Source organism: Muscardinus avellanarius (assembly GCF_963383645.1).
Source record: "Muscardinus avellanarius genome assembly, chromosome: 10".
Lineage (NCBI taxonomy): Eukaryota > Metazoa > Chordata > Mammalia > Rodentia > Gliridae > Muscardinus > Muscardinus avellanarius.
The window spans coordinates 69,542,327-69,614,415 of record NC_137796.1 but is presented as its reverse complement, the minus strand read 5'-3'; the positions used below and the strand labels follow the sequence as shown (position 1 = coordinate 69,614,415).

General features: G+C 40.2%; 3 protein-coding genes across 3 annotated transcripts; 2 read left to right on the top strand and 1 right to left on the bottom strand.

Annotated features, from left to right (window-relative positions):
• Positions 1 to 16,318: 16,318 nt before the first annotated feature.
• Positions 16,319 to 37,121, bottom strand: LOC308268701 (putative protein FAM90A23; the record flags this gene model as incomplete). The annotated part of the gene is made up of 6 exons (XM_080703806.1): positions 16,319 to 17,272; positions 18,114 to 18,222; positions 18,658 to 18,857; positions 18,961 to 19,034; positions 19,426 to 19,488; positions 37,112 to 37,121. The coding sequence occupies 6 exons, from the start codon at positions 37,119 to 37,121 to the stop codon at positions 16,319 to 16,321; spliced, it is 1,410 nt and encodes a 469-aa protein (XP_080559932.1).
• Positions 37,122 to 37,433: 312 nt separating this feature from the next.
• LOC308268700 (putative protein FAM90A23) lies at positions 37,434 to 38,372 on the top strand (the record flags this gene model as incomplete). Its single annotated transcript, XM_080703805.1, has 1 exon — positions 37,434 to 38,372. The coding sequence occupies one exon, from the start codon at positions 37,434 to 37,436 to the stop codon at positions 38,370 to 38,372; it is 939 nt and encodes a 312-aa protein (XP_080559931.1).
• A 2,897-nt stretch (positions 38,373 to 41,269) lies between these two features.
• LOC308268699 (putative protein FAM90A23) lies at positions 41,270 to 61,866 on the top strand (the record flags this gene model as incomplete). The annotated part of the gene is made up of 6 exons (XM_080703804.1): positions 41,270 to 41,414; positions 58,698 to 58,760; positions 59,151 to 59,224; positions 59,328 to 59,527; positions 59,963 to 60,071; positions 60,913 to 61,866. The coding sequence occupies 6 exons, from the start codon at positions 41,270 to 41,272 to the stop codon at positions 61,864 to 61,866; spliced, it is 1,545 nt and encodes a 514-aa protein (XP_080559930.1).
• Between the last annotated feature and the right edge of the window lie 10,223 nt (positions 61,867 to 72,089).

Here is a 72,089-nt window from a genome sequence, read left to right as displayed (position 1 = left end):
TGTGCGCAAACACGTCATCCAATCCAGTTACCTTAATCCCCAGGGGAACCTCCCTCAAGATGGTGCCTGCATTTGCCTTCGGGCACAACGGTCACTGTGCCTCAGAGGAGATATCAGGTGTGATAGTTAATACCTCTTCCTTTCACTTTGGTGTTTATTTGTTTTTATTTATCTTTGGTTTAGCAATGAGTTCTTACATTTTAATAATGTAGGAACATTTAGAAAAATATACTCTTAATGCATGTCAAGGTCTCAGAAATTCAAGAACAATGCCGGGCGTGGTGACACACACGCTTGTAATCCCCGCGCATGGGAGGCTGAGACAGGAGGATCGCACGGGTTGGAAGCTAGCCTCAGCTACTTACTGAGGCTTTCAGCAACTTAGTGAGACCCTGTTTCCAAATAAAATATATATATAAAAAGGTCTGGGAGTATAGCCTAAAGGTAGAAAGCCTCTTGGTTCTACCCCCCAAACTTCACACACACACAAAAATTTAAGAACAAATGAAATCCCATGTCAGTAGTAGGAAAGAAAATATAATGATAAAAGAGGAAATGACTACAATAAAAATGAAACAAATAAAATCAGTGAAAAAATCAAGCAAGAAATAGCCGTGAATTCAACCAAAACACCCCCATGCCACTTCTGAATGACATGGGGCTGTAACTAACTTCTGTATTTCTATCTTTTAAATAAACTCCTTTAAATCTTTTTTTTAAAAATCTGCAAGAAATAGCACACTGGAATGGAGATTAGGTTTCTTCAAAAGGAAAACTCTACCCTGGGATTTCACCTAACTCTGACTAGAATGGAAATCATGCAAAACACAAACAACAAAAAATGCTGGTGAGGATGATGTGGAGAAGTGAGAACTCCAAAACTAGGTAATAGCTGAGACGGTTTTCAAACCACGATCCTCCTGTCTCAGCCTACCAAATTTGGAATAATAAGCATGTGCCATGATGGCAGAAAACACAGGTTTCTTTCTTTCTTTCTTTCTTTCTTTCTTTCTTTTTTTTTTTTGGTGGTACTATTTGAAATGGAATAATCCTTATCCCATTAATTAAAAGTCCAGCCTCATATTTTTCTCCACTCTAATTCAAACGGATCTTCTGAAAGACAAATTGGTAATGAAACCAACCTGCAAGTGTGTTGTGCTCCTCCTGTCTGTCCACAGGTTAAGTGGTGGGCACCAGACAGCACTGAAAGCCTTGACGCTCCAAAACAGAGAAGGAAAGAGAAGAGGAGACCTTGTCTGTCCAGGACTTATATACTGCCCCAGGGGGATGTGCTCAAACACGTCATCCAATCCAAATTACCTTAATCCCCACGGGAACCTCCTTCAAGATGGTACCTGCATTTGCCTTAGGGCACAATGGTCACTGTGCCTCAGAGGAGATATCAGGTGTGCTAGTTAATACCTCTTTCCTTCACTTTCGTGTTCATTTGTTTTTATTTATCTTTGGTTTAGCACTGAGTTTAAGAAAGTAGGAAATTTAGAAAAATGTACTCTTAATGCATGTCAAGGTCTCAGAAATGCAAGAACAAACCAAACCCCAAGTCAGTAGCAGGAAAGAAAGTATAATGATAATAGAAGAAATAACCACAATAATAACTAAACGAACAAAATCAGCAAAAAAAAAAAAAAATCCTGCTAGAAATAGCACACTGGAAAGGAGATTAGGTTTCTTTAAAAGAAACAACTACCCTGGGATTTCACCTAACTCCGACTAGAACGGAAATCATTCAAAAGACAAACAACAGTGAATGCTAGTGAGGATGATGTGGAGAAGTGAGAACAGAACATTGTAGATGGGATTACAAATTGGTGCAACCACTTTGGAATACTGTATGCAGGATCCTCAGAAGAATAGAGACGAACTTAACCTTTGATCCAGCAATACACTCAGAGTATCCACCCAATAGAAAACCAAACCACCAAATGAATGCACGTGTATCTATGTTCATAGCTGCACAATTCACCATTGCTCAACTTGGGAACCAGCCAAGATGTTCATCAACAGATGAATGGATTACAAAACTGTGGCATATGTATATAATATAATTTTACTCAGCCCTAAAGAAAAACACAATTACATCATTTACAGAAAATGGATGGAATGGAGGACATTATGCAAAGTGAGATTAGTCAGTCACAAAAAATAAGAAATCAGATGCTTTTTCTAATATACCAGAGCTAAGGAGAAATGGGTAACAGGAGGATCTCTAGATGAAATAGGAGATTCTAGATGAGCAAACAAGGTGACTGAACTGAGGCATCAGAGGATGGGGGAGGGAAACTCTCTAAAGCAACTGATGTACTTAAACAAACATATCAAAGTTAATCAGTAAGTCAAGCATGGAAGGAGGGCGGGGGAGGGAATGGGGCAGAAATTGATAAGGGCTAATTGGGTGATGAGCGCATGTATGTCTCCACCATAATCTATCCCAATAAGATGGAAAACTATAATGCAATAATAAAAAATTTTTTTAAATTAATAAAACAAAACAACAAAAAATAAAATAAAAAACTCGAAAACATTGTCCAGTTATGGGGTGGACTGAAAGTGATTCTAACAAAAGATTTACATATGGAAAGTTGATATAAAAACTGATTCCAGAGAATTTCATGCTATGCTTAATAATAGTAAATATAATAAAGTCTGGAAAAAGGGAAAAATTTGAGCACGCATATGCCCTATGAATATTGACCCTCTGTAAATACGTAAATGATTCTGTGGAGTTTGTATTAAACTACAAACTAACCTGAAAGGTATACAGCAAAATTGAAAGAAAAGAAGAAGCAAGACATTTTTACAAAGTAGGCCAGTCTCAGTTATTTAGGGAGACTCTTGGAAACAGAGAAATACCTTGCCTCTAAAAGATAAAATGAACCGTACAATTAGACACAGGACACAGGGTTCTTTTTTTACTATATTCTTTTTTTCATTTTTCTTGTTCTCTTTCTCTCTTTCTTTCTTTCTTTCTTTCTTTCTTTCTTTTGCTTTCTCCCCCCCCCCTTTTTTTTGCGTTACTGGTGATGGAATCCAGAGGCATTCTAATTCAAGCTACCCCTCAGCTCTATTTCTTATTCTTTGTTTTGAAAAAGAGTCTCACTGAGTTGCATAGGGCATAACTAGGTAGTAGCTGAGACTGTATTCAAAACGCGATCCTTCTGTCTCAGCCTATCAAATTTTGGAATTAAGAGCGTGTGCCACCACGACAGATGGCATGGTTTCCAACCCTGGTACTTTGCAGGCCAAGACAAAGGATTACAGTCTCAAGGCCAGTCTCAGCAATTTAGCTAGGCACACAGATATCTGCATATAATGACAACATCAACAAGAACAAGCATAAGGATATGTTGTAGGTACAAATTCTTGTATTCGATTGACAAAAACACACACGCAAGAATTGACCATGATAAAAATATTCATAATCCACATCTGCTCAATTTTAAGCTCAGGAAAATGAGAATGTGAAATTGGAATTGTATCTACATATTTAAAACTTAGGACAACCTAATGTAGTATACCTAGTAAAGTGCTATTTGAAACGGAATAATCCTTATCCCATGAATTAGAAGTCCAGCCTTACATTTTTCTCCTATTTGTAAAGGATCATCAGAAAGACAAATTGGTAATGAAACCAAACTGCAAGTGTGCTGTATCCTCCTGTCATTCCGCAGGTTCAGTGGTGGATGCCAGACCTTACTGGAAGCCTTGCAGCTTCTAAAATGGAGAAGAAACTGCAAGAGGAGACCTTGTGTGTCCAGGACTTATATACTGCCCCAGGGGGATGTGCTGTAACACGTCATCCATCCAATGCCTTTCATCCCCAGGGAAACCTTCCTCAAGAAGGTGCCTGAAGGAAAGGAGGGGCGGGTGGAGGGGCGGGCAGAAGGGGAGGAAGTCCATCTTGGAGACGCCAGTCTGGACGTTCCCGCCTCCTCAGACACCGTCTGGTCGGATCCGAGAAGGGTCACCGCCTCCTCCAGCGAGGAGAGGGGGGCGGAGCCCGGCTCAGGTGGTTGACTGTAAGCTAAAAGATTGGAGAGGGAAGAGTCCAGATGGGAAAAGAAGGAATTTAATTGCTTAACTCTGCGGGAAATCTCAGCAAACTTGGGAAGACTGACCTAGCCACCACAGCCAGCTTGGTGACCTGTCAGGTCTGGGGATGGAACCCAGGGGCATTTGACCTCCAAGCTACACCCCCTGCCCTATTTTTTATTCTTTATTTTGAAACCAGGTCTCACCGAGTGGCGGAGGGCCTCACTAAGTAGCTGAGGCTGTCCGCGAACGCGATCCTTCTGTCTGAGCCTCCCGAATGCTGGGATTACAAGCGTGCGCCACCACGCCCGGCATCCTTTCTCTTTAAATTAGCTTAAGTGGCCTGAACTTGAACAAGAAGAACAAAGATCGGACACGGGACCTGCTGCAGATACAATCTGACCGCGGACCAGAACGCTGAGCCGCGGGCTGCTTTGGCAGCTGTCCAAGGAGCTGCCTGCCCGATATTTCCACGGCAAGATAATCCGGGAATAAAAACGGACTTAGGACCGCATCCTAAGCAGCGAGCAGCACCCACCAGAACTCTGTCTGCCCACCAGCGACCGGATCACATCGGCACAGAGACTCACACGGATTCCTGCACCAAGACAGGTACCTGAGGGCGCCCTAGTAACTGGGGTCCTAGCGTGTGCGCAGTCGCAGTCTCAACCCCCCACCACGGGCTCAAGCCTCAGAGCACTCTCCTCGCGCATCCTGCCTGTCCCCTACTAGTAATCAGTGCCTGTACACTGCCCTCCTAAATTGGAGCCTGCTTCTGTGGCTAACCCCTGCCACCTTGCCAGAGCCTACCCTCCAGGCTGCAAAAGCACTGGGAGACCCGGAAATCTCCTTGGGGCACCCCCAGCCTCTACGTCCCGCGGGACGCAGAGACCATTGCTGGACACCGCACACTGGACCCTTGAGCACCTACCCTGCACCCCTGGCCCACCACGGGGTATTCCCAACCTCCTGGTAGCCAGATGCTTAGTTATAAGTGAGAACACAGCTCAATACACCTTGGAAGAACATACCAGCAGCAATAGACAGCTGCACCCACTCTCACTAGGGTCCAGTATTAACAGTGCATCCAGCCTGCACTCTTGGAATAGGCAGAGCTCTGGCAGTAAGTGTGGCCACCCAGGAACCAGCATTCATTTGCCCAGGGCACATCTTGGGACCACACCGGCTAGCCCAGCTGGAATTTCCAGAGACACAAGAAAATCCATCGGGCCACAAAATCTGCTCAGGACCTCAGGGGGAAGTTCCAATTACACTTTAGTCACTCTCCACCCCTGCTGTAGGGAAGCACAGGCTGGAGGCGAGGGTGGTGAGTGCAGATGTGCTGACCACAGGTTAGAATTTCGCAGAATCTGTGAACTGTACAGAATCAAATAACAGTGAAACCAGACACCCGGACACATAAACCTAAAGCAGCTAAAGGAGAAAAAGGTGTCCAAACACCCAGAGTGACTTAAGAAGATAAAAATAGAGTACAAAGAAAACTAAGAGTCATTGGACGGTATCCTGAAAGCTACCAAGCAATCAGATACGCACATATTATATGGACCTGACCCCATATGCGTAAATAAGGAGGACTGTTTGTTTTACTTTTAATGTGGATGTTATGTTTTCTTTTGCTTTTAAAGTGCTTTTGTTTTAGTATGGTTATTGCTGATTTCTTTTTTTTTCTTTTTTTTTTTTTTCTTCTTTTAATCCAAACTTCTCTTACTTTAACTTGTTGTTTTATATATATATACATTGGATAGTTTGCCTTATTTTTTTATTTCACACGGCTGCTAGTTCCTTTTATTTTATTCCTCTTCCTTTTTCCTCTCTCTTCCCTTTTCCTTCCTTTTCTTTCATTCTCCTCCTTTGATTGGTTTACCTTCCTTTTTCTTGGATTACATAATAGTCTTGGTATCTTGAGGGGATTCTTTTTTTTTTTTTTTTTTTTTTTTTTTTTTATGTCTGTCTGCTCCTACCAGCATCCCTATTTACAAACCTTCCCACACTAACCTACATACATTTCCCCCCCAAAACTTTTCCCCATAATATACCTCATGGTTTAAAACTCAAAGTATTTTTTATATCCATAAATACTCTACTAACAACAAGAGTCCTAGTAGTTAACTCTCTCTCATTCATAGCAAGTTATTACTTTATCATACTTAAAGTCCTTCTCAACCTAACATATCCTCCACCTAATCTGACTCCTTTACCCATCACCCCAGCTCCTCCCACATCACCCACTTTCAACACTGGAAAGGCTCAGCTGACTGGCCGATACTCCTAAACTCCTAATATTAAGATTTGACTAAACACATTACTCACGAACGATGGGTAGAAATCAGAAAAACAGGACAGAGAACACTATAAATATGAGAACCAGGAGTTATGAAGAGACAGCAGAAATCACGAATACTGACCTACTAGAAATGCAAGAAGGGGAGTTCAGAATCTTGTTGTTCAATATGATGAAAGGTTTTAAAACAAGTATAGAGGAGGTTAAAGATGAAATAGAAACACTAAAAAAGAATCAGAAAGAGGTCTGGAATGAAATGAAAGAGGCAATAAGTGAAATGAAGACAGCAATAGAAAGAAACTCTGGAAGATTAGATGAAATGGAAAACAGAATATCAATATTAGAAGACAGTACATCCCAAACCGAAAACACAGTCAGCGATATACAGAAATCTTTACAGCAACAAAACCTAAACATCCAGCAATTATGGGATAATATGAAGCGCCCTAATTTACGGATAATAGGCATTGAGGAAGGGATAGAGGTACAGACCAAGGGCATATGTAATATCTTCAAGGAAATAATCTCAGAGAATTTTCCAAATATGGAAAGAGACTTGAATCTTCAAGTACAGGAGGCATACAGAACTCCACTGAGACAGGACCAAAGAAAAACCACTCCACGCCACATAATAACCAAATTGACCAGCATAGAGGCCAAGGAAGGAATCTTAAAAGCAGTGAGAACAAAAGGACAGGTGACATATAGAGGCAAAACAATAAGAATCACCCCAGACTATACAACCCAGGTCAGGAATGCTAGGAGAGACTGGTACGACGTGATTCAGACCCTGGAAGAACATAACTTCCAGCCCAAATTAATCTATCCAGCAAAACTACTATTCAAGATCAATGGGGAAGTCAAAGTCTTTCAGGATAAACAGAATCTCAAAAAATTCATGAATTCAAAGCCAACACTAGAGAAAATTCTTAAAGAAATAAATCATAAGGAAGAAAAAAGAAGCAGACTCCAGAATCAGAGAAGAGAGGAAGTTAATAAGTGGGCCATTTAAGTAAAGAAGAAAGATCACAACACCCAAGAGTAGACAGAACACAAAATGGCAGAAAACAAAAAGCATATTTCAATAATATCACTTAATGTCAAAGGACTTAACTCACCAATCAAAAGACATAGACTGGCAATGTGGATTAGGAAACATAATCCAAACATATGCTGTCTGCAAGAAACTCACCTCACAGCCAAAGACATTCACAGGTTGAAGGTGAAAGGATGGAAAAAGATATACCATGCCACCAGTGACCGAAAAAGAGCAGGGGTAGCAACCCTGATATCCAACAAAACAGACTTTAAAATAAAACACATCAAAAGAGACAAATCAGGGCACTTCCTTTTATTAAAAGGAACAATACACCAAGAAGATATAATGATAGTAAATATTTATGCCCCAAATGTGGGTGCAACCACATTCGTAAAACAAACCCTTCTGGACATAAGATCCCAAGTAGACCCAAATACAATAATTCTGGGAGACTTTAATACGCCTCTCACACCACTGGATCGATCTTCGAGGCAAAAGATGAGTAAAGATGCTTTAGAACTAAAGGAAACCATAAACCAAATGGACCTAATAGACGTTTTCAGAGTATTTCAACCAGGAACTACAGAATACACTTTCTTCTCAGCAGCCCATGGAACCTTCTCCAAAATAGATCACATCCTGGGACACAAAGAAAATACCAGCAAATTCAAAAAATGTAATATAATCCCATGCATCTTTTCAGACCACAATGGAATAAAAGTAGAAATCAACAACAGGAAACTCGAAAGAAAGTATTCAAATTCATGGAGAATGAATGATACACTACTAAATGACGAATGGGTAAGAGCAGAAATTAGGGAAGAAATAAAGAAATTTATGGAAACAAACGAAAACAGAGACACAACCCACCAAAACCTATGGGACACCATGAAGGCAGTACTAAGAGGAAAGTTTATCGCATTGAGTGCCCACATAAAAAGGATGGAGAACCACCAAGTAAAGAACCTAATGAAACAACTCAAGGATCTAGAAATTCTGCAACAATCCATTCCCAAAGCCAGCAGAAGACGAGAAATCATCAAAATTAGAGCAGAAATAAATGAAATAGAGAACAAAAAAACAATTCAAAGAATCAATAAAACAAAAAGTTGGTTCTTTGAAAAGATTAATAGAATTGATAAACCCCTGGCCAACCTAACCAAAAGAAAAAGAGAATCAACTCAAATTACCAAAATTAGAAATGAAAAAGGAGATATCACCACTGATAGTGAAGAAATTCAAAACATTATCAGAAACTACTTTAAAAATTTATACTCCAATAGATTTGAAAACCTGGATGAAATTGACAGATTTCTAAACACAGTTAACCTTCCTACACTCAACCAAGAGGACATAGCAAGCCTAAACCAACCAATAACAACCAAAGAAATAGAAACGGCAATAAAAATTCTTCCACCAAAGAAAAGCCCAGGCCCAGATGGGTTCCCAGCTGAATTCTACAAAACCTTCAGTGAACAACTAATACCAATACTTCATAACACGTTCCGGGAAATTGAAAGAGATGGAACTCTTCCAAATTCCTTCTATGAGGCCAGTATCACATTAATCCCCAAACCAAATAAAGATACCTCAAGAAAGGAAAACTACAGACCAATATCCTTAATGAACATAGATGCAAAAATTCTAAACAAAATACTAGCTATACGCATTCAAAACTATATCAAGAGAATAATTCATCACGACCAAGTCGGTTTCATCCCAGAAAAACAAGGCTGGTTCAACATACGCAAATCAATACATGTTATTCACCACATAAATAGAACCAAGAACAAAAACCACATCATCATAGCAATAGATGCTGAAAAAGCATTCGACAAAATCCAAAACCCATTTATGTTAAAAACACTGCAAAAAATTGGGATAGAAGGAAAGTACTTCAACATCATCAAGGCAATATACTGCAAACCCAAAGCCAACATTATATTGAATGGGGAAAAACTGCAAGAATTTCCGCTACAGTCAGGAACAAGACAAGGATGCCCACTTTCACCTCTCCTTTTCAATATAGTCCTTGAGACTCTTGCTGCAGCAATCAGACAAGAGAAGGAAATCAAAGGAATCCACATAGGAAGAGAGGAAGTGAAATTATCCTTATTCGCAGATGACATGATCCTTTACCTGGAAGACCCAAAGAACTCAACCAAAAGACTTCTGGAGCTGATCGACAAATTCGGCAAAGTCGCAGGTTACAAAATCAACCTAAAGAAATCAGTGGCCTTTCTTTATGCCAACAACGAATCCACAATGAAGGAAACAAAAACAACAATTCCATTCACTATAACCTCAAAACCAATAAAATACCTAGGAATAAACCTAACCCAAGATGTAAAAGACCTCTACAACAAAAACTATAAAACATTAAAGAAAGAAATAGAAGAAGACCTTGGAAGATGGAAAGATCTCCCGTGCTCATGGATAGGCAGAATAAATATCATCAAAATGGCCATTCTGCCAAAACTGATCTATAGGTTCAATGCAATTCCCATTAAAATACCAGTGACATTCTTCAGAGACCTAGAAAAATCAATCATGAACTTCATATGGAGAAAGAAAAGACCTAGAATAGCCAAAGCAATTCTCAATAACAAGAAACACGCAGGAGGCATTACAATCCCAGACTTCAAACTATACTATAGAGCAATAGTAGTAAAAACAGCATGGTACTGGCACAAAAACAGATATACTGACCAGTGGATTAGAATAGAAGATACAGAAACAAACCCACACATCTTTAGTCAATTAATCTTTGACAAAGGGGCCAAACACATACGCTGGAGAAAAGACAGCCTTTTCAACAAGTGGTGCTGGGAGAACTGGCTAGCCATTTGTAAAAAGATGAATCTAAACCCCTATATCTCACCTAACACAGGAATCAACTCAAGATGGATCAAAGACTTAGAAATTAGACCTGAGACGGTGAAGTTAGTAGAGGAGAACATAGGTTCAACACTACAACATATTGGCACAGGCAGTAACTTTCTCAACAAAACCTCCAAAGCTCAGGAAATTAAAGCAAGAATAAACAAGTGGGATAACATTAAACTAAAAAGTTTCTTCTCATCAAAGGAAACTATCAATAACCTAAAGAGGAAGCCTACAGAATGGGAAAGGATCTTTACCAGCCACCATTCTGATAGGGGGCTAATATCCAGAGTATACAAAGAGCTCAAAAGGCTCTACACCAACAAAACAAACAACCCAATCAAGAAATGGGCAAATGAACTAAATAGACACTTCACAAAAGAAGAGATACAAAGGGCTAATAGATACATGAAAAGATGTTCTTCATCACTGGCCATCAGGGAGATGCAAATCAAAACTACACTGAGATTCCATCTAACCCCAGTGAGAGTAGCAAGCATAAAGAAATCAAACAACAACAAATGCTGGCGAGGATGTGGGGAAAGAGGAACTCTTTTACACTGTTGGTGGGAGTGCAAACTAGTTCAGCCACTATGGAGATCTGTGTGGAGATTCCTAAGAAAGGTGGGAATAGATCCACCATATGATCCAGCTATACCACTCCTGGGTATCTTTCCAAAAGGGTTGAATTCAGAGAAATACAGCAACATATGCATACCTATGTTCATAGCAGCACAATTTGTAATAGCCAAAATATGGATCCAACCCAGATCACCATCAACAGATGAATGGATAGCAAAACTGTGGGAAATACACACAATGGAATTCTATTCAGCCATAAAGAAGAACAAAATTTTATCATTTGCAAGAAGATGGAAAGCCCTGGAAAGCATCATGTTAAGTGAGATCAGCCAAGCACAGAAGGAGAAGATACACATGTTTCCTCTAATATGCCCAAACTAGAAAACACAAAGGATACCAGTAGGACCCCAGATATTAGAGGGGAAATACTAGCTAAGTTTTAATGGAAAGATAGGAGAGGAGAAAGGCCGATCTTGATTAAGGAGCATCTTCACCTGAACATGTGTAAAATTATGAATAAGACATGGTTAACCTGGCCAACCATTGGTGGGGGGGGGGGAGAAAACGGGGGCGGGGGGAGAGGGCACCAAATATAGTGTAAATGTATACTATTTATGTTCAATAAAAAAAATTGTTAAAAAAAATAAATAAATAAATAAATAAAAAAAAATAAAAAAAATAATTAAAAAAAAAAAAAAAAAAAAAAAAAAAAAAAAAAGAAGGTGCCTGAATTTGCCTTAGGACACAATGGTCACTGTGCCTCAGAGGAGATATCAGGTGTGCTAGTTAATACCTCTTCCTTTCTCTCTGGTGTTCATTTCTTTTTATTTATCTTTGGTTTAGCCATGAATTCCTACATTTTAATAATGTAGGAACATTTAGAAAAATGTACTCTTAATGCATGTCAAGGTCTCAGAAATTCAAGAACAAACCAAATCCCCAGTTAGTATTAGGAAAGAAAATATAATGATAAAAGAAGAAATAACCACAATAAAAATTAAACGAATAAAATCAGTGAAAAAATTATGCAAGAGACAGCCATGAATTCAACCAAAACACCCCGCATGCCACTCCTGAATGACATGGTGCTGTAACTAACTTCTGTATTTCTATCTTTTAAATAAACTCTTTAAATCTTCAAAAACAAAACAAAACAAAACTCTGCAAGAAATAGCACACTGGAATGGAGATTAGGTTTCTGCAAAGAAAAAACTACCCTGGGATTTCACCTAACTCCGACTAGAATGGAAATCATTCAAAACACAAACAACAAAAAATGCTAGAAAGGATGATGTGAAAAAGTGAGAATTCCAAAATATTGTTGGTTGAATTGCAATTTGGTGCAACCACTTTGGAATACTGTATGGACGATCCTCAGAAGAATGGAAACGAACTTAACCTTTGATCCAGCAATACACTTCTGGGTATCCACCCAAAAGAAAGGAAACCAAACCACCACACTAATGCATGTGTATCTATGTTCACAGATGCACAATTCACCATAGCCAAACTAGGGAACCAGCCAAGATTTCCATCAACAGATGAACAGATTGCAAAACTGTGGCATATGTACAAAATATAAATTTACTCATCCATAAAGAAAACCACTATTACATCAATTTCAGGAAAATTGATGGAATGGAAGACATCATGCAAAGTGAGATTAATAGTCACAAAAAATAAGATATCAGATGCTTTCTCTATCATATGCCAAATCTAGGGAGAAATGAGTAACAGGAGGATCTCTAGATGAAGTAGGAGATTGTAGATGAGCAAATACGGTGACCGAACTGAGGCATCAGAGATTGGGAGAGGGAAACTCTCTAAAGCACATGATGTACTTAAACAAACATTTCAGAGTCAATCAGTAAGCCAAGCATGGGAAGGAGGGTGGAGGAGGGAATGGTTGGGAAAGGGGAAAGGGCTAATTGGGTGATGTGTGCATGTATGTGTCCACCATCTTCTATCCCATTATGATGGATAACTATAATGCACCAATAAAAAATTTAAAAACCCAAAAAACAAGAAGGAAAAATAAAATGAAATAAATTGAAAACACTGTGGATTGAAAGTGATTCTAACAAAAAAAATTTCACATGGGAAGGTGATATAACAACTGATTCCAGAGAATTTTGTGGGATTATGTTTAATAAAAGTAAACAAGAAAATGTGGAAGAAGTGGAAATATTTGTGCTCACATCTGCCCTAGGAAAATTGATGTCTGTAGATACTTAATGATTGTACTGAATCCGTATTAAACTGCTACCACACCTGACAAGTATACAGCAAAATGTAAAGAAAAGAAGAAGCAAGAAATTTAAAAAAACTAGGCTTGTCTCAGCAATAAAGGAAGACCCTTGGCAACAGAGCAAGATCTTGCTTCTACAAGAATAAATCAGCTGTTTATTATTGTACAGATTTCCAATACTGCTTATCGCATGCTGAGACAAAGAATTACACATTCGAGCCCAGTCTCAGGAAATTAGCTAGGCTGTCAAAAACCCATGAGGACCCTGCTTAGCAACACCAACCACTATGACAACAACAATAACAAAAACAACAATAAGACTAGGGTGTAATTCTGTTCAGCTATAAAGAAAAATAAAATATTAGCATTTGCAAGAAGATGGAAGGAACTAGAGAACATTATGTTAAGTGGGATTAGTCAAGCACAGAAAGAGAAGGGACATATGTTTTCTCTAATATGTTCAAGCTAGGGAGTAGTGGGAATACCAGAGGGATTCCAGATGATGGAATGGAAACCTCAGCAAAGCTTGAACAGTAGGATAGGAGAGGAAGAAAGCTGAGGTTGTTCAATGGAGGAGCTACATACGAATATGTGTAATAGCATAAATACAACATGATTAACCTGGGCACTCTCTATTGGGGGAGGGAAAGAAAGAGGGAAGGGCATGAAGCACAATGTAAATGTACACCAATCTCAATATGTTCCACTTATAAAAAATAAAAATTAAATTAAAAAATATATTAAAAAAAGAATAAAAAATCTAATCTGAAAAAAAGGCTAGGGTGTAGGTACAAACACAACTTCTTGTGTTCATTTGACAAAGCCACACATGCAAAAATTGCCCAAGATAACAATACTCATAATCCACTTCTGCTCATCTACCAGCTCATAAAAATGAGAATGTAAAATTTGAATTATATCTGTATTTTTAAAATTTAGGATGACTTAATTTATTATTCTTAGTAAAGTGCTATTTGAAATGGAATAATCCTTAGCTCAGTAAGTAAATCTCCATCCTTACATTTTTAGCCTTAGAGGCATCAGAGATCACACAGTAGGGAAAAGCCTTATGAACGCCATCAGTGTGGGAAAGCCTTCATTGTATCTTCTTCCCTTAAGAAGCATCAGAGATCACACACTAGAGAGAAACTTATGACTGTCATTCCTGTGGGAAAACCTTCAGCCAATTTGATACCCTTAAGCAGCATGAGAAAACACACACTCGTGAGAAACATTTTTAATGCCATCAGTGTGGGAAGACCTTCAGCAAATGTTCTACCCTTAACAGACATCAGGAAACACATATTGGAGAGAAACTTGATGAACGTCACCAGTGTGGGAAAGCCTTCATTGATCCCTCTAGCTTTAAGAATCATCAGAGAACGCGTACTGCATACACACTTTATGAATACCTTCAGTGTACTGAGGGAAAGCCTTCTCCTGTATTCTGGCTTTAGGCAACATCAAGCAACATACCCTGGAGAGAAGCCTTATGATTTAATACACTGTAGTAAAATAAAATAAAGGATATGTGGCTGGGAAAGACTTCAGTTTGTTTGAATACCTTAGACAGCACCAGAGAATGTAAACTGCAGATAAATAATAACAAAGTCATGACTGTAGAAATTCTTTTGATAATTCTCTGCAGTTCCGTAGAACATACTGGAAACAACCCTAACTCCCCTTGGTGAAAATTATGACCAAAGACAATGAGGCATCACAACTATAATGAATATTGAGTCATCTATGATTTCTATAGTATTTAAACATGAAAATGCATTGTAGAGAGAATACTTGGTCTAATCTGTGCAGAAGACACCTAAGATATTCTTACACCAAGGTGACGTGCACAAACTTATGGAAGAGAAGCTATATGCAGGAACCCTTGGTGGAAATGTTCCAATCAGTGATTTTTCATAGATGTTCTAACATAACCTGTGACAGAATGCAAGAAGAAGTCTTCAAACACAGGTCTTACCTGTAAACACACTGGCTGACATGGGAAGAAAGAACCATCGAATGTAGTCAAGTTCTAGGGGGAGTCCTTATGCCCCTCAAACTTTCAGAACTCTCCTGCATTTGTGCTCCTTAACTTCCTGCCCCTTCTTCCGTTTTGCTCCCCTTGGACAACTCGAGGGACTCTTCAGAACGAGCCACCAACAATAAGTAATTCCAGAGTTTACACTTATGTGTTTAACATGTTGACAAGCATTTAACATGTTGTGGTTTATATCGGTCAAACTCATATTGTTTAAATAAAATTACATATTACCTAAAATCAAAATAATTCCAAACAAAAAATACTTGATATAAATAGTACTAAGGGGAAGAAAAATTTTTATAATTTCTTGCTTTTTTTTTTTTTTTAGTTACTGGGGATAAAACCCAGTGTCATTCTACCTTCAAGCTATACCCCCATCCCTATTTTTAATCTATATTTTAAAATAGGGTCTGAGATGCAAAGAACCTCACTAAATAGCTGAGGCTGGGCGTGAAACCGCAGTCCGGTCTCAGCCTACCAAAGCTGGGATTATAAGCATGCGCCACCATATTGATGTGGCTCAAAAAACCCATAGACATCAAATGAGGTTTGGCTAGAAGAAAAATTTGAAAGGAATATGTGAAGCTCAGTCATCAAAAAAAGGACAACACATAGTACACTTAAAATTTTTATTAAATTAAGACATACTAAAGAAACCCCTTTATAGTTTCTTTAATCATAATGCACGGGAAAAGGGCGCTTTCTCCACAGTGGTTTGCAATGATGCACTTTAGTCAAGAGCTCCTCTACAGGTTTGGACACTACAGAAAAGAGGCAGGTCCCTGAGATCACAAAGTGTTGCCCCAAATTCAATCAAAGAACAAAATAAGTTAACTGCACTTTTCACTTATACAATAACTATACATATAACTGCATATGACTACATATAATATGACTATATATATGCTCAAATATAACCTAAGTTTTATAGAAACATAATTCATATAAAATGCTATCTATGACAGATCAACCATTTCCATTTAATAATACAAAATATGCTACACAATTTAAAGAAGCAGTGCCTGTGTGTCTGTCCCCAGCCCTTTGGACACATCCCCAGCTGAGGAAGCTCCTGTCCCAGGCCCATCCCTTCCCTGCCTGTGTGCCTCCCCAACACAGCCTTCCCTCCAAGTCCCCTGGGCTGGAGGCTGTGCCTTCCTCCCAGGCAGTGTGTCACTCCCCATCACTCTCCTCAGAGGAGGAGGAGACCTGAAGATCCTCATAGAGGACACTCCGGGGCATCTGGGAGCCATGACCCTCAGACTTCTCTAACAGGGAAGGCCCGGTGGTGGCAGGGTTTGGCTCCTCAGGTGGATGGGAGGAGGGAGCTGTCAGCACCTGGGAGCTCCAACAGTCATTGTGCAACCTCCTGAAGATCATCCTGAGGGGCTGTGATGGAGCAGAACTGGACTGTGGGGAATGGGCCTGCCTGCAGGGCTGGCTGGTGCTGAGGTGATCTCTGGCATCGGCAGGTGTTGCTTCAATGCTGGACCCCAGAGCTGCTGTTGTGCTGGTCATTTGGTGTGATTCCTTAGGACTAGGCCCTTTTGCACCTGGCGGAAGCTGTGCATTCAGGAGAGTCCCCAAGCCAGGCCTGCCAGTGCTCCCCTGGGGGATCTGCAAAGGGCTGGGCCTGGGTTTCTTTGGAGAACTCTGGCAGGTGTGGATGGGGACCTGGGCAGGTCTCTTACCTGGGGCCCTGACACTGACACTGGAGCCATAACCCTTTGTAGGAGCTGCAGGCTGCAGGCTCGGCTCTGGAGACACATCAGGTCCCTTGAGATGTGCCACAGACTTCAGCCCCTGGCCCATGCCCTGGGACTTGAAAAAAGCCTGGGGAACCTTGAAGGAGCCATCCTCTGGGTTTTGGTATGTGGGTTTTTCATGGAAGGCTGGGCTCTGGCCATTGGGCATAAATATTGGCTGGCAGGTGCCTGTGACAGCCATTTCCTTGACTTTATTTTGCCCAAGGAGTGAGTTGTTGACCCGTTCAGTTCTTTTGATGGGTGGCACAGCAAGGCAGATGCGTCTCACATTAGTATTCTTGACAGGGGGCTGACTTGTAAGTATAGGTTCTAGGACAAATGTCTTCCTGGTTGTGTGTACGGGCATCGGCCGACATGGACGCTGCAGGAAGAGGCAACACAGAGAATATCTATTAGTATTAAAACAGACAATTCTCAATGTTTTTATAAACATAATGAAATAGAAAGTCAACCAAACTAGACATGGAGCATAACACATGAAATTTTACAGTAAAATAATTACAAAGTGACATTTTAAATATGACCAGGTCCTGAATCTCAGTGGTGATCAGGAAAAATTAAGGGCAATATTCATCTGATACATTTCTAGCTGTAGTGGAAGATATACTGATAAGGAGGATGGAACGTGGTTTTCCACATATATTCTGTGAGTTAAATAGATCCATGTAGTTTCAGTGCAATACAAGGGCTGATTAAAAGAATTCTTTTTCTGAGACACTAAATATTCAAACCAGGGACATTCTTACTCTGAGATCCACACTCAGCCCTATTTATTTTTATATGGAGGCAGCAATCTCAACTTAGGTTTCTGAGCGTCTTACTTAGGCTGTCCTCAGACCTACCATCCTCCTGTCTCAGCCTCACAAGTACTGGAATCACAGGCATGTGACACCATGCACGGCTGGCTGATAAATTTGACAGACAACGTGGAAGACTTGTCTCTTTTTGTATAAATGTTACTGTATTTGTGCTTCTACCTTGAAGATCGCTGGAAAAACTCAAACTCAGATGTTGTAATCACAGTAATTTTCAGAGGCATGACACTAGCCCTCCACAGAGCTGGAAATACTGCAAGAATACAGTCACCTCACTCATATTGTCTACAATGGAATAATGAGAAATGTCTGCTATAGAAGGGACACGGAAGGGAAGTAGGTAAGAGCGACCCAGATAAAGATATCAACCCATGGAGAGGAACTCACTCTCAGGTAATCACAGGACTCTGTCTCATCCTTCCAGGTGTGCTTCTGCCTCTGGTGGAAACCTCCTGAAATATTCCCGAGTGGATTCTTCCTCTGCTGCTCTTCTGGCCTGCAGAACAAACAATATTCAGTGGAGACATCCCACCTTCCCATCCCAACCAGGGCCCAGTCCCATTGGGGTCTGGTGTGAGATACATCCTGAGGAGCTCTGACTGTTGCTAAGTCTGTGTCTTCCCTCATGGCAAACTCTATCTAACGCCAGGCAGCTCTCTCATTTCCAACAGGGAGTTACCTATGGGCCCCATTGCTTTTCTGCCTGGCATGTGCCATGTTCCTGGATGTCTCCTGACTCATCCCCTATAGTGTTTGGACTTAAGAGGAATGACTAGTGGGTGTGTCCCTGAGGGATGTGCAGTATTTGACGTCTTCTCCCCAGTATCCCTGTCAATGGCTGAGGGTGGCTGTAAACATAATACACATGGGCAGGTAGCAACAGCTTGGGTTTCAGCGCTCCAGGGCTGGTTACCACCTTCCCACTGCTCACCTTTCTCTCTGCTCCTTCTGTCCCTCAGCCTGGTCCAAGGGCCCTGGCTTCTGGAGAATCTGAGGCTTCCAAGGTGTCTGGTTCTCTTTCCCCTTAGGAGGACACAAAGGTCGTGGAGCCAGTGCCCCATCCCAGCACTTCATGGGGCACCTCTTGCTTCTTGCTCTGTGGCCAAAGGCACCACAATCCTTACACTTCACCTGTGGGTCACAAAGGAGAGGTGTTCATTTTGGAACGGTGTGACAAGCTTCCAAGTGTTAACACAATGGTACATTTTCAATTCTTTTTCAAAACTATATTTACAAAAGTAGCAAGGAGTTTTGATCCATTAAGGAGCAGGATATTTAGGACAAATAGGATGGCCAAATACAGGTTACCTAGGGGAATGAGAAGAAGCTTAAGAGGCCATAAACTTTAGGACAATGAAGGCCATTTTGGTAATAGCACACAACCTTCCTCTCAGGACAGTGATTTGATGTGACATTGCTTCTCCAGGACCTGAGTGGACCCCTCAGGCCGACGAGAAGGTCCTAAGGCAGACCTTAGTGAAACGGGAGAGGGCGCTGAGTCATTTGTCCATAAGTTTCTGTGACCCAGTCCACTCTCTGTGACCCCTGTTGCCCTCTGGTAATGCACAGAGCTAGACTCCACCTACCCTGGGATCCTCCTCCTCTGGTGCTGGGACCCTGGGCCGCGCTGGTCCTCTCTGCCATTGCTTCATGTTCTGGGTTGGAGTGCATTTCTCATGCAGAGGCCGTGCACACTGACCTGCTCCCCGCATCATCTCTTCAGGGTCAGGTGGTCTTCGTCTAGTGTCGAATGTTGAAGTTCCTGAATAACCACAAAAAGAGAAAAAGAAAGGAAAACTCTATGAAACATAAACAGAAATGATCAACCTTCATTCAATTTCTGTCCCATGTGGTTTTGAAGGGCAGGATGAACCACTTTGCAAATCAGATTCCCACAGTGGGATGTGCCATGGAAATATGATTCTATTTTCTGGAACAGTTATCTTCTAGAGATGGATATAACATCTGTGAATGGTCAATTTCAATTTCTATCCTGAGTGAATCATACTAAGGAAACATGTCCCTCCAATGAATAATGGGGTGAGAGACAGACAGGATATTCCAAGACTTACACAAAAATAGTTCCTAAAACACTAGTCTATGTAATGCACTTTTCCATATGTTTGAAAATCAGGAATACAGTGTGGTTCTTTTATTCTTTCTTTCTCCCTTCCTTCCTTTTCCTTCCTTCCTTCCTTCCTTCCTTCCTTCCTTTCTTCCTTTCATAGTATCTTTGGTCATTCTACCACTTTGCTACAACCCCAGTCCTATTTTTAATTTTTTTTTTTCAGATAAAACGGTCTATCTAACTGGGCATGGTGGGGCAAGGTTGCAATCTCTGAGTTTGGGAGGCAGAGAAGGGAGGATCATGCTGGTTCTAATTCAGCCCCTTTGGCTTAAGATACCATGTTTCCAAATATATATATATATATATATATATATATATATATATATGTGTGTGTGTGTACATATATATGTGTATATATATGTATGTGTGTGTGTATACACACACACACACACACACACACACACACATATACATATAAAATGGGCCTGGCGTGATGACGACACACCCTGGTAATCCCCCACCTCGCTTGGGAGGTCAAGACAGGCAGATTGGGCAGATTCGATGCCAGCCATGCTGGCTTAAGAGACCATTCCAAATTTTAAAGAAAGTTTAAAATAGGTCTGGGAGTGTAGCATGGAGATAGAAGGGCTCCCAGGAACCCCAGTACTTCCAAATAAATTAAAATAATCAGGCCGTGGTGACGCAGGTTGTAACCCCGCACTTGGGATTCGGAGACAGGAGGATCGTCAGGTTCGAAGCCAGCCGTGCTGGCTTAAAAGACCCTGTTTCCAAATAAAAAGACAAAAAAAATAGATCTGGGAGTGTAGCACGGAGGTAGAAGGGATTCCATAAACCCCAGTAGAACCAAAAAATAAAATAAAATAAAAATAAAAAAAACAGATCTGGGAGTGTAGCCTGGAGGTAGAAGGATTTCCAGGAACCCCATTATCATCAAAAAAACAAAAACAAAAACAAAAGAACCCAAAAAACGAAAAAAGATCTATCTAGGTTGATGGGAGTCTCATAGCTTGCTGAGTATGATCTGGAATCTGTGGTCTTCCCAACTCAGTCTCTCAAGCACTGGGATTCTAAATCTGTGGTAGCACACCTGGCTCCCTGTTCTTATTTTTACTTGCTACTTTGGACAGTGAAGGAGGCTGTTTTCTATGGTCAGTTTACTCGGACAAGCTATTTTTTACTCAAATGAGAACTGATGCTTTCCTATGAAAACGAAATATAAAAAAAACTATGCATTATCTTTAGCATGGCACAATTGAACTCATCACTAATTAAAATTTAAACAGTATATTTGAACCTAAATCAGTGAATCAAGTATGGAGGTATCAAATAATCATGATATATAATAGTACACAAGAAATGTCATGACGTATATAAGACATTGACATAAGAGCCGCATGTTTTCTGATTGAAATGAAAGGAAACTAGCAATCAATAACATGGACACTAATGAAGTTACCAACAGACATGCAGAGTGACAGACACTGACTTATGAAACAAGGGAGTATTGAAAAAGGCATCCAGAGAAATGTAAAATAGCTTAGTCTACTGAAAATGGAAAAGCAAATTGCAAACACCTGTGGGATACATAGAAAGCACACTGACTGAAGGTTTTAGCAATGAGTGCTTATATATATATATTTTTTGGTGGTACTGGGGTTCCCGGAAGCCCTTCTACCTCCGGGCTACACTCCCAGACCTATTTCTACATTTTTATTTGGAAACAGGGTCTCCTAAGCTAGTGCCCGCGGCTGGCTTCGAACCTGCACGATCCTCCTGTCTCTGCCTCCCAAGCGCGGGGATTACAAGCGTGCGCCACCACGCCCGGCTGAGTGCTTACATTTTAAGAAAGTAGGAACAGTCAGAAAATGAACTCATAATGCATGTTAAGGTCTTAGAAATGCAAGAACCAACCAAATCACAAATCAGTAGTAGAAATGCAAATATTAAGAGAAGAGAAGAAATAACCACAATACAAACTAAATGACAAAATCAGTGAAAAACTCATGTTAGAAATAGCACACAGGTTTTATTAGTTTTTTTTCAAAGAAAAACAAAGAGAGGAGGGCGTGTAGCTTACGCAGCTATCCCAGTGCTCCTGAGGTTGAGACAGGAGGGTCACACAGGTTCAAAGCCAGCCTCAACTACATAGTGAGGCTTTCAGCAACTTATCGAGACCCTGTTTCTAAATAAAGTACAAAACAGGTCTGGGAGTTCAGCCTTTGAGGTAGAAAAGCCTGGATGTTCCACTCCAAATATCACAAAACAACAACAAATAAAAAATAAAAAGAAGGTAAAATGAAATTGAAAATATTATGCAGATATGGTGGTGGATATAAAGTGGATTTTCACCAAAAAATTACATATCAAAAGGTGATATAAGCTGGGCATGGTGGCACACGCTTGTAATCCCAGCATTTGGGAGCTGAGACCGGAGATCGCGGTTCAAGGACAGCCTAAGCTACTGAGTGAGGCCTCTGCAACTAGTGAGACCTGGTTTCAAAATAAAGATTAAAAACAGGGCGGCGGGGGCCCGGGGGGGGGGGGATTCAGAGGTAGAATGCCCCTAGGTTCCATCGTCACACCCACAAAAAACAAACAAACAAACAAACAAACAAACAAAAACAGAAAAATCTGGAAGTAGGTAAATATTTGTGCACACATGTGCCCTACAAAAACTGACATCAGAAGATACTTAAGTGATTTTACACAGTCCGTATTACATTGTTGGCACAACCTGACAGGTATACATCAAAATGGAAAGAAAAAGGATGCAAGAAATTTAAAAAAGTAGGCCAGTCACAGCAATTAATGAGACCCTTAACAACAGAGCAAGACCTTGCTTCTAAAAGAAAAAATGAACTGTACAATTTGACATGGGTTTCTTTTCTTGTCTTTCTTTCTTCCTTTCTTTCTTTCTTTCTTTCCTTCTTTCTTTCTTTCTTTCTTTCCTTCTTTCGCAGTAGTAGGGATGGAACCCAGGGGCTTTCAACCTTGAGCTACATCCCCAGACCTATTTTTTATTCTATATTTTGAAAAAGGGTCTCACTGTGTTGCAAAGGGCCTAAGTAGTAGCTGAGGCTGTCTTCAAACCGTGATCCTCCTGTCTCAGCCTCCCAAATGCTGAAATGACCAGTGTGTAACACCCCGCCTGATAACAAAGATTTGTAATGCTGGTAATTGGTAGGGTGAGACAAAGAATTACAGGTTCAAAGCCAGTCTCAGCCATTTAGTTCGACACACAATCAGAATACTACTTATACACAACAACAAAAATAAAGATAGGGTGTAGGTACAAACAGAACTTCTTGTGTTCAAATCCACACACACAAAAATTGACCATGATAAAAAATACTTATAATCCACATGTGCTCATCTACCAGCTCATGAAAATGAGAATGTGAAATTTGAATCCTATTTAGATATTTGAAATATAGGAAGACTTAACTTATTTTTCTCTGTAAAGTGCTGTTTGAAATGGAATAATCCTTATCCTGGTAAAAAAAAAAAAAAAAAAAAAAAAAAAAAAAAAAAAAAAACCTCCATCCTTACATTTCTCTCCACTCAATTTTTTTTTTTTTTTTTTTTTTTTGGTGGTGGTACTGGGGTTCCTGGAAGCCCTTCTACCTCCGGGCTACACTCCCAGACCTCTTTTTACATTTTATATTTGGAAACAGGGTCTCCTAAGCCAGCGCGCGTGGCTGGCTTCGAACCTGCGCGATCCTCCTGTCTCTGCCTCCCAAGCGCGGGGATTACAAGCGTGCGCCACCACGCCCGGCCTCTCCACTCTATTTCTAACTGATCATCTAAAAGACAAATCGGTAATGAAACAAACCTGCAAGGGTGCTGTGCTCCTCCTGTCTGTCCACAGGTTCTCAGTGGTGAGTGCCAGACAGCACTGGAAGCCTTGCAGCTCCCAAGAAGGAGAAGGAAAGAGCAAGAGGAGACCTTGTCTGTCCAGGACTTATATACTGCCCCGGGAGGATGTGCACAAACACGTCATCCAATCCAATTATCTTAATCCCCAGGGGAACCTCCCTCAAGATGGTGCCTGCATTTGCCTTAGGGCACAACGGTCACTGTGCCTCAGTGGATATATCAGGTGTGCCTGTTTATTCTTCTTCCCTACACTTTTGTGTCCATTTGTTTTTATTTATATTCGGTTTAGCAATGAGTTCATACATTTTAAGAAAGTAGGGACATTTTTTAAAATGTACTTTTAATGCATGTCAAGGTCTTAAAATGTAAGAACAAACCAAACTCAAAATCAGTAGTAGGAAAGAAAATATAATGATAATTGAAGAAATAACCACAATGAAAACTAAATGAACAAAATCAGTGAAAAAAATATAGCTAGAAATAGCACAGTGGAAAGGAGATCAGGTTTCGTCAAAAGGAAAAACTATCCTGGGATTTCACCTAACTCCAACTAGAATGGAAATCATTCAAACACAAACGACAACAAGTGCTGGTGAGGAAGTGAAGAAGTGGAAACTCTAAAACCTTGTTGATGGGATGGCAAATTAGTGCAACCACTTTGAAAAACTGGAAGATCTTCAGAAGACTGGGAACGAACACGAACTTTCAGTGTAATCCAGCAAGAGCATTTTTGAGTAACAACCCAAAAAAGGAAATAAAACCACCAACTAATGCATATATATCTATGTTCATAGCTGCACAATTCATCATTGCCCACGTATGGAACCAGCCAACATATCCATCAACAGATAAATGGATTACAAACTGTGGCATATGTACAAAATATAATTTTACTCTGCCATAAAGAAAAACACATTTGCATCATTCACAGGAAAATGGTTGGAATGGAGGCCATTATGCAAAGTGAGATAAGTTCAGTCAGAAAAATAAGAAATCAGATGCTTTTTCTAATATGCCAAAGCTAGCGAGAAATGGGCAACAGGAGGATCTCTAGAGGAAGAAGGATATTCTAGATGAGCAAATAAGGTGCCGAACTGAGTGGATCGGAGGATGGGAGAGGGAAAGTCTAAAGCATGTGATGTACTGAAACAAACATCAAAGTCAATCAGTAAGCCAAGCCTGGGAAGGAGGGCAGGGGAGGGAACGGGGCAGAAATTGATAAGGGCGAATTAGGTGATGAGTGAATGTATGTCTCCATCATCTACTATCCCATTAAGATGGAAGGCTATAATGCACCAATAAAAATTTTAAAATATACTAGGAAAAATAAAACAGCAAAAAATTGGAAGCATTGTTCAGATATGAGGTTGGATTGAAAATGATTCTAACAAAAATTTACATATGGAAAGTTGATATAGTTGATTCTGGAGAATTTCATGAAGTTATATATAATAACAGTAAACAAAAATCTGAAAAAGTGGAAATATTTGAGCACACATATGCCCTACCAAAATTGATGTCCATAAATACTTAAATGATTCTACAAAGTCCGTATTAAACTGCAAAAAATTCTGAAATGTATACAGCAAAATAGAAAGAAAAGAAAAAGAAATTCTTTAAAAGTAGGCCCGTCTCAGTTATGTAGGGAGACCCTTGGCAACAGGGCCAAAACTAGCCTAAAAAAGAAAAAATGAGCCATACTATTTGACTTTCTTTCTTTCTTTCTTTCTTTCTTTCTTTCTTTCTTTCTTTCTTTCTTTTTTCTTCCATATTTTTTTTTACGGTATTGGTGATGGAACCCGGGGCATTCTAATTCGAGCTACACCCCCAGCCCTTTTTCTAATTCTTTATTTTGAAAAAGGGTCTCACTGAGTTGCAATGGGCCTAAGTAGGTAGTAGCTGAGACGGTTTCCAAACCATGATCCTCCTGTCTCAGCCTACCAAATGTGGAATTACAAGCATGTGCCACCAGACCAGATGACACAGGTTTCTAATCATGGTAATTTGCAGTCCGAGACCAAGATTGCAGTTTTGAGGCCAGTCTCAGCAATTTAGCTAGGCACACAGATTCCTGTTTAAAAACAAAAACAACAAAACCACCACCACCACATACAACAAACATAAGGACATGTTTTAGGAACAAACAGAAAATCTTGTGTTCGATTGACAAAAACACACACACCAAAATTGACCATGATAAATATTCATAATCCACAACTTCTATAAGCTCAAGAAAATGATAATGTGAAATTGAAATCGTATCTACATATTTAAAATTTAGGATGACTTAATTTATTATACTCAATAAAGTGCTATTTGAAATGGAATAATCCTTATCCCGTTAATTAAAAGTTCAGCCTTACATTTTTCTCCACTCTATTTCTAACTGATCATCTGAAAGACAAATTGGTAATGAAACCAACCTGCAAGTGTGTTCTGCTCCTCCTTCTGTTGGCAGGTTCAGTGGTGGGTGCCAAACAGCACTGGAACCCTTACAGCGTCCAAAATGGAGAAGGAAAGAGCAAGAGGAGACCTGGTCTGTTCAGGATTTATATACTGCCCCAGGAGGATGTGCGCAAACACGTCATCCAATCCCATTACCTTAATCCCCAGGGGAACCTCCCTCAAGATGGTGCCTGCATTTGCCTTAGGGCACAACAGTCAATGTGCATCAGAGGAGATATCAGGTGTGATAGTTAATACCTCTTTCCTTCATTTTGGTGTTCGTTTGTTTTTATTTATCTTAGGTTTATCAATGAGTTCTTACATTTTAATAATGTAGGAACATTTAGGAAAATGTACTCTTAATGCATGTCAAGGTCTCAGAAATGCAAGAACAAACCAGACCCCAAGTCAATAGTGGGAAAGAAAATTTAATGATAAAAGAGGAAATAACCACAATAAAAATGAAACGAATAAAATCAGTGAAAAAATTATGCAAGAAATAGCCGTGAAACCAAAACACCCCCATGCCACTCCTGAATGACATGGTGCTATAACTAAATTCTGTATTTCTATCTTTTAAATAAGCTCCTTTAAATATTCAAAAAAATTAAAAAAAAACTCTGCAAGAAATAGCACATTGGAATGGAGATTAGGTTTCTGCAAAGAAAAAACTACCCTGGGATTTCACCTAACTCCAACTAGAATGGAAATCATTCAAAACACAAACAACAAAAATTGCTGGTGAGGATGATGTGGAGAAGTGAGAACTCCAAAACATTGTTGGTGGGATTGCAAATTGGTGCAACCACTTTGGAATACTGTATGGAGGATCTTCAGAAGAATAGAAACGAACTTAACCTTTGATCCAGCAATACACCTCTGGGTATCCACCCAAAAGAAAGGAAACCAAACCACCAAACTAATGCATGTGTATCTATGTTCACAGCTGCACAATTCACCATTGCCCAAATGGGGAAAACAGCCAAGATGTTCATTAACAGGTGAGTGGATTACAAAACTGTGGTATATGTATACAGTATAATTTTACTCTGCCATAAAGAAAAACACAATTACATCATTTACAGAAAAATGGATGGAATGGAGGACATTATGCAAAGTGAGATTAGTCATACACAAAAAATAAGAAATCAAATGCTTTTTCTAATATCCCAAAGCTAGTAGGGAGAATGGGTCACAGAGGGTTCTCTAGAAGAAGTAAGAGATTCTAGATGAGCAAATAAGGTGACAGAACTGAGGGGATCAGAGGATGGGGGAGGGAAACTCTCTAAAGCACATGATTTACTTAAACATTTCAGAGTCAATCAGTAAGTCAAGCATGGAAGGAGGGCGGGGGAGGCAATGTGGCAGAAATTGATAAAGGCTAATTGGGTGATGAGTGCATATATGTCTTCACCATCTTCTATCCCATTAAGATGGAACACTATGATGCGCCAATAAAAATTTAAAAAAACAAAAAAAAATTTAAAAATTGAAAACATTCTCCAGATATGAGGGTGGATTGAAAGTGATTCTAACAAAAAATCTACATATAGAAATTTGATATAAAAATTGATTCCAGAGAATTTCATGCAATTATATTTAATATTAAACATAGTAAAGTCTGGAAAAAGGGGAAATATTTGAGCATGCATATGCCCCATGAAAACTGATGTCTGTAAATACTTAAATGATTCTACAGAGTCCGTATTAAACTATAAAATTACCTGAAATTTATTCAGCAAAAGAGAAAGAAAAGAAGAAGCAAGAAATTTTTACAACGTAGGCCAGTCCCTCAGTTATTTAGGGAGACCCTTGGCAACAGAGCAATATCTTGCCTCTAAAATTTAAAATGAGCCGTACAATTTGACACAGGACATAGGTTTCTTTTTCTTTCTTTCCTTCTTTCTTTCTTTCTTTCTTTCTTTCTTTCTTTCTTTCTTTTCCTTATTTTTTTGTTACTGGGAATTGAATCCAGGGGCATTCTAATTTGAGCTATACCCCCCCAGCTCTATTTCTTACTCTTTGTTTTGAAAAAGGGTCTCACTGAGTTACATAGGGCCTAAGTAGGTAGTAGCTGAGACTGTATTCAAAACAAAATCCTCCTGTCTCAGCCTACCAAATTCTGGAATTAAGAGCGTGTGCCACCACGACAGAAGGCATGGTTTCTAATCCTAGTACTTTGCAGGCCAAGACAAAGGATTCGTTTCGAGGCCAGTCTCAGCAATTTAGCTAGGCACACAGATTTCTGCATCTAAAGACAACATCAACAACAAGAACAAGCATAAGGATATGTTGTAGGTACAAACAAATTCTTGTATTCGATTGACAAAAACACACAAGCAAAAATTGACCATGATAAAAATATTCAAAATCCACATCTGCTCAATTATAAGCTCAAGAAAATGAGAATGTGAAATTGGAATCGTATCTACATATTTAAAATTTAGGATGACTTAATGTAGTATACCTAGTAAAGTGCTATTTGAAACGGAATAATCCTTATCCCGTTTATTTAAAGGCCACCCTTACATTTTCTACTTTCTATTTAAAACGATCATCTGAAAGAAAATTAGTAATGAAACCAACCTGCAAGTGTGTTCTGCTTCTCCTGTCTGTTGGCAGGTTCAGCGGTGGGTGCCAGACAGCACTGGAAGCCTTGCAGCTTCCAAAATGCAGAAGGAAAGAGCAAGAGGAGACCTTCTCTGTCCAGGACTTATATACTGCCCCAGGAGGATGTGCGCAAACACGTCAGCCAATCCAATTGCCTTAATCCCCAGGGGACCCGCCCTCAAGATGGTGCCTGAATTTGCCTTAGGGCACAACAGTCAATGTGCATCAGAGGAGATATCAGGTGTGATAGTTAATACCTCTTCCTTTCACTTTGGTGTTTATTTGTTTTTATTTATCTTCAGTTTAGCAATAAGTTCTTACATTTTAATAATGTAGGAACATTTAGGAAAATGTACTCTTAATGCATGTCAAGGTCTCAGGATTTCAAGAACAAACCAAATCCCACGTCAGGAATAGGAAAGAAAATATAATGATAAAAAAGGAAATAACCACAATAAAAATGAAACGCATAAAATCAGTAAAAAATTATGCAAGAAATAGCCGGGAATTCAACCAAAACACCCCCCATGCCACTCCTGAATGACATGGGGCTGTAACTAACTTCTGTATTTTTATCTTTTAAATAAACTCCTTATGCCGGGCGTGGTGGTGCACGCTTGTAATCCCCGTGCTCGGGAGGCGGAGACAGGAGGATTGCATAGGTTCTAAACCAGCCGCGCTGGTTTAAGAGACCCTGTTTCCAAAAATAAAATAGGTCTGGGAGTGTAGCCCGGAGGTAGAAGGTAGAAGTGCTTCCAGAACCCTAGTACCAGCAAAATAATAATAATAATAATAATAATAATAATAATAATAATAATAATTATAATAATTATAATAAATAAACTCCTTATGGCAGAACATGAAGAAAATAAACTCCTTTAAGTCTTCAAAAAATAAAATAATAAAAAAAACTCTGCAGAAATAGCACCTGACTGGAGATTAGGATTCTTCAAAATGAAAAACTTTCTTGGGATTTCACCTATCTTCAACTAGAATGGAAATCACTGAGAACACAAACAACAAAAATTGCTGGTGAGGATGATGTGGAGAAGTAAGAACTCCAAAATATTGTTGGTGGGATTGCAAATTGGTGCAACCACTTTGAATACTGTATGGATGATCCTCAGAAGAATGGATACGAACTTAACCTTTGATCCAGCAATACACTTCTGGGTATCCACACAAAAGAAAGGAAACCAAACCACCACACTAATGCATGTGTATCTATGTTCACAGCTGCACAATTCACCATAGCCAAACTAGGGAACCAGCCAAGATGTCCATCAACACATGAAAAGATTGCAAAACTGTGGCATATGTACAAAATATAAATTTACTAAGCCATAAAGAAAACTGCTAATACATCAATTTCAGAAAAATGGATGGAATACAAAGTGAGATTAGTAGTCACACACACAAAAATTCAGATGCTTTTTCTAATATGCCAAAGCTAGGGAGAAATGAGTAATAGGAGGATCTTTAGATGGAGTAGGAGATTCTAGATGAGCAAATAAGGTGACGGAACTGAGGGGATCGGAGGATGGGAGAGGGAAACTCTCTAAAGCACATGATGTACTTAAACAAATATATCAGAGTCAATCAGTAAGCCAAGCATGGGAAGGAGGGCGGTGGAGGGAATGAGGTGTGTAAGAGGAAAGGGCTAATTGGGTGCATGTATGTCTCCACCATCTTCTATCCCATTAAGATGGATAACTATAATAAACCAATAAAAAATTAAAAATCCAAAAAACAAGAAGGAAAAATAAAATGAAATAAATTGAAAACACTGTCCATATAATGGGGTGGATTGAAAGTGATTCTAACAAAAAAGTTTCATATGGAAAGGTGATATAACAACTGATTCCAGAGAATTTCATGGGATTATGGTTTGGTTTTTTCTTGGTGGTACTGGGGTTCCTGGAAGCCCTTCTACCTCCGGGCTAAATTCCCAGACCTATTTTATATTCGTATTTGGAAACAGGGTCTCTTAAGCCATCGCGCCTGCTTTGAACCTGAGCAATCCTCCTGTCTCTGCCTCCCAAGCGCTGGGATTACAAGCGTGCGCTACCACACCCAGCTGGGATTATGTTTAAGAAAAGTACACAGGAAATGTGGAAGAAGTGAAAATATTTGTGAGCACATCTGCCCTATGAAAATTGACGTCTATAGATACCTAATGATTCTACAGAATCTGTATTAAACTGCTACCACACCTGACAAGTATACAGCAAAATAGAAAGAAAAGAAGCTAGAAATTAAAAAAAAAAACTAGGCCATTCTCAGCAATTAGCGAGACCCTAGGCAACAGAGCAAGACCTTGCTTCTGCCAGAATAAATCAGCTGTGCATTATTGCACAGGTTTCCAATTCTGGTCATAGAAGGCTGAGACAAAGATTACATGCTCGAGCCCAGGCTCGGGACGTTAGCTAGGCTCTCAAAAACCTATGAGGACCCTGCTTAGCAACACCAATAACTATGACAACAACAATAACAACAATAACAAAAACAACAATAAGGCTAGGGTGTAGGTACAAACAAAACTTCTGTGCTCTATTGACAAAACCACACATAAAAAAATTGCCCAAGATAAAAATACTCATAATCCACTTCTGCTCATCTACCAGCTCATAAAAATGAGAATGTAAATTTTGAATCATATCTGTATTTTTAAAATTAAGGATGACTTAATTTATTAATCTTAGTAAAGTGCTATTTGAAATGGAATAATCCTTAGCTCAGTAAGTAAAACACCATCCTCACATTTTTCTTCACTCTATTTCATTTTCTTCCTTCCTTCCTTTCTTTCTTTCTTTCCTTCTTTTTCAGGTCTCAAGGCGGAAACCAAAGGCATTAGCTCTCCAAGCTATACCCACTGCCCTATTTTTTATTCTTTATTTTGAAACAGGGTCTCACTACTTTGTAGAGGGCCCCATAAGTATCTGAGGCTGTCCGCGACCATCGGCGATCCTCTGGTCTCAGCCTCCAGAACACGGAATTACAAGCGTGTTCCACCACACCTGGCTCTCCACTCTATGTCTAACTGATTATCTGAAAGACAAATTGATAATGAAACCAACCTGCAAGTGTGCTGTGCTCCTCCTGTCTGTCTTCAGGTTCTCAGTGGTGGGTACCAGGCAGCACTGGAGACTTGCAGCTTCCAAGAGAGAGGAGGAAAGAGCAAGGAGAGACCTTGTCTGTCCAGGACTTATATACTGCCCCAGGAGGATGTGCTCACACACGTCATCCAATCCAATCATTGTAATCCCCAGTGGAAAACATAAGGGGAAAAGTTGAGGCAAATCAGAAGAGGGATGAGTAAAGACTGTTAAAGAAATGGGGTTTAGGAAGAGAGGAGATGAGAAAATGTGGGTAGAAAATGATGGATGTTCAGTGCAACATATGTTGACTGATGGAAATAAAAGAGAATTCCAGGAGTTTGTTCAGTTAGTATGTGGGTCCTCAATTTCAGTTGACATGGACCATGGTAGTGGGGTGTGTTGGTGCACATTTGGAACCCTGGACTTGGCAAACACAGTCAGGAGCTTCACAGGGATGAGACCACCTTAGCAACCTAGCAAACTCGCAGCAATATAGTGAGACTCTCTTTCAAAATAAACACATTAAAGTTAGCCTGGGGGGTTAAAAAGGAAAGTACAATAGACATGGGTTGAGGATCCAGCCCCATTCAAACAAAAAATACCATATATGAATACCTATTCTCGAAGCTGGGTGTGATGGTGCACACTTGTAATCCCAGCATTCGCGAGGCTGAGACCGGAGGATCGAGGTTCGCGGACAGCCTCAGCTACTACTTAGTGAGGCCCTCTGCAACTCAGTGCGACCCTGTTTCAAAATAAAGAATAAAAATAGGGCAGGAGGTGTAGCTCAGAGGTCAAATGCCTCTGGGTTCCATCCCCAGACCTAAAAAAAAAAAAAAAAAAAATACCTATTCTTTACATCGGTTCTTCCAGCTTCTAGTAAAATGGGAGTGCTGAAGAGTATTTCTCTGAATGACCCTCACTCTAGCAATGAAAACTCCATCATTCCATTTTCTCCTCCTTACTTTTTTGCCTACTGATATTCTAAAGGACAAGTTGGTGAGAAAACCCACCTGCAGTCAGGGGTGTTCTTCCCATTAGCAGGTTCAAAGAGAGGTGGGTGCTGGCTGGGTGTGGTGACGCACGCTTGTAATCCCCGCGTTTGGAATGTGAGTCAGGAGGATCTTGCAGCTTTGAAGCCAGCTGGATGGTTTAAGAGACCCTGTTTAAAAAAAAAAAAAAAAAGTCTAGGATCGTTGCCCGGAAGTAGAAGGGTTTCCAGGAATCCATACCACCATAAAATTAATTAATTAACTAATTAATTAAAAAGACAGCTTCAAAAACATTATCATTTATAAACATATATTAAATTTATGTATTCTGACATATTCATTGTTTTTATATTTCACAATAATTGTAACAACAGTTATGTTATTTCTAACTACTGTACCAATAAAAACTCCTCAGAAGTCCTGAACTGTTCACTCTAAACTCGGAGGAGAAAGGAAAATCTGGCCTAATAAGGCAAAGTAGAATCAAATTATTTATTAAGTGAAATCATTGATTTCTGATTAAAACTTTAATAATTTAAATTTACTTTAAAAAATGCATGTCTAGGCTGGGGTTGATGGTGCACCCATGAAATCCCAGCATTAGGGAGAATGGAACAGGAGGATTGTGGTGCACGGGCAGCCTCAGATACTTAGTGAGGCCCTTTGCCACAAAGAGTAAAAATGCCGGACGTGGTGGCGCAAGCTTGTAATCCCCGCACTTGGGAGGCGAAGACAGGAGGATCCTGCAGGTTCGAAGCCAGCAGTGCTGGCTTAAGAGACCCTGTTTCCCAACATAAACATGTGGAGACTGAACACCACACTTCTGAATGAAGAATGGGTCATAGAAGATGTAAGAGGTGAAATCAAGAAATTTCTAGAAACAAATGAAAATAAAGAAACAACATATCAAAACCTCTGGGACACTTTGAAGGCAGTATTAAGAGGAAAATTTATAGCACTGAGTGATCACATAAGGAAAACAGAAAATCTTCAAATAAATAGCCTTACGACACACCTCAAAGCCCTTGAAAAGCAGGAACAATTGAACCCCGAAGCCAGCAGAAGACAGGAAATTATTAAAATTAGAGCAGAAATTAACAAAATAGAGAATAAAAAAACAATACAGAAAATCAACAAAACCAAAAGCTGGTTTCTTGAAAAAATTAACAAGATTGATAAACCACTAGCCAACCTAACTAAAAAAAAGAGAGAATCAACCCAAATTATGAAGATAAGGGATGAAAAAGGAGACATTACTACTGACAGTGTAAAAATCCAGAGGATTATCAGAAACTACTTTGAAAAACTATACTGCAACAAAATGGAAAATCTGGAGGAAATCGACAACTTCCTAGACAAATACAACCTTCCTAAACTGAGTCAAGAAGATATAGAACACTTAAACCAACCAATAACAATCAAAGAGATTGAAACAGCAATAAAGAGCTTACCATCAATGAAAAGCCCAGGACCAGATGGTTTTCCAAGTGAATTCTATAAAACCTTTATAGAAGAGCTAATCCCAATACTACTCAAACTATTTTGGGAAATAGAAAAAACCGGGACTCTCCCAAATACATTTTATAAAGCCAATATCACACTAATACCCAAACCGAATAAAGACAGTTTAAGGAAGGAAAACTACAGGCCTATATCTCTGATGAACTTGGATGCAAAACTATTAAACAGAATACTAGCAACACGCATTCAAAACCGCATCAAGAAAATCATTCACCATGACCAGGTAGGGTTCATCCCAGGGATGCAAGGCTGGTTCAATATACGAAAATCAATCCATGTAATTCATCATATAAACAGAATCAAAGACAAAAACCACATGATCATCTCAATAGACGCTGAAAAAGCATTTGATAAAATTCAACATCCATTTATGATAAAAACACTGTAGAGAATTGGAATAGAAGAAACATATCTCAACATTATTAAGGCAATCTATAATAAACCCACTGCCAACATCATATTAAATGGGGAAAAACTTTAAGAATTCCCCCTAAAAACTGGAACAAGACAAGGATGTCCACTATCACCACTTCTCTTCAATATAGTACTAGAGACTCTAGCCAGAGCAATAAGGCAAGAAAAGGAAATCAAAGGAGTACAAATAGGAAAAGAACTTAAGCTTTCACTATTTGCAGATGACATGATACTATATTTAGAAAACCCAACAAACTCAACCAAAAGGCTTATCGAACTGATCAACAAATTCAGCAAAGTATCTGAATACAAAATCAATCTTAAAAAATCTTTCCTGTACACCAACCATAAATCCACTGAAAAAGAAATTCAGAAAACACTTCCACTCAGGATCTCCCACAAAAAAATAAAATACCTAGGAATAAACTTGACCAAGGAGGTAAAAGATCTCTACAAAGAAAATTATAAAACACTGAAAAAAGAAATCAAAGAAGATCTTAGAAGATGGAAAGATCTTCCATGTTCATGGATTGGCAGAATAAATATCATTAAAATGGCCATCCTCCCAAAAGTGATCTACAGATTTAATGCAATGCCCATTAAACTACCAAGATCATTCCTCACAGACAGAGAAAAATCAGTCCTTAAATTTATCTGGAATAACAAAAAGCCCAGAATAGCCAAGGTAGTTCTCAGCAACAAAAACCACACAGGAGGAATCACAATACCTGACTTTAAACTATACTACAAAACCATTGTAATAAAAACAGCATGGTACTGGCAAAAGAACAGATATATAGACCAATGGAGCAGAATAGAAGACCCAGAAACAAGTCCACACACTTTCAGCCAATTGATTTTTGACAAAGGGGCCAAAAACATACACTGGAAAAAAGATAGCCTCTTCGACAAATGGTGTTGGCAAAACAGGTTAACCATATGCAGAAAATTGGATATTAATCCCACTTTTTCACCCTGTAAAAAAGTCAACTCACGATGGATCAAAGACTTGGAAATTAAACCAGAGATCTTGAAGCTCCTTGAAGAGGGCATAGGTCCAACACTACAACACATAGGCTCAGACAAACATTTCCTCAACAAGACCCCAAAGGCACAACAAATTAAAAGGAGAATCAATACATGGGATTGCATGAAACTGAAGAGCTTCTGTTCAGCAAAGGAAACTATCAAGAACCTCAATCGAGAGCCAACAGAATGGGAGAAGATTTTTGCCACCTATACCACCGATAGAGGACTAATATCTAGAATATACAGAGAACTCAAGAAACTCAACACTAAGAAAACAAAGCATCCAATAACAAAATGGGCAAATGAACTAAATAGATACTTCACAAAAGAAGAAATTCAAATGGCCAATAAATGCATGAAAAAATGCTCAACATCACTGGCAATCAGAGAGATGCAAATCAAAACTATCCTGAGATTTCACCTAACTCCAACTAGAATGGCAACCATTCAAAACACAAACAACAACAGATGCTGGCAAGGATGTGGAGAAGTGGGAACTCTAAAACATTGTTGGTTGGATTGCAAATTAGTGCAACCACTTTGGAAAACAGTATGGAGAATCCTCAGAAGAATGGGAACAAACCTACCATTTGATCCAGCAATACCACTGTTGGGTATCTTCCCAAAAGAAAAGAAACCAAACTACCAAACTAATGCATGTGTATCTATGTTCATAGCTGCTCAATTCACCATAGCCAAACTAGGGAACCAGCCAAGATGTCCATCAACAGATGAATGGCTTACAAAACTGTGGGATATGTACACAGTGGAATTTTACTCAGCCATCAAAAAACACTCAAATACATCATTTTCAAGAAAATGGATGGAACTGGAGGACATCATGCTAAGTGAGATTAGGAAGTCACAAAAATAAGAAATCAGATGCTTTCCCTAATATGTGAGAGCTAGGGAGAAATGAGTCATAGGAGTAACTCTAGACAAAGGAAAATCTTATAGATGAGCAAACGAGACAACTTAAACGAGGGTTTGGGAGGGGGGAAGAAGGAAATTCTCTAAAACGCACAATGTACGTAAACATTGAATTCAACCACTAAGCCAAGCAAGGGAAGGAGGGATGGGGAGGGAATGGGGTGGGAATTGGGTAGGGGTTAAATCGGTGATGTGTACTTCTTTGTACACACAAGTTTTTACCTTAACATGATGGATGAATATAATGCACCAAAAAAAATTTTTAATAAAAAATAAATAGAGCTAAGGGTGGAGCTCAAGTTAGAATGTCCCTGGGTTTAGTACTTAGTGCCTCAGAAAAAGAATTTTTTTTATTAGCCCTTGTATTGCTCTGAAAATTACGTGGATCCATTTCACTCAAAGGAAGTGTGTGGAAAACCACGTTCCAACCTCCTTATCAAATTACTTTCCACTAAGGCAAGAAATATATCAGATGTATATTGCCATTAATTTTTACGATTCACCATTGAGATTCAGTACCTGGTCATATTTAAAATGTCAGCTTGTAATTATTTTACTGTAAAATTTCATGTTCTTAAATCCATGTCTAGTTGGGTTGATTTTCTATATCATTATGTTTAGAACAACATTAAGGAGAATTGTCTGTTTTTAATACTAATTATATTCTCTGTGTTGTCTCTTCCTGCAGCGTCCATGTCAGCCAATGCCCATCCACACAACCAGAAGGACATTTGTCCTAGACCCTGTTCTTACAAATCAGCCACCTGTCAAGAATACTAATGTGAGACGCATCTGCTTTGCTGTGCCACACATCAAAAGACCAGAACAGGTCAACAACTCACTCCTTGGGCAAAATAAAGTCCAGGAAATGCCTGTGATAGGCACCTGCCAGCCAATATTTATGCCCAATGGCCAGAGCCCAGCCTTCCATGAAAAACCCACATACCAAAACCCAGAGGATGGCTCCTTCAAGGTTCCCCAGGCTTTTTTCAAGTCCCAGGGCATGGGCCAGGGGCTGAAGTCTGTGGCACATCTCAAGGGACCTGATGTGTCTCCAGAGCCGAGCCTGCAGCCTGCAGCTCATACAAAGGGTTATGGCTCCAGTGTCAGTGTCAGGGCCCCAGGTAAGAGACCTGCCCAGGTCCCCATCCACACCTGCCAGAGTTCTGCAAAGAAACCCAGGCCCAGCCCTTTGCAGATCCCCCAGGGGAGCACTGGCAGGCCTGGCTTGGGGACTCTCCTGAATGCACAGCTTCTGCTAGGTGCAAAAGGGCCTAGTCCTAAAGAATCACACCAAATGACCAGGACAACAGCAGCTCAGGGGTCCAGCATTGAAGCAATGCCTGCCGATGCCAGAGATCACCTCAGCACCAGCCAGCCCTGCAGGCAGGCCCATTCCCCACAGTCCAGCTCTGCTCCATCACAGCCCCTCAGGATGATCTTCAAGAGGTTGCACAATGACTGTTGGAGCTCCCAGGTGCTGACAGCTCCCTCCTCCCATCCACCTGAGGAGCCAAACCCTGCCACCACCGGGCCTTCCCTGTTAGAGAAGTCTGAGGGTCATGGCTCCCAGATGCCCCGGAGTGTCCTCTATGAGGATCTTCAGGTCTCCTCCTCCTCTGAGGAGAGTGATGGGGAGTGACACACTGCCTGGGAGGAAGGCACAGCCTCCAGCCCAGGGGACTTGGAGGGAAGGCTGTGTTGGGGAGGCACACAGGCAGGGAAGGGATGGGCCTGGGACAGGAGCTTCCTCAGCTGGGGATGTGTCCAAAGGGCTGGGGACAGACACACAGGCACTGCTTCTTTAAATTGTGTAGCATATTTTGTATTATTAAATGGAAATGGTTGATATCTCATAGATAGAATTTTAAATAAATTAAGTTTCTGAAAAACCTAGCTTATATTTGAGCATATATATCTATATATGTAGTCATATGTAGTTATATGCATAGTTATAGTATAAGTGAAAAGTGCATTATGATTAAAGAAAGAATAAATTGGTTTTAATAATATGTCTGAATTTAATAAAAATTTTAAATGTACTATGTGTTGTCTTTTTCTTGAAGACTTAGCTACACATATTCCTTTCAAATTTTTCTTCTAGCCAAACCTCATTTGATGTCTGTTGGTTATCTGAGTCACATCAATATCTCCTGCATGCCTCCAAAACATGGTCATAGAAAGTCATATAAATTAATGATGTATCGTACTTAAAGAATGACTCACTATTTTTCATTAAAGCCAAAAAGCTCTCACAAGTGATATGTGATATTAACTCTCTCTTCTTCATCCTAGGAATCTGGACTTTCACACATTCCCCTACCATCATCTCCACCAAGGAGCTATGTATATTGGTCCCCTTCACTCTTCAAACATATCGTCTCTTCCAACCCCAGCAGTTCTATGGGCTGCTCTATGTGCAGTTCATGCCATGGCTGGCTCTGAGCTTTTCCTTATAGACACTCACTTTTTCAGTGCCCAGTTGTTTTGCAAAAGGCACACTCGTCCTGGCAGAGGGGTGGTCTGCTTCCTAGAGTGTTTCCCCGTGGGGTTCTTTGACTTGTGACTGAGGAAAACATCAGTGCTGCTGAATTAAAACACCTATTTCTACGTCTTTCTGTCAGCCTGTATATTTTCTTCTACTACATTGTTTGTGAAAACCTTGTTAATGATTTTCATCCAGTAGTTGGACGCCATTCATTCCAGCTAAGCATTCAACTCTTGTAACTTGCAACAGATATCAGCTGTGCTCCGACTCATGAGGAACCGGATTTCATAGGCTGGTATCGCTTTTGCTTTCAGGTTGAATGGAGTTAACATGGGATGGGCATCAAATGTCCACTCGAAGAAGTGGACTGGGACTCTCGTCTTCACTCGTCCTTCAGGACTTTGCTATGTTAGTGGTCTGCTAGCCCCTCTCTGGGCCCTGGATCAATGCTTCCCCATGCTCTCAGAGGCTTACCATATCAATGGGTTATTGGGGTCCCAGCTAGGATTTTCTGTGGGCAAATTAAGTCTAGCAAAGTCTGTTCTTACCATGGAAATCTGCACTTGGCATTCTGACCACAGTATTTATCTAGATCATCAGAAAATCAGATGTGGAAAGGCTGGAGTGTGGTTTGTATCCCCGTAATTTTGCAGCAGAACTTTGTAGCACTGTCAACTCTAATAATACAATGACATTCCCATTTTACCTATACTTGGCATGAGTATTCACAACTCTGTTCATACACTTCTGATGAGGCTGTTGGATAGGAAGAAAATATTTTGTAAGAAATGAAGAGCTGCGATGGCAAGTGTTACCTACTGTCGGTGTGACTGTCAGGGGGACAACACAGACAAGCAGGAGATGACTGGGGACTTCCCAGAGGGCTCTGATCATTTGATGCTGCTGGAGCCAACAGCTCCCCACTTTCTGCTCTTTCAAATCTTCATTAGCTTTTCCAGGAAACAAGGGACTCCAGATTCCAGTTTCAGAAACATGAGGACATTGTTCTTTCAACTCTTTGCCTTGAAATTAAGAATGCTGGACCTAAGCAGAGACTGACTTTTCTAACCAGGTATTGAGCAGAGAGTATTCCTCTCAGTGATCCAGGAATCGCTATGTATGTGGTGTGTGTGTGTGTGTGTGTGTGTGTGTGTGTGTGTGTGTTTATACTCAGTTTTGCATGCATGTTTGAACCTGTGCATAATACTGGAAGTATTAGTATGGTGTCCCAAAACTCAGCATCAAACTAGTGGTGCCCAGTCTGATAGCTTTCTGCATGGTATAAACAATGAACATCATACATATGTGTTCAGCTTTCTGCTCATGTCTATGGAAGCCAGAAGCTAATTCTTTCAAGAACTGGATGACATGCCAAGCGTAATGGATAGCTCATATACATGTGACTCTGAAAGGCTCACAGCAAGCAGCATCTCAGAGTTTAAAAGGTTTGGAGGGCTCCTGTGTTCTCAACAGCAATTTTGCAGCTATCATCTAAAACATGACCATATATCCTAGGGAAAATATTTGTTTTCATACTGTTGAGGAATCAGTTCATGTGAGGATTGGAACTGTGGATTTCAGGGCATTGCAGAACACAGAAAGAAGGACAGCACATGGGCTCTGCTCCTTCCTTTATGCTGGCCAGAAGCAAGAAGAGTAGAAGCCACGGTAGAGGGGCATATTTGTATTGTCCCCACAGCTCCAACCCCAGGCACCCACCTCCAGCCACGCGCTCTAGCCCTGGTCTCCATCCAGATAAATCCACTACAAAGAATTTATCTACTGCTAAGATTACCACCCTCATGACTCAATAACATTAGCTCCAAACATTAGTTAACTTTTTGAGGACATTGTTTATGTAACTATAAAATTTAGGAACAGTATACATATGTGCATAGGTGGCTATATGTCAGAAACCGCGCTGCTGCATTCAAATAGCGGGAGTTTCTCACAATGCTGAGCCCAGCTCAGAAAATGTTTCTCCCTTAGAGCCAGCTCTGCCCTCAGGTGCCAAGTGCTTCTGCAGGTGTTTCTGGCTAAAAAAGATAGCAATGACTGTGCAGGCCGAGAAGGACTGCCGATGGCTTGAGCCTCACCTGCCCTTGATGGAGATGGAAGTTGTGGGAAGGCATCCCAATGGGACTCTCGTGCCAGTGGAAAGCCTGCCTCCATGTCTCCAGCAGCTCTCGTCCTCAGGTTCTTCTGCAGGGATGTCAGCGGGAAGAAAGGTGGTCCTCCTCCAGAGGTAGTCTGCAAATGGCAGGCCTTCCCATCTTTCCATTTTATTATAGCTCAGGTTTTTTACAGCTCAGGATTACATCTGAACAGCACTACACCGGGCTTGTAAACCTAGTTTCTAAATGCAGCCTGAAAGCTTCGTTCATTTCCTTAGTAGTTTTTTCAAAGATAAAGTGTACTTGTAGTTTGAAATTTAAAAAAGACAATTTCGCTGGGCGTGGTGGCGCAGGCTTGTAATCCCCGCACTTGGTAGGCAGAGACAGGAGGATGGCGCAGCTTCGAAGCCAGCCTTGCTGGCTTAAGAGAAAATGTTTCCAAATAAAAAAATAAAAAATATATAAAATAGATGTAGCACGGAGCTGGGTTCCATTCCCGGTACGAGAGAGAGAGAGAGAGAGAGAGAGAGAGAGAGAGAGAGAGGGAGGGAGGGAGGGAGGGAGGGAGGGAGGGAGAGAAGAGAGAAGAGAGAAGAGAGAAGAGAGAAGAGAGAAGAGAGAAGAGAGAAGAGAGAAGAGAGAAGAGAGAAGAGAGAAGAGAGAAGAGAGAGAGATAGGGAGGTGGGTGCTTGGCTGCCCAAGACTATTATCCTGCCTCACCTCGGGTTTTGTGACAAAATACCTCATCAATGCCAATTAACCAAAACTCTTTATGGAATTTCCTCTAAAAACATCTTCTTCTGCCTTAGAGCACACCATTATTATGATGATTATTTTTTAATACTGCTTAAATAGACATACATTTTGTGTGTGTGGTGCTGGGATAAAACCCAGGGACATTCTACCTCCAAGTTACACCTCTAGTCCTATTTTTTACTCTTTATTTTATGTTGTAGTTGTTGTTTTTTTGTTTTTGTTTTTGTTTTCTTTTTGTTTTTTTGGTGATACTGTTGTTTCTGGAAGCCCTTCTACCTCCGGCCTACATTCCCAGACCTATTTTTTATATTTTTATGTGGAAACAGGGTCTCTTAAGCCAGCAAGGCTGGCTCCAAACCAGTGCGATCCACCTGTCTCCGCCTCCCAAGCACGGGGATTACAAGTGTGCACCACCACTCCTGGCGTTTTTACTTTGTTTTGAAACACGGTCTCACTGAGTGGCAAAGGGCCTCCCTAAGTATCTGAGGCTGCCTGCGCACCACAATCCTCCTGTTCCATTCTCCCCAATGCTGGGATTTCATGGGTGCACCAACAACCCCAGCCTAGACATGTATTTTTTAAAGTAAATTTAAATTATTAAAGTTTTAATCAGAAATCAATGATTTCACTTAATAAATAATTTGATTCTACTTTGCCTTATTAGGCCAAATATTCCTTTCTCCTCTGAGTTTAGAGTGAACAATTCAGGACTTCTGAGGACTTTTTATTGGTAGAGTCAGTTAAAAATAATATAACTGTTGTTACTCACAATTATTGTGAAATATAAAAACAATGAATATGTCAAAATTTAATATATGTTTATAAATGATAATGTTTTTGAAGCTGTCTTTTTAATTAATTAATTAATTTTTTGGTGGTACTGGGTTCCTGGAAACCCTTCTACTTCCGGGCTACGATCCCTGAACTTTTTTTTTTTTTTTTTGAAACAGGGTCTCTTAAACCATCTGGCTGGCTTCGAAGCTGCATGATCCTCCTGACTCACATTCCAAGCACGGGGATTACAAGCATGCGCCACCACACCCAGCCAGCACCCACCTCTCTTTGAACCTGCTGATGGGAGGAACACCCCCGACTGCAGGTTGGTTTTCTCGCCAACTTGTCCTTTAGAGTATCAGTCAGCAAAAAAGTAAGGTGGAGAAAATGGAATGATGAAGTTTTCATTGCTAGAGTGAGGGTCATTCAGAGATATATTCTGCAGCACCCCCATTTTTACTAGAAGATGGAAGAACAGATGTGGAGAATAGGTATTCTTTTTTTTTTTTTCAGGTCTGGGGATGGAACCCAGAGGCATTTGACCTCTGAGCTACACCTCCTGCCCTATTTTTATTCCTTATTTTGAAACAGGGTCGCACTGAGTTGCAGAGGGCCTCACTAAGTAGTAGCTGAGGCTTTCCGCGAACCGCGATCCTCCGGTCTCAGCCTCACGAATGCTGGGATTACAAGTGTGCACCATCACATCCGGCTTCGAGAATAGGTGTTCATATATGGTTGTTTTTTGTTTGAATGGGGCTGGATCCTTGAGCCATATCCATAGTACTTTCCTTTTTATACCCCCAGACTAACTTTAATGTGTTTGTTTTGAAAGAGAGTCTCACTATATTGCTACGAGTTTGCTAGGTTGCTGAGGCTGGTCTCATCCCTGTGGTGCTCCTGACTGTGTTTGCCAAGTCCAGGGTTCCAAATGTGCACAACTGTCCCATCCCTAAGGCCCCGTCCTGCAGAGCCCTGGGAAAGAACACACAAACACCGAGTCTGTTGATGATGCTTCCTCTTTAATGCTTCTTCTTCAATGCGCACAGCAGGCAAATATATATCAGTCTCATAACCCCTCCCTCATCACTGCACCAACCCCAAGCTTCCCACAGCTAGGGCATGCACATTTCTAACCCTCTCATAGGCGGGCTGGTGGTAGCATGAGGCGCTGCATCACTGATCATCCGTAGGGCGCCTGATAGGGTTCACTGCGCAGGCTCAGGGCACCGCCAGCCTCGTGAGCCTCGTGACTTGGCAACATGCCTAGGCGCCATCTTGAGCCACCGCCTCATCCCGGTCTAGCCGAGCGGGCCCCGATATCTCCCCCTTTTTGTTTTATTAAAATTAAGGCTCGGGACCGTGCCTGTCTTAGGTTGTCGAACCTCAAGGATCATTCTTACCCGTCATCGGGAAAGCAATAGCATGATTACTCCCCTGTCATAGCTTGATATGATCCCGGGGATGATCGTACCCGTCTTTGACTACCGATCCAGCATATTGAGCCATACGTGAGGAGATGAGCCAGCTTCAAGGGCAGCCAGAGCTTGCACCAGCATGTGCTGTTGTTGCACAGTTTGTTGTCGAATACGCCTGATATATCCAACCAGGACACAGCATACTACCACCAGCAAAAAATGCCCAGAATGCCACGCCACCCCAGTCTCTTAAGAAGCCCACTGTCCCCTGTATCAGGTCCATCCATTGTTGTACTGAGGCAATCTCCACGTGGGTAGATTTGATCGCGACAATGGACGCTCGAAGTTCTGTCATAGTCTGTTCAAATTTATGGCTCCAATTTCCCAGAAGTATTCTGCCTATCTGTCAGGATAGATTGCCTGCACGGGAAAAATTCTGATGCTGCACAGAGGTTATGCATAATACAGACAATTTTCAAATACATGGTACCATGGCCATCTGTCCCAAGATGTCAACCTGTTCTTGTAATAGGTCCACTCTTTGATTTACCATCATTATGCCTGCTTTAAGCTGCCCATTTATTCGAGCTTGTTATGCTATGGCAGTTGCTGTACTTGAGGATATCGTATTTACAGCAGCAGCCGTATTAATTGATGTTGCTAAGGCCGCAGCAGCAGTTGCTGCTGCAGCCACGGAGGCCATAATTATTGCAATAAGAGCACTCACCCCAAAGTCCCTCCTTTCTCATTTCAAAAGGACTCTTTGACTTTCATAGTAGTAACCTTAGACCCCATGATAAGTCTTGCTTCATCACAATCCGCGAGCTTTCTACTTCGTCGCTAAATCCTGCAAACCTACACAGCGCTGTCCCTTCGTCGCTTACCTGCTAACTTACCCCACAGCGTTCCCGGGTCTCAGCACCACTTGTCCCATCCCTAAGGCCCTGTCCTGCAGAGCCCTGGGAAAGAACACACAAACGCCAAGTCTGTTGATGATGCTTCCTCTTTAATGCTTCTTCTTCAATGCGCACAGCAGGCAAATATATATCAGTCTCATAACCCCTTCCTCATCACTGCACCAACCCCAAGCTTCCCACAGCTAGGGCATGCACATTTCTAACCCTCTCATAGGCGGGCTGGTGGTAGCACGAGGCACTGTGTCACTGATCATCCGTAGGACGCCTGATAGGGCTCACTGCGCAGGCTCAGGGCACCGCCAGCCTCGTGAGCCTCATGACTTGGCAACATGCCTAGGCACCATCTTGAGCCACCGCCCAATCCCAGTCTAGCCGAGCGGGCCCCGACACACAACCACACCCCACTATCATGGTCCATGTAAACTGGAATTGAGGACCCACATACTAACTGAACAAACTCCTGGAATTCTCTTTTATTTCCATCAGTCAACATATGTTGTGCTGAACATCCATCATTTTCTACCCACATTTTCTCATCTCCTCTCTCCCTAAACCCCATTTCTTTAACATTTTTACTCAACCCTCTTCTGATTTGCCTCAACTTTTCCCCTTATGTTTTCCACTGGGGATTACAATGATTGGATTGGATGACATGTGTGAGCACATCCTCCTGGGGCAGTATATAAATCCTAGACAGACAAGGTCTCTCCTTGCTCTTTCCTCCTCCCTCTTGGAAGCTGCAAGTCACCAGTACTGCCTGGTACCCACCACTGAGAACCTGCAGACAGACAGGAGGAGCACAGCACACTCTGCAGGTTGGTTTCATCCCCAATTTGTCTTTCAGATAATGAGTTAGAAATAGAGTGGAGAGCCGAGCGTGGTGGAACACGCTTGTAATTCCGTGTTCTGGAGGCTGAGACCAGAGGATCGCCGATGGTCGCGGACAGCCTCAGATACTTATGGGGCCCTCCACAACGTAGTGAGACCCTGTTTCAAAATAAAGAATAAAAAATAGGGCAGTGAGTATAGCTCAGAGATCAAATGGCTCTAGTTTCCGTCTCGAGACCCAAAAAGAAAGAAAGAAGGAAAGAAAGAAAGAAAGAAAGAAAGAAAGAATGAAAGAAAGAAAGAAAGAAAGAAAAAAAGAAAGAAAATGAAACAGAGTGGAGAAAAATGTGAGGATGGAGTTTTACTTACCGAGCTAAGGATTATTCCATTTCAAATAGCACTTTACTAAGATTAATAAATTAAGTCATCCTTAATTTTAAAAATACAGATATGATTCAAATTTTACATTCTCATTTTCATGATTTGGTAGATGAGCAGAAGGGGATTATGAGTATTTTTATCTTGGGCAATTTTTGCGTGTGTGGTTTTGTCAATAGAGCACAGAAGTTTTGTTTGTACCTACACCCTAGCCTTATTGTTGTTTTTGTTATTGTTGTTATTGTTGTTGTCATAGTTGTTGGTGTTGCTAAGCAGGGTCCTCATAGATTTTTGAGAGCCTAGCTAAAGTCCAGAGCCTGGGCTCGAGCATGTAATCCTTTGTCTCAGCCTGCTATGACCAGAATTGGAAACCTGTGCAATAATGCACAGCTGATTTATTCTGGTAGAAGCAAGGTCTAGCTCTGTTGCCAAGGGTCTCCCTAAATTGCTGAGACTGGCCTAGTTTTTTTTTTTCTAGCTTATTTTCTTTCTCTTTTCCTCTATACTTCTCAGGTGTGGTAGCAGTTTAATACAGATTCTGTAGAATCATTAGGTATCTACAGACGTCAATTTTCATAGGGCAGATATGCACACAAATATTTTCACTTCTTCCACATTTTCTTGTGTACTTTTCTTAAACATAATCCCAGGTGGGTGTGGTAGTGCACACTTGTAATCCCAGCGCTTAGGAGACAGAGACAGGAGGATTGCTCAGGTTCAAAGCAGGCGTGATGGCTTAAGAGACCCTGTTTCCAAATACGAATATAAAATAGGTCTGGGAATTTAGCCCGGAGGTAGAAGGGCTTCCAGGAACCCCAGTACCACCAAGAAAAAACCAAACCATAATCCCATGAAATTCTCTGGAATCAGTTGTTATATCACCTTTCCATATGAAACTTTTTTGTTAGAATCACTTTCAATCCACCCCATTATATGGACAGTGTTTTCAATTTATTTCATTTTATTTTTACTTCTTGTTTTTTGGATTTTTAATTTTTTATTGGTTTATTATAGTTATCCATCTTAATGGGATAGAAGATGGTGGAGACATACATGCACCCAATTAGCCCTTTCCCCTTACACACCTCATTCCCTCCACCACCCTCCTTCCCAGGCTTGGCTTACTGATTGACTCTGATATATTTGTTTAAGTACATCATGTGCTTTAGAGAGTTTCCCTCTCCCATCCTCCGATCCCCTCAGTTCCGTCACCTTATTTGCTCATCTAGAATCTCCTACTCCATCTAAAGATCCTCCTGTTACTCATTTCTCCCTAGCTTTGACATATTAGAAAAAGCATCTGAATTTTTGTGTGTGTGACTACTAATCTCACTTTGTATTCCATCCATTTTTCTGAAATTGATGTATTAGCAGTTTTCTTTATGGCTTAGTAAATTTATATTTTGTACATATGCCACAGTTTTGCAATCTGTTCATGTGTTGATGGAAATCTTGGCTGGTTCCCTAGTTTGGCTATGGTGAATTGTGCAGCTGTGAACATAGATACACATGCATTAGTGTGGTGGTTTGGTTTCCTTTCTTTTGTGTGGATACCCAGAAGTGTATTGCTGGATCAAAGGTTAAGTTCATTTCCATTCTTCTGAGGATCATCCATACAGTATTCAAAGTGGTTGCACCAATTTGCAATCCCACCAACAATGTTTTGGAGTTCTTACTTCTCCACATCATCCTCATCAGAATTTTTTGTTGTTTGTGTTCTCAGTGATTTCCATTCTAGTTGGAGATAGGTGAAGTCCCAAGATAGTTTTTCATTTTGAAGAATCCTAATCTCCATTCAGGTGAAATCCCAAGATAGTTTTTCATTTTGAAGAATCCTAATCTCCATTCAGGTGCTATTTCTGCAAAGTTTTATTTATTATTTTATTTTTTGAAGACTTAAAGGAGTTTTTTTTTTCATTTTCCACCATGAAGAGTTTATTTTTTACTTTTTTATTTTTTATTTGTGTGTGTGTGTGTGTGTGTGATACTAGGGTTCCTGGTAGCCCTCTACCTCCGGGCTACACTCTCAGACATATTTTATTTTTGGAAACAGGGTCTCTTAAGCCAGCACGGCTGGCTTCGAACCTGCACAATCCTCCTGTCTCCACCTCCCAAGCGCGGGGATTACAAGCATGTGCCACCATGCCCGGCATAAGGAGTTTTATTTAAAAGATAAAAATACAGAAGTTAGTTACAGCCCCATGTCATTCAGGAGTGGCATGGGGGGTGTTTTGGTTGAATTCCCGGCTATTTCTTGCATAATTTTTTTCACTGATTTTATTTGCTTAGTTTTTATTGTGGTTATTTCCTCTTTTATCATTATATTTTCTTTACTATTCCTGACTTGGGATTTGGTTTGTTCTTGAAATTCTGAGACCTTGACATGCATTAAGAGTACATTTTTCTAAATGTTCCTACATTATTAAAATGTAAGAACTCATTGGTAAACCAAAGATAAATAAAAAAAAATGAACACCAAAGTGAAAGGAAGAGGTATTATCTATCACACCTGATATCTCCTCTGATGCACATTGACTGTTGTGCCCTAAGGCAAATTCAGGCACCATCTTGAGGGAGGTTCCCCTGGGGAATAAGGCAATTGGATTGGATGACGTGTTTGCGCACATCCTCCTGGGGCAGTATATAAGTCCTGGACAGACCAGGTCTCCTCTACCTCTTTCCTTCTCCATTTTGGAAGCTGCAAGGCTTCCAGTGCTGTCTGGCACCCACCGCTGAACCTGCCAACAGACAGGAGAAGCAGAACACACTTGCAGGTTGGTTTCATTACTAATTTTCTTTCAGATGATCGTTTTAAATAGAAAGTAGAAAATGTAAGGGTGGCCTTTAAATAAACGGGATAAGGATTATTCCGTTTCAAATAGCACTTTACTAGGTATACTACATTAAGTCATCCTAAATTTTAAATATGTAGATACGATTCCAATTTCACATTCTCATTTTCTTGAGCTTATAATTGAGCAGATGTGGATTTTGAATATTTTTATCATGGTCAATTTTTGCTTGTGTGTTTTTGTCAATCGAATACAAGAATTTGTTTGTACCTACAACATATCCTTATGCTTGTTCTTGTTGTTGATGTTGTCTTTAGATGCAGAAATCTGTGTGCCTAGCTAAATTGCTGAGACTGGCCTCGAAACGAATCCTTTGTCTTGGCCTGCAAAGTACTAGGATTAGAAACCATGCCTTCTGTCGTGGTGGCACACGCTCTTAATTCCAGAATTTGGTAGGCTGAGACAGGAGGATTTTGTTTTGAATACAGTCTCAGCTACTACCTACTTAGGCCCTATGTAACTCAGTGAGACCCTTTTTCAAAACAAAGAGTAAGAAATAGAGCTGGGGGGGTATAGCTCAAATTAGAATGCCCCTGGATTCAATTCCCAGTAACAAAAAAATAAGGAAAAAAAGAAAGAAAGAAAGAAAGAAAGAAAGAAAGAAAGAAAGAAAGAAGGAAAGAAAGAAAAAGAAACCTATGTCCTGTGTCAAATTGTACGGCTCATTTTAAATTTTAGAGGCAAGATATTGCTCTGTTGCCAAGGGTCTCCCTAAATAACTGAGGGACTGGCCTACGTTGTAAAAATTTCTTGCTTCTTCTTTTCTTTCTCTTTTGCTGAATAAATTTCAGGTAATTTTATAGTTTAATACGGACTCTGTAGAATCATTTAAGTATTTACAGACATCAGTTTTCATGGGGCATATGCATGCTCAAATATTTCCCCTTTTTCCAGACTTTACTATGTTTAATATTAAATATAATTGCATGAAATTCTCTGGAATCAATTTTTATATCAAATTTCTATATGTAGATTTTTTGTTAGAATCACTTTCAATCCACCCTCATATCTGGAGAATGTTTTCAATTTTTAAATTTTTTTTTGTTTTTTTAAATTTTTATTGGCGCATCATAGTGTTCCATCTTAATGGGATAGAAGATGGTGAAGACATATATGCACTCATCACCCAATTAGCCTTTATCAATTTCTGCCACATTGCCTCCCCCGCCCTCCTTCCATGCTTGACTTACTGATTGACTCTGAAATGTTTAAGTAAATCATGTGCTTTAGAGAGTTTCCCTCCCCCATCCTCTGATCCCCTCAGTTCTGTCACCTTATTTGCTCATCTAGAATCTCTTACTTCTTCTAGAGAACCCTCTGTGACCCATTCTCCCTACTAGCTTTGGGATATTAGAAAAAGCATTTGATTTCTTATTTTTTGTGTATGACTAATCTCACTTTGCATAATGTCCTCCATTCCATCCATTTTTCTGTAAATGATGTAATTGTGTTTTTCTTTATGGCAGAGTAAAATTATACTGTATACATATACCACAGTTTTGTAATCCACTCACCTGTTAATGAACATCTTGGCTGTTTTCCCCATTTGGGCAATGGTGAATTGTGCAGCTGTGAACATAGATACACATGCATTAGTTTGGTGGTTTGGTTTCCTTTCTTTTGGGTGGATACCCAGAGGTGTATTGCTGGATCAAAGGTTAAGTTCGTTTCTATTCTTCTGAAGATCCTCCATACAGTATTCCAAAGTGGTTGCACCAATTTGCAATCCCACCAACAATGTTTTGGAGTTCTCACTTCTCCACATCATCCTCACCAGCAATTTTTGTTGTTTGTGTTTTGAATGATTTCCATTCTAGTTGGAGTTAGGTGAAATCCCAGGGTAGTTTTTTCTTTGCAGAAACCTAATCTCCATTCCAATGTGCTATTTCTTGCAGAGTTTTTTTTTAATTTTTTTGAATATTTAAAGGAGCTTATTTAAAAGATAGAAATACAGAATTTAGTTATAGCACCATGTCATTCAGGAGTGGCATGGGGGTGTTTTGGTTTCACGGCTATTTCTTGCATAATTTTTTCACTGATTTTATTCGTTTCATTTTTATTGTGGTTATTTCCTCTTTTATCATTAAATTTTCTTTCCCACTATTGACTTGGGGTCTGGTTTGTTCTTGCATTTCTGAGACCTTGACATGCATTAAGAGTACATTTTCCTAAATGTTCCTACATTATTAAAATGTAAGAACTCATTGATAAACCTAAGATAAATAAAAACAAACGAACACCAAAATGAAGGAAAGAGGTATTAACTATCACACCTGATATCTCCTCTGATGCACATTGACTGTTGTGCCCTAAGGCAAATGCAGGCACCATCTTGAGGGAGGTTCCCCTGGGGATTAAGGTAATGGGATTGGATGACGTGTTTGCGCACATCCTCCTGGGGCAGTATATAAATCCTGAACAGACCAGGTCTCCTCTTGCTCTTTCCTTCTCCATTTTGGACGCTGTAAGGGTTCCAGTGCTGTTTGGCACCCACCACTGAACCTGCCAACAGAAGGAGGAGCAGAACACACTTGCAGGTTGGTTTCATTACCAATTTGTCTTTCAGATGATCAGTTAGAAATAGAGTGGAGAAAAATGTAAGGCTGAACTTTTAATTAACGGGATAAGGATTATTCCATTTCAAATAGCACTTTATTGAGTATAATAAATTAAGTCATCCTAAATTTTAAATATGTAGATACGATTTCAATTTCACATTATCATTTTCTTGAGTTTATAGATTAGAAGGTGTGGATTATAAATATTTATCATAGTCAATTTTGGTGTGTGTATTTTTGTCAATTGAACACAAGATTTTCTGTTTGTTCCTAAAACATATCCTTATGTTTGTTGTACGTGGTGGTGGTGGTTTTGTTGTTTTTGTTTTTAAACAGGAATCTGTGTGCCTAGCTAAATTGCTGAGACTGGCCTCAAAACTGCAATCTAGGTCACGGACTGCAAATTACCCTGATTAGAAAGTCTTGTACTCCAATGTGATTGATATATGACTACAATGCACCAATTTAAAAAATAAATTAATTAAAAAAAAATAAATAAAACTCATGAGGTACATAAACAAATGTATCAAAGATAATCACCAAATAAGCATGGGATCGAGGAAGGGGGAGGGAATGGGATGGGGATTGGATTAGGACCAATTGAATGATGTGTGCTTTTATATCCTCTCAACTCTTGTATTCCAATGTCATGTATGATTACAATGCACCAATAAAAAATTTAAAAATAAATAAAAAAAAAATAGTAAAAAAAAAAAAAAAAAAAAAAAAAAGAAACCTGTGTCATCTGGTCTGGTGGCACATGCTTGTAATTCCACATTTGGTAGGCTGAGACAGGAGGATCATGGTTTGGAAACCGTCTCAGCTACTACCTACTTAGGCCCATTGCAACTCAGTGAGACCCTTTTTCAAAATAAAGAATTAGAAAAAGGGCTGGGGGTGTAGCTCGAATTAGAATGCCCTGGGTTCCATCACCAATACCGTAAAAAAAAAAAAATATGGAAGAATGCCGGGCGTGGTGGCGCACGCTTGTAATCCCCGTGCTTGGTAGGCAGAGACAGGAGGATCGCGCAGGTTTGAAGCCAGCCGCGCGTGCTGGCTTGGGAGACCCTGTTTCCAAATAAAAATGTAAAAATAGGTCTGGGAGTGTAGCCCGGAGGTAGAAGGGCTTCCAGGAACCCCAGTACCACCAAAAAAATATATATATATGGAAGAAAAAAGAGAAAGAAAGAAAGAAACCTTGCCAAATGTATGGCTCATTTTTTCTTTTTTAGGCTAGTTTTGGCCCTGTTGCCAAGGGTCTCCCTACATAACTGAGACGGGCCTACTTTTAAAGAATTTCTTTCTTTTTCTTTTCTTTCTATTTTGCTGTATACATTTCAGAATTTTTTGCAGTTTAATATGGACTTTGTAGAATCATTTAAGTATTTATGGACATCAATTTTGGTAGGGCATATGTGTGCTCAAATATTTCCACTTTTTCAGATTTTTGTTTACTCTTATTATATATAACTTCATGAAATTCTCCAGAATCAACTATATCAACTTTATCAACTATATCAACTTTCCATATGTAAATTTTTGTTAGAATCATTTTCAATCCAACCTCATATCTGAACAATGCTTCCAATTTTTTGCGGTTTTATTTTTCCTATTATATTTTTAAATTTTTATTGGTGCATTATAGCCTTCCATCTTAATGGGATAGTAGATGATGGAGACATACATTCACTCATCACCTAATTCGCCCTTATCAATTTCTGCCCCGTTCCCTCCCCTGCCCTCCTTCCCAGGCTTGGCTTACTGATTGACTTTGATGTTTGTTTCAGTACATCACATGCTTTAGACTTTCCCTCTCCCATCCTCCGATCCACTCAGTTCGGCACCTTATTTGCTCATCTAGAATATCCTTCTTCCTCTAGAGATCCTCCTGTTGCCCATTTCTCGCTAGCTTTGGCATATTAGAAAAAGCATCTGATTTCTTATTTTTCTGACTGACTTATCTCACTTTGCATAATGGCCTCCATTCCAACCATTTTCCTGTGAATGATGCAAATGTGTTTTTCTTTATGGCAGAGTAAAATTATATTTTGTACATATGCCACAGTTTGTAATCCATTTATCTGTTGATGGATATCTTGGCTGGTTCCATACGTGGGCAATGATGAATTGTGCAGCTATGAACATAGATATATATGCATTAGTTGGTGGTTTTATTTCCTTTTTTGGGTTGTTACTCAAAAATGCTCTTGCTGGATTACACTGAAAGTTCGTGTTCGTTCCCAGTCTTCTGAAGATCTTCCAGTTTTTCAAAGTGGTTGCACTAATTTGCCATCCCATCAACAAGGTTTTAGAGTTTCCACTTCTTCACTTCCTCACCAGCACTTGTTGTCGTTTGTGTTTGAATGATTTTCATTCTAGTTGGAGTTAGGTGAAATCCCAGGATAGTTTTTCCTTTTGACGAAACCTGATCTCCTTTCCACTGTGCTATTTCTAGCTATATTTTTTTCACTGATTTTGTTCATTTAGTTTTCATTGTGGTTATTTCTTCAATTATCATTATATTTTCTTTCCTACTACTGATTTTGAGTTTGGTTTGTTCTTACATTTTAAGACCTTGACATGCATTAAAAGTACATTTTAAAAAATGTCCCTACTTTCTTAAAATGTATGAACTCATTGCTAAACCGAATATAAATAAAAACAAATGGACACAAAAGTGTAGGGAAGAAGAATAAACAGGCACACCTGATATATCCACCGAGGCACAGTGACCGTTGTGCCCTAAGGCAAATTCAGGCACCATCTTGAGGGAGGTTCCCCTGGGGATTAAGATAATTGGATTGGATGACGTGTTTGTGCACATCCTCCCGGGGCAGTATATAAGTCCTGGACAGACAAGGTCTCCTCTTGCTCTTTCCTTCTCCTTCTTGGGAGCTGCAAGGCTTCCAGTGCTGTCTGGCACTCACCACTGAGAACCTGTGGACAGACAGGAGGAGCACAGCACCCTTGCAGGTTTGTTTCATTACCGATTTGTCTTTTAGATGATCAGTTAGAAATAGAGTGGAGAGAAATGTAATGATGGAGGTTTTTTTTTTTTTTTTTAACCAGGATAAGGATTATTCCATTTCAAACTGCACTTTACAGAGAAAAATTAGTTAAGTCTTCCTATATTTCAAATATCTAAATAGGATTCAAATTTCACATTCTCATTTTCATGAGCTGGTAGATGAGCACATGTGGATTATAAGTATTTTTTATCATGGTCAATTTTTGTGTGTGTGGATTTGAACACAAGAAATTCTGTTTGTACCTACACCCTATCTTTATTTTTGTTGTTGTGTATAAGTAGTATTCTGATTGTGTGTCGAACTAAATGGCTGAGACTGGCTTTGAACCTGTAATTCTTTGTCTCACCCTACCAATTACCAGCATTACAAATCTTTGTTATCAGGCGGGGTGTTACACACTGGTCATTTCAGCATTTGGGAGGCTGAGACAGGAGGATCACGGTTTGAAGACAGCCTCAGCTACTACTTAGGCCCTTTGCAACACAGTGAGACCCTTTTTCAAAATATAGAATAAAAAATAGGTCTGGGGATGTAGCTCAAAGTTGAAAGCCCCTGGGTTCCATCCCTACTACTGCGAAAGAAGGAAAGAAAGGAAGGAAGAAAGAAAGACAAGAAAAGAAACCCATGTCAAATTGTACAGTTCATTTTTTCTTTTAGAAGCAAGGTCTTGCTCTGTTGTTAAGGGTCTCATTAATTGCTGTGACTGGCCTACTTTTTTAAATTTCTTGCATCCTTTTTCTTTCCATTTTGATGTATACCTGTCAGGTTGTGCCAACAATGTAATACAGACTGTGTAAAATCACTTAAGTATCTTCTGATGTCAGTTTTTGTAGGGCACATGTGTGCACAAATATTTACCTACTTCCAGATTTTTCTGTTTTTGTTTGTTTGTTTGTTTGTTTGTTTGTTTGTTTTTGTGGTGGTGACGATGGAACCTAGGGGCATTCTACCTCTGAATCCCCCCCCGCCCCCGCTGCCCTGTTTTTAATCTTTATTTTGAAACCAGGTCTCACTAGTTGCAGAGGCCTCACTCAGTAGCTTAGGCTGTCCTTGAACCGCGATCTCCGGTCTCAGCTCCCAAATGCTGGGATTACAAGCGTGTGCCACCATGCCCAGCTTATATCACCTTTTGATATGTAATTTTTTTTGTGAGAATCACTTTATATCCACCACCATATCTGGAAAATATTTTCAATTTCATTTTACCTTCTTTTTATTTTTTATTTGTTGTTGTTGTTTTGTGATACTCGGAGTGGAACATCCGGGCTTTTCTACCTCTAGGCTGAACTCCCAGACCTGTTTTATACTTTATTTAGAAACAGGGTCTTGATAAGTTGCTGAAAGCCTCACTACGTAGTTGAGGCTGGCTTTGAACCTGTGTGACCCTCCTGTCTCAACCTCAGGAGCACTGGGATAGCTGCGTAAGCTACACGCCCTCCTCTCTTTGTTTTTCTTTGAAAAAAAACTAATAAAACCTGTGTGCTATTTCTAACATGAGTTTTTCACTGATTTTGTCACTTAGTTTATATTGTGGTTATTTCTTCTCTTCTCTTAATATTTGCATTTCTACTACTGATTTGTGATTTGGTTGGTTCTTGCATTTCTAGGACCTTAACATGCATTATGAGTTCATTTTCTGACTGTTCCTACTTTCTTAAAATGTAAGCACTCAGCCGGGCGTGGTGGCGCACGCTTGTAATCCCCGCGCTTGGGAGGCAGAGACAGGAGGATCGTGCAGGTTCGAAGCCAGCCGCGGGCACTAGCTTAGGAGACCCTGTTTCCAAATAAAAATGTAGAAATAGGTCAGGGAGTGTAGCCCGGAGGTAGAAGGGCTTCCGGGAACCCCAGTACCACCAAATATATATATATATATATATATATATATATATATATATATATATATATATATGCACTCATTGCTAAAACCTTCAGTCAGTGTGCTTTCTATGTATCCCACAGGTGTTTGCAATCTGCTTTTCCATTTTCAGTAGACTAAGCTATTTTACATTTCTCTGGATGCCTTTTTCAATACTCCCTTGTTTCGTAAGTCAGTGTCTGTCACTCTGCATGTCTGTTGGTAACTTCGTTAGTGTCCATGTTATTGATTGCTAGTTTCCTTTCATTTCAATCAGAAAACATGCGGCTCTTATGTCAATGTCTTGTATACGTCATGACATTTCTTGTGTACTATTATAATAATGATTATTTGATACCTCCACACTTGATTCACTGATTTAGGTTCAAATATTCTGCTTAAATTTTAATTAGTGATGAGTTAAATTGTGCCATGCTAATGATAATGCATGGTTTGGGTACATTTCGTTTTCATAGGAAAGCATCAGTTCTCATTTGAGTAAAAAATAGCTTGTCCGAGTGAACTGACCATAGAAAGCAGCCTCCTTCACTGTCCAAAGTAGCAAGTAAAAATAAGAACAGGGAGCCAGGTGTGCTACCACAGATTTAGAATCCCAGTGCTTGAGAGACTGAGTCGGGAAGACCACAGATTCCAGATCATACTCAACAAGCTATGAGACTCCCATCAACCTAGATAGACCTTTTTTTGGTTTTTGCTTTCTTTTGTTTTGTTTTGTTTTGTTTTGTTTTGTTTTGTTTTTTGATGATACTGGGGTTCCTGGAAACCCTTCTACCTCCAGGCTACACTCCTAGACCTATTTTATTTTAATTTTAATTTAATTTTATTTTATTTTATTTTATTTTATTTTATTTTATTTTTTGGTTCTACTGGGGTTTATGGAAGCCCTTCTACCCCCGGGCTACACTCCCAGACCTTTTTTTTTTTTTTTTTTGTCTTTTTATTTGGAAACAGGGTCTCTTAAGCCAGTGCGGCTGGCTTCGAACCTGCACGATCCTTCTATCTCTGCATCCCAAGCGCGGGGCTACAAGCCTGCGCCACCACGCCCGGCTTATTTTATTTTATTTGGAAGTACTGGGGTTCCTAGAAGCCCTTTTACCTCCATGCTACACTCCCAGACCTATTTTAAACTTTTTTTTTAATTTGGAACGGTCTCTTAAGCCAACACGGCAGGCATCGAACCTGCCCAATCTGCCTGTCTTCGCCTCCCAAGCGGGGGATTACCAGGGTGCTCCATCACACCATGCCCATTATATATATATATATTTTTTTTTTTCATTTGGAAACATGGTATCTTAAGCCAATGGGTCTGAATTCAAACCAGCATAATCCTCCCGTCTCTGCCTCCCAAACTCAGAGATTGCAACCTTGCCCGACCATGCCCAGTTAAATAGACCGTTTTATCTAAAAAAATAAAAAATAAAAAATAGGACTGAGGCTGTAGCAAAGAGGTAGAATGCCCAAAAATACTATAAAAGAAAGAAAGAAGGAAAGAAAGAAAGAAAGAAAGAAAGAAAGAAAGAAAGAAAGAAAGAAAGAAAGAAAGAAGAAAGAGGCAGGGAGGGAGGGAGGGAGGGAGAGAGGATGAATAAAAGAACCACACCGTATTCCTGATTTTCAAACATATGGAAAAGTACATTACATAGACTAGTATTTTAGGAACTATTTTTGTGTAAGTCTTGGAATATCCTGTCTGTCTCTCTCCTCTTATACATTGGAGGGACATGTTTCCTTAGTATGATTCACTCAGGATAGAAATTGAAATTGACCATTCACAGATGTTATATCCATCTCTAGAAGATAACTGTTCCAGGAAATAGAGAGAATCATATTTCCATGGCACATCCCACTGTGGGAATCTGATTTGCAAAGTGGTTCATCCTGCCCTTCAAAACCACATGGGACAGAAATTGAATGAAGGTTGATCATTTCTGTTTATGTTTCATAGAGTTTTCCTTTCTTTTTCTCTTTTTGTGGTTATTCAGGAACTTCAACATTCGACACTAGACGAAGACCACCTGACCCTGAAGAGATGATGCGGGGAGCAGGTCAGTGTGCACGGCCTCTGCATGAGAAATGCACTCCAACCCAGAACATGAAGCAATGGCAGAGAGGACCAGCGCGGCCCAGGATCCCAGCACCAGAGGAGGAGGATCCCAGGGTAGGTGGAGTCTAGCTCTGTGCATTACCAGAGGGCAACAGGGGTCACAGGGAGTGGACTGGGTCACAGAACCTTATGGACAAATGACTAAGCACCCTCTCCCATTTCACTAAGGTCTGCCTTAGGAACTTCTCGTCAGCCTGAGTGGTCTCTCAGGTCCTGGAGAAACAATGTCACGTCAAATCACTGACCTGAGAGGAAGGCTGTGTGCTATTACCAAAATGGCCTTCATTGTCCTAAAGTTTATGGCCTCTTAAGCTTCTTCTCATTCCCCTAGGTAACCTGTACTTGGCCATCCTATTTGTCCTAAATATCCTACTCTTTAATGGATCAAAACTCCTTGCTACTTTTGTAAATATAGTTTTGAAAAAGAATTGAAAATGTACCATTGTGTTAATACTTGGAAGCTTGTCACACCGTTCCAAAATGAACACCTCTCCTTTGTGACCCACAGGTGAAGTGCAAGGACTGTGGTGCCTTTGGCCACAGAGCAAGAAGCAAGAGATGCCCCATGAAGTGCTGGGATGGGGCACTGGCTCCACGACCTTTGTGTCCTCCTAAGGGGAAAGAGAACCAGACACCTTGGAAGCCTCAGATTCTCCAGAAGCCAGGGCCCTTGGACCAGGCTGAGGGACAGAAGGAGCAGAGAGAAAGGTGAGCAGTGGGAAGGTGGTAACCAGCCCTGGAGCGCTGAAACCCAAGCTGTTGCTACCTGCCCATGTGTATTATGTTTACAGCCACCTTCAGCCATTGACAGGGATACTGGGGAGAAGACGTCAAATACTGCACATCCCTCAGGGACACACCCACTAGTCATTCCTCTTAAGTCCAAACACTATAGGGGATGAGTCAGGAGACATCCAGGAACATGGCACATGCCAGGCAGAAAAGCAGTGGGGCCCATAGGTAACTCCCTGTTGGAAATGAGAGAGCTGCCTGGTGTTAGATAGAGTTTGCCATGAGGGAAGACACAGACTTAGCAACAGTCAGAGCTCCTCAGGATGTGTCTCACACCAGACCCCAATGGGACTGGGCCCTGGTTGGGATGGGAAGGTGGGATGTCTCCACTGAACATTGTTTGTTCTGCAGGCCAGAAGAGCAGCAGAGGAAGAATCCACTCGGGAATATTTCAGGAGGTTTCCACCAGAGGCAGAAGCACACCTGGAAGGATGAGACAGAGACCTGTGATTACCTGAGAGTGAGTTCCTCTCCATGGGTTGATATCTTTATCTGGGTCGCTCTTACCTACTTCCCTTCCTTGTCCCTTCTATAGCAGACATTTCTCATTATTCCATTGTAGACAATATGAGTGAGGTGACTGTATTCTTGCAGTATTTCCAGCTCTGTGGAGGGCTACTGTCATGCCTCTGAAAATTACTGTGATTACAACATCTGAGTTTGAGTTTTTCCAGCGATCTTCAAGGTAGAAGCACAAATACAGTAACATTTATACAAAAAGAGACAAGTCTTCCACGTTGTCTGTCAAATTTATCAGCCAGCCGTGCATGGTGTCACATGCCTGTGATTCCAGTACTTGTGAGGCTGAGACAGGAGGATGGTAGGTCTGAGGACAGCCTAAGTAAGACGCTCAGAAACCTAAGTTGAGATTGCTGCCTCCATATAAAAATAAATAGGGCTGAGTGTGGATCTCAGAGTAAGAATGTCCCTGGTTTGAATATTTAGTGTCTCAGAAAAAGAATTCTTTTAATCAGCCCTTGTATTGCACTGAAACTACATGGATCTATTTAACTCACAGAATATATGTGGAAAACCACGTTCCATCCTCCTTATCAGTATATCTTCCACTACAGCAAGAAATGTATCAGATGAATATTGCCCTTATTTTTTCCTGATCACCACTGAGATTCAGGACCTGGTCATATTTAAAATGTCACTTTGTAATTATTTTACTGTAAAATTTCATGTTCTATGCTCCATGTCTAGTTTGATTGACTTTCTATTTCATTATGTTTATAAAAACATTGAGAATTGTCTGTTTTAATACTAATAGATATTCTCTGTGTTGCCTCTTCCTGCAGCGTCCATGTCGGCCAATGCCCGTCCACACAACCAGGAAGACATTTGTCCTAGAACCTGTACTTACAAGTCAGCCCCCTGTCAAGAATACTAATGTGAGACGCATCTGCCTTGCTGTGCCACCCATCAAAAGAACTGAACGGGTCAACAACTCACTCCTTGGGCAAAATAAAGTCCAGGAAATGCCTGTCACAGGCACCTGCCAGCCAATATTTATGCCCAATGGCCAGAGCCCAGCCTTCCATGAAAAACCCACATACCAAAACCCAGAGGATGGCTCCTTCAAGGTTCCCCAGGCTTTTTTCAAGTCCCAGGGCATGGGCCAGGGGCTGAAGTCTGTGGCACATCTCAAGGAACCTGATGTGTCTCCAGAGCCGAGCCTGCAGCCTGCAGCTCATACAAAGGGTTATGGCTCCAGTGTCAGTGTCAGGGCCCCAGGCAAGAGATCTGCCCAGGTCCCCATCCACACCTGCCAGAGTTCTCCAAAGAAACCCAGGCCCAGCCCTTTGCAGATCCCCCAGGGGAGCACTGGCAGGCCTGGCTTGGGGACTCTCCTGAATGCACAGCTTCTGCCAGGTGCAAAAGGGCCTAGTCCTAAGGAATCACACCAAATGACCAGCACAACAGCAGCTCAGGGGTCCAGCATTGAAGCAATGCCTGCCGATGCCAGAGATCACCTCAGCACCAGCCAGCCCTGCAGGCAGGCCCATTCCCCACAGTCCAGCTCTGCTCCATCACAGCCTCTCAAGATGATCTTCAAGAGGTTGCACAATGACTGTTGGAGCTCCCAGGTGCTGACAGCTACTTCCTCCCATCCACCTGAGGAGCCAAACCCTGCCACCACCGGGCCTTCCCTGTTAGAGAAGTCTGAGGGTCATGGCTCCCAGATGCCCCGGAGTGTCCTCTATGAGGATCTTCAGGTCTCCTCCTCCTCTGAGGAGAGTGATGGGGAGTGACACACTGCCTGGGAGGAAGGCACAGCCTCCAGCCCAGGGGACTTGGAGGGAAGGCTGTGTTGGGGAGGCACACAGGCAGGGAAGGGATGGGCCTGGGACAGGAGCTTCCTCAGCTGGGGATGTGTCCAAAGGGCTGGGGACAGACACACAGGCACTGCTTCTTTAAATTGTGTAGCATATTTTGTATTATTAAATGGAAATGGTTGATCTGTCATAGATAGCATTTTATATGAATTATGTTTCTATAAAACTTAGGTTATATTTGAGCATATATATAGTCATATTATATGTAGTCATATGTAGTTATATGTATAGTTATTGTATAAGTGAAAAGTGCAGTTAACTTATTTTGTTCTAATGATTGAATTTGGGGCAATACTGTGATCTCAGGGGCCTGCCTCTTTTCTGTAATGTCCGAACCTGAAGAGGGAGCTCTTGACTAAAGTACATCATTGCAAACCACTGTGGAGAAAGCGCCCTTTTCCTGTGCATTATGATTAAAGAAACTATAAAGGGGTTTCTTTAGTATGTCTCAATTTAATAAAAATTTTAAGTGTACTATGTGTTGTCCTTTTTTGATGACTGAGCTACACATATTCCTTTCAAATTTGTCTTCTAGCCAAACCTCATTTGATGTCTATGGGTTATCTGAATCACATCAATATGGTGGCGCATGCTTATAATCCCAGCATTAGTAGGCTGAAACAGGACCGCGGTTTCATGCCCAGCCTCAGCTATTTAGTGAGGTTCTTTGCATCTCAGGCCCTATTTTAAAATATAGATTAAAAATGGGGATGGGGGTATAGCTTGAAGGTAGAATGACACTGGGTTTTATCCCCAGTAACTCAAAAAAAAGCAAGAAATTATAAAAATTTTTCTTCCCCTTACTACTATTTATTTCAAGTATTTTTGTTTGGAATTATGTTGATTTTAGGTAATATGTAATTTTATTTAAACAATATGAGTTTGACTGATATAAACCACAACATGTCAAACGCTTGTCAACATGTTAAACACATAAGTGTAAACTCTGGAATTACTTATTGTTGGTGGCTTGTTCTGAAGAGTCCCTCGAGTTGTCCAAGGGGAGCAAAACGGAAGAAGGGGCTGGAAGTTAAGGAGCACAAATACAGGAGAGTTCTGAAAGTTTGAGGGGCATAAGGACTCCCCCTAGAACTTGACTACATTCGATGGTTCTTTCTTCCCATGTCAGCTAGTGTGTTTACAGGTAAGATCTGTGTTTGAAGACTTCTTGCATTCTGTCACAGGTTATGTTAGAACATCTATGAAAAATCACTGATTGGAACATTTCCACCAAGGGTTCCTGCATATAGCTTCTCTTCCATAAGTTTGTGCACGTCACCTTGGTGTAAGAATATCTTAGGTGTCTTCTGCACAGATTAGACCAAGTATTCTCTCTATGATGGGTCTTCATGTTTAAATATTATAGAAATCATAGATGACTCAATATTCATTATAGTTGTGATGCCTCATTGTCTTTGGTCATAATTTTCACCAAGAGGAGTTAGGGTTGTTTCCAGTATGTTCTGTGGAACTGCAGAGCATTATGAAAAGAATTTCTACAGTCATGACTTTGTTATTATTTATCTGCAGTTTGCATTCTCTGGGGCTGTCTAAGGTGTTCAGATGGACTGAAGTTTTTCCCAGCCACATATCCTTTATTTTATTTTACTACAGTGTATTAAATCATAAGGCTTCTCTCCAGGGTATGTTGCTTGATGTTGCCTAAAGCCAGAATACAGGAGAAGGCTTTCCCTCAGTACACTGAAGGTATTCATAAAGTGTGTATGCAGTACGCGTTCTCTGATGATTCTTAAAGCTAGAGGAATCAATGAAGGCTTTCCCACACTGGTGACGTTCATCAAGTTTCTCTCCAATATGTGTTTCCTGATGTCTGTTAAGGGTAGAATATCTGCTGAAGGTCTTCCCACACTGATGGCATTAAAATGTTTCTCACGAGTGTGTGTTTTCTCATGCTGCTTAAGGGTATCAAATTGGCTGAAGGTTTTCCCACAGGAATGACATTCATAAAGTTTCTCTCTAGTGTGTGATCTCTGATGCTTCAATGAAGAAGATACAATGAAGGCTTTCCCACACTGATGGCATTCATAAGGCTTCTCCCCAGTGTGTGTTCTCTGATGGTACTTAATTCTCGAATATTCACTAAACGCTTTCCCACACTGATGGCATTCATAAGGCTTCTCTCCAATGTGTCTCCTCTGATGGTACCTAAGGTGAGAAGATGTACTGAAGGCTTTCCCACACTGATACAATGAAGGCTTTCCCACACTGATGGCGTTCATAAGGCTTCTCTCCTGTGTGTGTTCTATGATGGCACTTAAGGCTAGAATATAAACTGAAGGTTTTCCCACACTGATGGCATTCATAAGGCTTTTCCCCACTACGTGATCTCTGATGCCTCTTAAGGCTAAAATATACACTGAAAGCTTTCCCACACTGATGGCGTTCATAAGGCTTCTCTCCATTATGTGTTCTCTCATGTATCTTAAGGCTAAGAGAAAAACTGAAGGCTTTTCCACACTGATGGCACTCATAAGCTTTCTGTCCACTGTGTGTTATCTCATGTTGCTTAAGGCTAGAAGATCCACTGGTGGCTTTCCCACTCTGAGGCCTTCCATAACTTTTCTTTCCAGTGTGTGTTCTCTAATGCTGCTTAAGGCGAGAATCTGTGATAAAGGCTTTTCTACACTGATGGCACTCACAAGGTTTTTCTCCAGTGTCTGCTCTCTCATGCAGCCTAAGGTTAACAGATTGAGTGGAGGCTTTCCCAAACAAATGGCATATGTCTGATTTTTCTGCAGTATGTGTTGGAATATGCTTCCTAAGGTCAGAGGAATGAATGAAGGTTTTCTCACATAGATGGCATGCATATCGCATATCTGCAGAGTCAATAATCTCTTGATATCTACCTTTTGATTCATTCATGTGGAAATTGTCATCTGATTTTCCAAAATTATATCCTATTTGATATAAAAAGGAGAGTAGATTTTGAGTTATATACTAAAAATATTTATTATTGTCAAGTTCATTGGAGGTTAATGAGGAAAACAAGGAGAAATCAGAGAGTCAGTTTAGAAATTGTGTATAAAAGAGAAAACATTGAAGTGCATCTATAGAGTAGGATAAAATATTGAAGACCACATTTTACTCTTTAAAGCACACCATGAACTTATTCATATCGTAGTCAACCACTAAGCCAACCATGGGAGGGAGGGATAGGGAGGGACTGGGGTGGGAACTGGGTGGGAGCTGACTGGGTGATGTGTGCATTTATGTCTACACAAGTTTTTCACCCCATTATGATGTTTAAATACAATGCAAAATAAAAAAAATTAAAAATGATTTAAAATAAAGTATAAAGAAATAAATTTATTTCATGTAATTCTATATTATGTGAAAGCACCAGTGCAGATGTTGGAATGGAATTATGATGTGATATTCAACATATTGGTAAAATAAAGTACTATGCATTGTTTTTATTTCTTTTTTGAGGACTCACCAAGGAAAATTAAGTGGTTGATGATTTCTTCCTTCACATCTCGGTAGAGCTTTCTCTGGGATGTGTCCAGTAGGGCCCACTCTTCCTGGGTGAACATTATGGTCACATCTGCAATGTTTATTGGTTTCTAACATGATGGACATTAGTTTTCACAAAGCAACCATGCCATTTTCCACAGTAGGAGGATTAAGACGATAGCTCTGAGGTAGAGGGAAGATATGTGCATAGAAACATCCTATTGTGTCAGGACACTGGCTCATTCACTGTCAGTTCCCTTCATGCATCTAACTTACAAAAGTCCTCAAAGAAATAAAAAATGTGAATTAATAACATTTGTGACAGATATTGTGTGACTTACGTTGAAAGAAAACAAAATGTTAAAAAGACTAGAGAGTATGTCTCTCAGACAGATAATTACAAATTGTAGACTTTAAGTCTCAGTCCTCTGATAATTTTAAGTTATTTCTTAGATTCTTTTATAATATATGCCCCTGGCTATACCACAAAGTCACATCTATAAAATGAATTAATAATCTATATTACTTTGAGGACCAGTAATGTTTTACGTATCTTAAAAATGTATATTACTAGCCACTGGTCTACAATCAGATCAAGGACAGAGAACTTTAAAGCAGTATTCAGAATTCTTGAAAAGTAAACAAGTTCCACGTATCTTGGTATTTCTCTCCATTGGATGTGGCTCAGTTGTTCACCACGTGGCTAAGGACAAAGAGCTCAGCAGCACAAGCAAACGACTCTGAGAAATATATGCTGAGGGACACTCACTTCCAGCCCGTCCATTCCTGAGGTACGACTCCACTCAGCCTCAATTTCTTTTGGAACTCTATACACTCTTCAATAAGGTCTTCATAGTATTTAAATTTGTCCCCTTCTTCAAGAACTAAAAAGCCCTTTTTTGTTTTTTACCTATTCAGTTTTTTCAAAATTTGCTTGGGACTTCAGTTTACTCTATCTACAATACTCCCCTAGGATTCTTTGAAGGGTACACCCTCAATTAGCTTAATATAATTTTCTATACACAATTTCTGGATGTGCTATTGAAAAAATGAATGATTACTGAGAGGCCAGAAGACATCCTGGAGACCAGAATGAGCATCCGTCTTTATGCATCCTTTGAACATTTAAAAGACAAATTATATTTTATCAAATTTGATGCTTACACTGGAATTAGGGGAGCTCAACTATAGTTCCAGTACTTGGGAAGGTTAGAGAACAGAATTGCATGCTGAAGTACAGCAAATTTAGAAATTTTAGTTTCAAAAACCAAACAAAAAAGGGCTCACAGTGTAGATCAGAAATAGGCTGTCTCTAGGTCTGACCCTCATTACCATGCAAACACACACACGCACATACACAGTTTCAAGTGTCAAGCAATCACATCATCCCTCGTGTGTTTTCTTTCCTAAACTCTACTAACTTTCCTCCACAGTGCGGAGGTTTTTAACACCTGTGGGACTGTGGTAATTGAGCACACATAAGGAAATATTTGACTTCTTATTGGGTTGTAATGTTCTCTTCATCCATTTGTGTTACCCACACTCATGACAATCCAAGCCCCTCGCACTAAATAGCATGGGCAATGTGTCAGTCATTTCACAGTGATAACACACAGTGAGTGACAGTCACAAATTCACTGGTGCTTTCTTCATGGACACATAAGAATGGTACTAGAGTACTGTTCATGTTAGAAACTATATTACACACTGAAGCATTTCTGATACATAATAACCAGGATTAGTGTCCTGGGGTACAGGTATACCTCCTGCTTACATTTAACTTTGCACATCTACTGTCAATACAGGTGCAATTCCAACTGATAAGGGCATTCTCTATTCACCAGTGCATTCATTGCCATGATTTCAGTTTCGTGCTCTCTTCCTCTGGGTTTCCACTCACAGACAGTCCAAACACGAAGCAGAAGTACCTATGCATAAAAAAAGAAACCATGATCCAGGCATCATGGCACAAGCTTGTAATCCCAGCATTTGGGAGACTGAGACAGGAGGATCACAGTTCACGGACAGCCTCAAATACCTAGTGATCCCCTTTGCAACTCAGTGAAACCCTTTTTCAAAATAAAGAATTAAAAAAAATAGGGCTGGGGGCGTAGCTTGGAGATAGAATGCCTGTGGGTTCCATCCCCAGTACCACAAGCAACACACACAAAAAGAAAGCATGAGATTCCAGTTGTGCCTAAATTCCAGAAACACTGTCATCAACTACTTGAATTCACTATTGTGTGAAGTCAAATATGACTAAGGAAAATGCTGTGCATTCTAAGAGAGACAAGCACAAGCCATAATCAAATTTAAAAGGGATAATTGTCAATTTTAATAAAAATCATGGAAATTCAAATATTTTATGAACAAATGCATAAAATGCATTGACTTTCACATGTGAATTGGCCCATGAAGTCAAGAGTAAATAAATTCCCTCCCTGATTGCAAAACATGAGGCTCCAGCCCTGCGCCAAATATAGATTTTTGTATTGGATTACAGGTAAACACTGTTAAATTATCCAGATTTTACTGTTTGTTTTATTGTTAATTTTAATTATATTTGAAAAAATTTACTTTAGTTTTATTTTACTTCAGTAAACTAAATTTCATAGCCACTAATCAGTAGTAGTGATTATTCTATACAAGACAAAAATGGGAAGAGCACTTAACAATGAAAGAAGGAAAGGAGAAGCCATGTGTTGTGTTGCACACATGTAACCCCAGTACATAAGAAGCTAAGACTGGAGGATCTCGGGTACCCAGCCAGCCTCAGAAATTTAGTGTGGCCCTCTGCAACTTTGTGTGATCCTGTTTTGAAATGAAAATTTAAAAAGTGCTGGAGATGTGTCTCACAGTTAGAATGTCCCTGGTTCTATCTCCCAAAACTTCCCCTGAAATTAAAATAAAAATACTATGGGGGTATAGTTCAGAGGCACAGTGCCTCTGGGTTTCATCCCTACTACTACATACACACACACACACACACACACACACACACACACACACGTGAGTGCCCGTGCACACACATGAATGAGAACTATGGAGACAATACAACCTAAAGATCATAACATAGCCGGGCATGGTGGCACACACTTGTTAACCTCCGCATTCGAGAGGCTGAGAACTGAGGGTCGCGGTTGGCTGACAGCCTCAGGTACTTAGTGAGGCCCTCTGCAACTTAGGGAGACCTGTTTCAAAATAAAGAATAAAAAATAGGGCAGGGCATGTAGCTCAGAGGTCGAATGCCCCTGGGTTCCACATCCCAGACCCTCATAAAAATAAAATTAAAAACAATGAAGACCATAAAATGAGGCTTTGGTCTCACAAATTCCTAACAATTGGCTGGACACACATTGCTGTAAGAGAAGAATACTTCATTTTTATGGCTAGAAAACTTACTAGAAGTGAGGCGTGGTGGCCCACGCTTGTCATCCCAGCATTTGGGAGACTGAGACGGGAGGATCGTGGTTCTCGGACAGTCTCAGCTATTTGGTGAGGCCCTCTGCAACTCAGTGAGACCTGGTTTCAAAATAAAGAAAAATAGGGCAGGGATGTAGCTTGGAGGTCAAATGCCCCTGGGTTTCATCCCCAGACCCGCAAAAAAAAAAAAAAAAAAAAGAAAAGAAAAGACTACTCACTAGAAAACACAAGTTGGAGATGATTAAGCCCTCGAGATTCTGAGACAAGATCCACAGGCAAGCAACAAGCTTTCTTCTAGGTCCTGAGCTCTGCAGTTCCTTCTCCTCCCCCTTGGAAACGCATCCTCCATGAGATTCCTTCTGTACTAGAAGAAGAAAAAAATCAGCCAGTTACCCTATCTGGGTCACATTCCAGGGACACACCCTGATTTCAGGGACTCCTAGTTTTTTTTTTTGTTTTTTTTTTCCTTTTTTTTTTTAATTGGTGCACTGTATTCATACATCATAGTGGGATATAAACTTTTGCAGACATACATGCACACATCGCCCAGTCAGCCCCCACCCAATCCCCACCCCATTCTCTCCCCATCCCTCCCTCCCATGCTTGGCTTAGTGGTCGACACCTAGTATTATAGCAATTTATCCAAAATTAAAAATGATAATCTCACATAACAGTTTCATTTCTCTGATACCAAGCTTTTGATGACTTAAAGATAACATTTCAATATTTCTTTTTGCTTTCTTTCTTACCAGAGAATATTTTTTTTCTATTTTTTTAGGTGAAACTATCATATATTTATATATTTATTTTTCAGAAAAAAAATCTACCCTAATATGGAATATGGACTCTAGGTACCCAAAACGATCTTGAAAAAGAACAAAGCTAGAAGATATATATTTTCTGATTTCAAACCATATAAAGCTACAATAATTGAAACAGTGTAGTACTATTCTAAAGGCAGATATATAAACCATTGGAGTTAAATAAAAGCCTAGAGCTAAATTCTTCCCTATATTGTCAAATTATTTTTGACAAGGTTTCCACAAACATTTGGTGGTGGAAAAAATAATCTTTTAACTAAATATGTAAATGCTTATTATACTGTATCGTTTAGAGAAAACAAAATAAAATGTGTTTTCATGTCCAATACAGATGCAAGTAAAAAAACTGTTTTCAGTATGAGGTTGGTTGAATTCACAGATATGAAACCGTCAAAAGTGGAGGGCTGACTATGTGCTAAAAGACTGACAAAATTGTGCGTCTTTCTCCGTTTTTGCATTTTTCACTTTTCTAAAAGAAAAATACATTAACTGTGATTTAAGAAAAAGAAAATAATACATCCAGAAGTCACATTTTTAAATATAACAATAAAATATAAACCACAGAAAATGACATCTAACATTTTGTTATACAAACTTTCACAAACATTAGCATGCATGCAAATACACAGGCACTCCTTTATACATTTATTAAGTGTCAAAGTCTTAACATGTTAGTATTCATTTAACTCAAAATGTGCGATAAATTTACTACAAATAATCTTTATTTTTCAGATATTTATTAGCTCATACCCAATCATGTTGAACATGAAATCAGCAGCTATTAAAATGAAACGAATGACTACTGAGCCGGCTGTGGTGACATACGCATGCAATCCTAGTACTTGGGAGGCTGAAACAGTAGGATCACACGTTCAAGACCAGCCTCAGCAACTTAATAAGATTCTGAGCAATCTAGCAAGATCTTGTTTCAAAACAGAAATTAAAAAGAACTGGGGTGTTGCTTCAAGGTAGAATAGTACCCCTGGGTTCAATTCCCAGTACCGTAAAAAATTACTAATGAACAAAGTGACATCAAATACTATTCTTTACTCAAAAAATAGTCTCTAGCACAGTCATGTTTTGTGTTTTCCATCTACTTGGGACTTCCTAGGAATGTGGCCATCTTAGGTAAGTGATTTACTTCTCTGTGTCTTCATCTTACATGGATAATAGGGATTATATATGTATCTATCTCATGGAATTGATAGGCAATTTAAATGAATTCTCACTTGGAACATTTTAAGCCATATACAGATGTTTGATTTCAGCATGTTCAAGTATGAAAGTTAAATAGATATTGGATGTTATTCAAGGGACCAGGCAAGGGTTTGAATAAAAAGAATTATTAGCATGCTCAATCAACATGCTGTGATATTTAAAGTCACAGAACTAGAGAAAGTGACCTATGGAGAAAGCTTAGATGGGGATATCAAGCACCTAGGAAAACAGAACATCCAATGAACATATTATTGAATTGGCCACAAGTGGTGAGCACCATAATTGCCAATTGCTTACCTGAAAAATTCCATTTAAAAATCTTTGCTCATAAGCCAGGTGTGGTGGTGCACGCTTGTAATCCCCACGCTTGGGAGGCTGAGACAGGAGGATCACACGGGTTCAAAGCCAGCCTCAGCTACTTAGTGAGGCTTTCAGCAACTTAGTGAGACCCTGTTTCCAAATAAAATATTTTTTAAAATGTCTGGGAGTATAGCCCGGAGGTAGAAAGTCTCTGGGTTCCACCCCCAATACCACCCTAAAAATCTTTGCTCATGATGTTTGACATGTTGACCAATATCTCTTTTATAGTCACAGAAAAACAATCCCACCTCGAGTAGGCCTAAGAAAAATCCTATTATTACAGGCACTAGTTTATTTCTCTTTGCTAGATAACAAAAACCATATACTCTGTGATTTTGCTTTTTGGGATGAGCTGCCCCAGTTTCAAATCCAAACTGAAAATTCAAATGAAGTTCACCAATTCCAAGTATAACTCCTCTGTGTTTTCTAATAAACTTGGTTTCTATTTTATCATGTGATTTTAGTTCATTTTGTAAAGTCACTTTAGATTTGCAGAGGAGAACTGGTGGAGGAGTAGAGATGGAAAAGTAGTGGAGGGGTGGTCTGCAGGCATAGATTCTGGCTGCTGCCTGCCCACTGCAGCTCTCCACGCCCCACTGGCCCTCTTGGTTTCTCACCTGCCACACTTCTCCCCACAGCTAGGCCTTCATGTTGCCCTTCCTTCTTATGTTTTTCCCACTGTGTGGTGTGTGTGTGTGTGTGTGTGTGTGTGTGTGTGTGTGTGTGTGTGTGTGTAAAACTCTTATGTAGGTGGGCCTATGTAACAAGTGATTCAGGGACACAGGTTCCTATCATCTTCTGGCTCTGGAATTGCATAGGCCTTGAAGTCCACTCTGTTCATGC